This window comes from Lactuca saligna, chromosome 2 (genome assembly GCF_052625555.1).
Source record: "Lactuca saligna cultivar CGN05327 chromosome 2, ASM5262555v1, whole genome shotgun sequence".
In the NCBI taxonomy this organism is placed as follows: Eukaryota; Viridiplantae; Streptophyta; class Magnoliopsida; order Asterales; family Asteraceae; genus Lactuca; species Lactuca saligna.
The window spans coordinates 81,812,349-81,884,437 of NC_136418.1; the positions used below are offsets into that span (position 1 = coordinate 81,812,349).

General features: G+C 39.5%; 2 protein-coding genes across 2 annotated transcripts; one reads left to right on the forward strand and one right to left on the reverse strand.

Annotated features, from left to right (window-relative positions):
• Nucleotides 1-16,636: 16,636 nt before the first annotated feature.
• LOC145029831 (uncharacterized) lies at nt 16,637-17,629 on the forward strand. The gene has a single exon (XM_078978285.1). It carries the CDS (start codon nt 16,637-16,639, stop codon nt 17,627-17,629), a length of 993 nt encoding a protein of 330 aa, XP_078834411.1.
• A 5,582-nt stretch (nt 17,630-23,211) lies between these two features.
• Nucleotides 23,212-27,185, reverse strand: LOC145031108 (Leucine-rich repeat (LRR) family protein). Its single transcript, XM_078979605.1, has 10 exons — nt 26,954-27,185; nt 26,791-26,862; nt 26,391-26,483; nt 25,897-25,978; nt 25,722-25,778; nt 25,523-25,587; nt 25,077-25,172; nt 24,463-24,549; nt 24,281-24,361; nt 23,212-24,070 (listed from the first exon to the last, which is right to left on the reverse strand). Exons 1-10 carry the CDS (start codon nt 27,050-27,052, stop codon nt 23,597-23,599), a joined length of 1,206 nt encoding a protein of 401 aa, XP_078835731.1. The 5' UTR covers nt 27,053-27,185; the 3' UTR covers nt 23,212-23,596.
• Between the last annotated feature and the right edge of the window lie 44,904 nt (nt 27,186-72,089).

The following is a 72,089-nucleotide window of genomic DNA, read 5'->3' on the forward strand; positions in this document are numbered from 1 at the left end:
AGGTGGGTGATACCCGGTTAGCTAAGGGACGAGTTCCCGAAAACACTCTCACGGGTCCATAAATCATTCGGGAAATGACAGAGAAGATCGTTCAAATTCGTGAACGATTGAAAGCCTCTAGAGACCGACAGAAAAGCTACGCTGACAAGCGAAGGTAACCATTGGAATTCCAAGTGGGCGACCGAGTTCTACTGAAGGTCTCACCCTGGAAGGGCTTTATACGCTTCGGAAAGCGTGGGAAGCTCAATCCAAGATACATAGGGCCTTTCGAGATTCTAGCCCGAATCAGCCCCGTAGCTTACAAACTCAATCTACCACGCGAAATGAGTAACGTACATTCTACCTTCCACGTCTCAAACTTGAAAAAGTGTATGTCCAATGAGACTCTTGTTATCCCACTCGACGAGATTGAGATCAATGAGAGCCTCAACTTCGTGGAAGAACCAGTAGAAATCATGGATCGAGAGGTCAAGCAAACGAAGCAAAGCCGTATCCCATTAGTGAAGGTTCGCTGGAGCGCCAAGCGAGGACCGGAATTCACTTGGGAGCAAGAGGATCAGATAAACTAAAATATGCTCACCTTTTCGCTTAGTTATCTGTAACTACTTTATTTTCTTAGACTTTAATTTCGGGATGAAATTCCCTTTAACGGGGGGATGACGTGACAACCCGAAATTTTCATTCGGTCAAACCCTAAAGTCTATCACTTCAATTTATAAGTCAAGTTCATTTTTATTTGTTTTTAGCAAATTTAAAGTTCGTTGATTATTTTAATAATTAATCTTTAAACGAGCGGGTGAAAGGAAGTACCGTCTCGAGTCTTGAAATTCCAAAACTGCATGTACCACGTAGTTAAGAGATTCACGGCCAAACGTTTATGTTTGGGCCATAAATCCCTCCAAAACTGTAAACTCATGCCTTAAGCATGAGTTTACTCCCCAAAATACTTCACTTCTTACTTGCAATCTCAAGAGCAAACTCCAAACACTCTCAACTACCATCCCGTCTTTCACCCAATTTCCCAAAAGCGTAAAGTACTTCTTGGCTTGATTTGTTGTTATATCATAACAACTAGTGATTATACATCTTTTAATCCATCAAGTTTCATGTTTTGATTAGATTTCCAAAACACCAAGAACACATACTAGTGCTCTTGGACTTTTAGCTCATTTCCAGCTTCCATATAGTAAGTACCTCTATCCTAGAGTCTTATAAAGCTTGTTATACATCCTTACATCAAGGAAATGTCCCAAGAACACCAAGAACAAGGTGTTCACAGTTTCGGAAGCTCCTAAAACCGTAAACACCAAGTAAAGGTGCCAAAGGGTGCCTTAGGGTGCCTTAGTCCATTCACAAGCCTTAGGGACATGTCTAAATCCTTCCTTTATGTGTTTATCATATGAAAAGCACAAAAATCTCTCATTTATATGTATTTACGGTTTAGGAAGCTCCCAAAACCGTAAACACCCCAAAGTATGTATAAATGACCCATATTCCTTCTTATGCCTTAGTAACTAACATGGATCCATTCTTTATTGAGCATAGGACTTGAAAACATGAAAATACCACTTTCCATATGGGTTTATGGTAGTAAACCCAAAAGGAAACGGCCTTGGGGCTGTAAACTCCTCAAAGGAGTGTAATGATGCCCTAATATCTTCAAAATGCCTAACCATCAAGTGGAAATGCTTCGGAGGACTTGTAAAGCCTCATAACAACATATGGTCAAAGTGTGATGAGTTTACGACCGTAAACTCATTGGGTAATGGTCATGAAAACCGTAAACTCCAAAGGAGTTTACCCTTGAACCCCAAACACAATAGCAAAGTCCTTTAACACTTAGATGTAATCCTTATGACTTGTAGAACTTATATAAGGTGTTTTACATGCCTTAGGATGTCTTAACTTTGTCAATTATTGGTTTAAAGTCTAATTGAATATATATATGTGTGATTATATGATAACTAGGATCATTAGGTATGAACAAGTCTTCCCTTGTCACCTAGCAATCCTACATCTTTCAGTTCATCCAAAACACCATCTACGGGTGAGTTCATACCCCTTAATCAATGTTTTAAATGATTTTAAATGCTTTAATGGGGGGTATGGGTGGGGGAATACAAGTAGAAAACAACATGCTATAGAATCAATCATATGTGATTCATAACTGTGTTTTCATCCAACTGATTTCACATGCTTCAAAATATGATGTATGAAATGGTTTTCTATCTTAAAAATACTTTGTTATCAAATGTATTACTTTTGAAATTTTTATTAAAATGACATCAAGTCATTATTATTTATTGTTCAAAACTCTTAGATGTCTTACAAAACCATTTTCATATTGTTGATCAAAGCTATATCTATACACTTATGTTCTTATATATATATGTATTTATATGATAGCTTTCATGCTTCATTCAGTTCCCACACTCTTGTGCAGCAAGGGTGTATAAACCTTCTTGGACATCAATTACCTTCTAGTAAACTATTATAGGGATAGTTAGGGGATACAAAATATTATTCCTATTACAAGGAATTACACCAGAGTCAGTTCATTCATGAGTCTATACTAAATGCTATATGAAGAGATACACTTACATGGATACACTTACATGGACACACTTACATGGATACTTGTACCTTGATGTTATATGATGAGATACTATTACATATCACACGTGTAATTTAGTTCTGTCTATCCTTGTACAAAAGGATATCATACGGGACTAACCATTCTGGCACCCACCCGTTAGCAACAGAGGTAATGAACATCTACGGATGCCTACGGTTAATACTTATACTAGGGGTACCTTTACGGGACTAACCATTCCTACACACTTTTGTTAGCTACATAGGATAATGAACATCTACGGATGTTCGAGGTTAATACTTTTCGACAGTCGCGATGTCGTGTTTATCCTAATACAAAAGGATAATACTTATATGGCTATATTTTCCCTATTACCTTTATTTTGTAATACATTCACATAAACGATGAGGTAGACTATATATTGTTAAGTAGTAGTCATAAAAGGGAAAAACCATCTTTGTTACTTTCAAAACATTTGGGTCTTGGTAGAAGACTACTTTAATACTAGTAGGAAATATGGGATTTTCTAGGGTTTTCATACTTATATCAAATGTTCATTCAAAGATTTACATGGCATTGATAACAACTTTCCAAAACAGAGTAATGACACTTAAATACTTGTGAATTCACCAGCTTTATGTTAATCTACTCTTTAAAAATAACTTGTATTCTCAGGTCACCAATAGACAGGTACGATGGCCAAGTTTTTGAGAAGACGGAGCACAGACAAGACTCGTCCTTTATTTTGATTTCATATTTTGGTGTCTTATTACTATCAAAGAATGCACATGTATTAAAACTTTACTTTTAATGCAATGGATGATGTTGTTGCTTGTTTACTACTTCACACTGTTATGATACTTCACATGACGTCCTCCACCCCAGAACGTTTCCACCGTTCTTGGTTTTGGGGTGTGACACCTTGTGTGAGTGATTCGTATGAAAGTTCAATATATGATGATAAGTTCCCTGAGTTTGATCCCAAGACAAAACAAGTCCTAAAATGCATTTCACGTAGCATATATGTACACAATTAGTGAATATAACCTCTAAGGCACTAAGGAAACAATCTAGGATGTAAGGCACACTTAGAAAAGAAGTGTTAGAAGCTAAATCAAGAAGTTGCTTGGTGTTCACGGCCAACCTTTGGTGTTCACGGCCGTTAAGGGTTCACGATCCTTGAAGATTCAAGTGTTCACGGCTGGAACTTAGTGTGTGTTCTTGGTGTTCTTAGTGAAATGAAGGAGATCTAGGTGTTTACGGCCCAAGGATTTTGAAGAATGAAGAACACTAGATGTTCTAAATTAGATCCGGGGGTGGATTGGATGATCTTCGGATGATAGATGAAAGAAAACTTGGGTTTTTGGTTGAAGATCTTAGGAGCAAAAGCTTGAGTTTACGGTCAAAAGTGTAGAAGTGATGATAAAATCAGTCAAACTCGTATATATAGGGGTGAGTTCATGGCTGCAAACTGAAGGTTTACGGTCCGAAGTCTGATTACGGCCCGAAGAGTTCACGGCCGAGAACGAAGGATGTTTACGGCTGCGAACGCTTGTTTGCGGTCCGAGAGTTTACGGCCCATGCGAGGGGTCCTAAATGATTTCCCTCCAAAACACACAACACTTAAGAATGCTAGGTTTATACACCTATAAGTTCATTACCCTAACTATATTAAGATAATAAAAGAAATTAGTTTGACCTTTCATTGATATGTTTGACTTTAGTTGACCAAGTTTGACTTTTACAAGATAGAAATTACGGGTTGTTACAACGCGAGGAGTACATAGGGACCCCTCGTACCTTTTTATCCCCAACCGGCTAATAGAGTCATCGAGGCCTTCGTGTCCTCTTTCTCTTCGGATGTGGGACTACACGTAGTCAGGGCGGTTGGATAACCTGATTAGTACGGACGACACCTACGGGATCGTTAGTATTGCTATAGACTAGTCGTTTGTGTAACGCGCGTTTGTAGCAAATAATCATGCTCAAAAATAATCCAACGTCGCCTGGTATTGATAACTTCACGCGTTGCAATGGTTTCAATGTAAATTCATGTAATTCAAAGAATTAGGAAAACATCAGGTTTTCCTAGGGTTTTTCAATACATACGGATTCGGAATGCATACAATTTTAATGAACAATTTTTACAAGTATAGAAACAAACAAGCACACCTATGGATCTTCACACCTTTTTGACTATACTATTTTCAGAAAATATCGGATTTTCTGGTGGTTTTCAAACAATACAAAACATTGGATTTCAAACACTACTTATGAACTCACCAACATTTCATATGTTGATGTTTTTCAAAATACTTGTATTCTCAGGGAACCAGTGAATCAAAGGAAATCATATTCAGTGATGGCTTGTAGTTTATTTATGTACGAAACGAACAATTTATTTTTGGGAATGTAATGTTTAAACAATGTACTTCATGTAAACTTTACTGGTTGTACTATATTAATGCATGGTGACGAATGTTGTTACGTTTCATATATATACAATGTTATGGTATTCAATTGAGTCACAACAGCCCCCGGATGCTTCCGCCGTCTGGTTCGGGGGTGTGACAGGTTGGTATCAGAGCTTTGTTTATAGTGAACTAGCATGTCAAGCCACACATTGATATGCAACTATAAACCAAAAAGAGGGACTAACATAACTCTGAACAAAACAAGTAAATAAAACACGCTTGCTTGCATTAGGAATAAGGACCTAACGCCGAATCAAACACAATAATGCTGGTATCTCGGTTAATTCGGGACTGTTCTTAGTGATACCAAGGAGTGAATGTAACCTGATCAACTACATTCTCTCCAAAGTAAAACTAACACACGTCTCGATGAGATCGGGATGGCTAGGGAACAAAAAAAAAAGAAGAAGAAGAAAATTATACCCTTATCACCAACAAGAGAACGTTTGCTTAGTCTGTACAATAGTCATAGCACCTAGGAATAATGTTAGCATATTTACGTACTAGCGCAGACAGCATGGCTGGTTTTCATCACCCTGGAGACCCCTACTTCCCTAACCAGGGGAACAACGGATGGCTAGAGGAGGAGCCCGAGGAAGAGCCTGAAGAGGAGCCTGAGGAAGACCCCAAAGAGGAATCTGACGGGGAACCAGAGGCCGAAGTTGAGGGCGAGCCTGCCGAATCAGAGGAAGATGAAGGAAGCCTCGAGGAGGATACTGATGATAGTGAAAGGGGTGATTCGGATGCGGAGTCCGAAGTCATCAACCCCCCTTACCCGATCAGGGTGCCTGCCTATCGTGTAGGCCCCACTGGTCCTATACCTCCCTGGGGTATTGATCTTTGGAGATGGAGCAGACAGCAGGGACAGCGACCCCCGTACGGCATGTCACGCGAGTTCTTTGACCTGAGAGACGGAGGACCGACTGATCGAGCCCTTCTAGTCATGGTGAGACGGTTACGGAATACGGGCGACCTTGCCCAAAACACTGCTGATCAGGTGCACCAGTTGAGGACTAGGGTCGAGTGTGCGGAGCAGGAGACGCATGACGTCCTTCGAGAGTTTCACATGAGGCAGGTTCGGTGGGAGTCTCGACTTCAGGACGCAGAATGCTTGGTGGCTCGTCTTCAGGGAGCATCCACATCCTCGGCACCACCTCCAGACGCAGCTCATCGCGGTTAGGGATAGACTTATCTTAGTAGGTCGTTAGGAAATATGCTATGTACTCCGACTCTATATTTAAGTGAATACACTACTCATAGAGTCGTTATGCTACCGAACTAGTGTCACTCATGTATGCTCTTACGAGCAAAATTTTCATGTATCAAATGCGGATAATATTAATAAATTTTTACGTGTTACAAATTGCTATGTGTTGAGAAATTTTGATTGATTGGTCAATGGTAGTAGTGTTTAAGTTCGTACCATGCACCTAGTCAGTAGGATCACGACCTCACGGAAACAACATACCCTCAACATCTTTCCGTTTTGTGACAGAAAGATGCCTCCCCAACCTACTCGCGGAAACCCAGGACCAACCCCACCTGAAGTTGACTCAGCCGCATTCCAGGCAGCTGTATCTGTAGCAATCACTGCAGCAATTGCGCAAATTCATCAAGGGAACAATGGAGGAGTCAACGGGCAAGGAGCCGGAAGTTCGAACAACGGAATGAATCAAGGACCCACCAAGACATGTACCTACAAGGACTTCACAAACGCCAAACCACGAACTTTTAATGGCACTGGAGGGGTGATCACTCTGAAGCGATGGATCGAAAAGGTGGAGTCGGTATTCGAGATATGTGACTGCCCTGAGCACATGAAGATGAAGTTCGCGGCCTGAACTTTTGTGGACCAAGCTCTCACTTGGTGGAACGGATACGTGGAAGCTACGACGCTCGCTGTCGCCAACTCTATCCCATGGGCAGAAATGAAAGAAATGTTAATGGCTGAGTACTGCCCCCGAGGAGAAATACAAAAGATGGAGCAGGAACTATGGAACCTCACGGTGCAGAATGCGAACATCGATGCCTACATATCGAGATTTAGCGAACTATCTCTGCTGTGCCCGGGTATGATCACCTCGGAAGGAAAGAAGATTGAGCGATTCATCTGGGGACTCACATCACCAATTCAAGGGAATGTGATAGCTGCAAACCCCGAAACATTTGACAGTGCGAAAAGATTGGCAAAAAGGTTGTATGACCATAACAACAAGAAGGGAGAGAAGCCAGTGGAGGCAGAGAAGAAAAAGGAGGGTGATGGTAGGAGAGGGAAGAACCACAAGAGGAAGGGGCGTCAGGGCCCCGAGAACTCTAAAAAGCAGCAAACAGTGGAAGTTAACGCTGTCACCACACCGGTTCCAGCCACACCACATGCTCCAGCCTCAGCTGCTTCAAATGTTTCAAGACCCTACTCCGGTAATCTTCCCAAATGCAATAAGTGCGGCCTCCATCATCACGGCGAATGCAGGGAACTCCATTGCACCAGTTGCAACCGAAGGGGACACACTGCAAGGTTCTGCAGGACATACCCTCCTCAGAACCAGAGTCAGGGAAACAACAACAACAACAACAACAACAACAACAACAACCGCAATAACAACAACACCAATGTCGGCGGCAATAATGCAGGGCCTAGCCACACCTGCTTCGGGTGTGGAAGGACGGGGCATTTCCGCCGAGATTGCCCTAACAACAACTCAGGAAACAGAGGAGCAGGAAGAATGCTGACTATGGGTCAGAGTGATGCAGTTTAGGACCCCACAGTTGTGACTGGTACGTTCCTCCTAAACCACACTTATGCATGCATCTTATTTGATACCGGAGCGGAGCGAAGTTTCGTGAGCGAGAAGCTTAAACATTTATTAAAGCAACAACCCCAGAAGCTAAATGAAACCTATACAATGGAAATGGCCAATGGGAAAACCGAATCCACTGGGGAGATCTACATCGGATGTACCCTAACCCTTAACCAGCACGTTTTTCGAATAGACCTAATGCCAGTATCAATTAGGAGTTTCGATGTGATTATCGGCATGGATTGGTTAAGCCCCCACCATGCTGAGATTATGTGCCACGAGAAGGCCGTTCGCCTTCGTCTCCCAAATCACGAAACCCTAGTAATTTACGGAGACAAACCCAGTACGAATCTTCATCTTATCTCGTGCATTAAAGCACAAAAACATCTGCGAAAGAACAATTTGGCGTTCTTGGCTCGCATAGTGGACAAGACCAAAGAAGAAACTAACATCCAAGATATTCTGGTAGCGTGTGAATTCCCGGACGTGTTTCCTGAAGATCTTCCAGGAGTACCCCCAGAGAGACAGGTTGAGTTCCGAATCGACCTTGTTCCAGGAGCGACCCCTCTCGCTAAATCACCATATCGGTTGGCTCCTGCTGAAATGCAGGAATTGTCCAGCCAACTCAGTGAGCTTCTGGACAAGGGATTTATCCGACCTAGCTACTCGCCACGGGGAGCTCCGGTGCTCTTTGTCAAAAAGAAGGACGGATCTTTCAGAATGTGCATCGATTACAGAGAGTTAAATAAACTCACTGTTAAAAACCGCTACCCACTCCCACGAATCGATGATCTATTCGACCAGCTCCAAGGAGCGAGTTATTTTTCTAAAATAGATCTACGGTTCGGATACCACCAACTCAAAGTCCGAGAAGAGGATATTCCTAAAACCGCTTTTCGAACCCGCTACGGACATTATGAATTCGTCGTAATGCCCTTCGGACTAACAAATGCACCTGCCGCATTTATGGACCTAATGAATCGAATATGTCGACCGTTCCTTGACAACTTTGTCATTATATTTATCGATGACATCCTCGTCTATTCTCGAAGCAAAGAGGAGCATGGCCAACATCTCCGACAAATTCTAGACACTCTGCGATCGGAAAAGCTTTACGCCAAACTCTCCAAGTGCGAGTTCTGGCTCCGGAGTGTGAATTTCCTAGGCCACGTGGTTAGCCAAGACGGAATTCATGTGGACCCCTCTAAGGTCAAAGCTGTGGAAGGATGGGCAACTCCGACTACGCCCACAGAAATTCGTCAGTTCTTAGGCCTAGTAGGCTACTATAGGAGATTCATCCAAAACTTCTCTAAGATCGCCAAGCCGCTTACCTTGCTTACACAAAAGGGCGTGCCATTCAAGTGGACAGACCGATAAGAGATTGCGTTTCGAACCTTGAAGCAAGCTCTCTGTAGCGCTCCTATACTATCTCTACCTGAAGGGATGGAAGATTTTGTAGTCTACTGTGACGCGTCGAATCAGGGCTTAGGTTGCGTTCTCATGCAACGTGGAAGAGTGATAGCATATGCGTCCCGCCAACTAAAGACGCACAAAGTAAATTACACGACCCATGACCTAGAACTGGGAGCCGTGGTCTTTGCTCTAAAAACTTGGAGGCACTACCTGTACGGTACAAAGTGCACCATCTTCACGGACCACAACAGCCTCCAACACATCTTAAACCAAAAGGAGTTGAACATGAGGCAACGAAGATGGGTTGAATTGCTAAATGATTATGAGTGTGAGATTAAGTACCACCCAGGCAAGGCCAATGTGGTAGCTGATGCATTAAGTCGGAAGGAGTACTCTAATCGTTGTACGAAAACTCTCTCGATAACCATTCAATCGCACCTGGCCACTCAAATTGCAGTAGTCTAGTCAGAGGCCATGAAGACGGAAAATAGAGCAAGCGAAGTATTGCGCGGAATGGAAAAGAACCTGGAGGCAAAGGAGAATGGAGTATACTATTTCATGAACCGTATTTGGGTCCCTAAATTTGGAGGGTTTAGAGATGTTGTCATGAAGGAACCCCACAAGACGCGATACTCCATTCATCCCGGTTCCGATAAGATGTATTTGGATATTAAACAACACTATTGGTGGCCTAACATGAAGGCGGAAATCGCGACCTACGTCAGTAAGTGCCTTACGTGCGCCAAAGTAAAGGTGGAATACCAAAAACCCTCAGGATTGTTACAGCAACCGGAAATCCCTGAGTGGAAATGGGAGGGGATTTCTATGGATTTCGTGACCAAGCTACCCAAAACGTCGGATGGATTAGACACCATATGGGTAATAATCGACCGACTGACGAAATCTGCCCATTTCCTGCCAATTAAAGAATCGTACAAGATGGAGAGATTGACGCGTTTATACATTCGAGAGATCGTGAGACTCCACGGAATACCAATATCTATCATCTTGGATAGGGACAATAGATTCACGTCACGATTTTGGCAATCACTCCATAAGGCGATGGGAACAAACCTCGATATGAGCACCGCTTATCATCCACAAACGGATGGTCAAAGCGAGCGAACCATCCAAACGCTCGAAGATATGCTCCGCGCATGCGTGATAGACTTTGGAAAGTCTTGGGATACCCACCTACCCTTCATCGAGTTCTCATACAACAATAGTTACCATTCGAGCATCAAGGTGGCTCCTTTCGAAGCACTATACGGGCGTAAATGTAGATCATCGTTATGTTGGGCTGAAGTAGGTGACACCCAGCTAGCAAAAACACATACGTCGGACAAAGCACTAACGGGACCGGAGATCATTCGCAAAACCACAGAAAAGATCGTCCAGATCAGAGCTCGATTACAAGCATCGCGTGACCGACAAAAGAGCTACGCCGATAGACAGCGAAAGCCCTTAGAATTCCAAGTCGGTGATCGAGTATTGTTGAAAGTCTCACCCTGGAAAGGGGTTATATGTTTCGGAAAACGGGGAAAGCTGAACCCGCGATACATTGGACCTTTCGAAATCGTCGCCCGAATAGGTTCGGTAGCCTACAGACTACAACTACCCGCGGAGCTAAACGGTGTACACCCCGTGTTTCATGTCTCTAACCTAAAGAAGTGTCTGTCAGATGAAACCCTTGTCATTCCTCTTGACGAAATCGAAATCAATGAGAATCTCCTGTTCGTCGAAGAACCAATCGAAATCATGGACAGGGAGGTGAAGCGTACTAAACAGAGTCGCATCCCGATCGTGAAGGTACGGTGGAACGCAAAGCGTGGGCCAGAATTCACTTGGGAACGCGAAGATCAAATGAAGCAAAAGTACCCTCACCTATTCTAGCATTCTCAAATCTAGCTTTCAAACAGAATTTCGGGACGAAATTCCCTCTAACGGGGGGATGATGTCACAACTGGAAATTTTGTGTTATGTAATCTATACACTCAAGTTAATGTGAATCCAAAACTTAAGAACATGATTGACACCTACTATTATGACATCAAAAACTCCAATCAAAGGCATCATACAAGTACTACAAATAGTCATCAAACAATTGGAGACCCTAGAAGTCCTTGTTTAAGTTCATTTTGGACTAGGACTTCCTTATTGGATCCAAATGGACCAATAAGCTTCCAATTAGACTATCATGGGCTTAGAACCCCAATTGGGCTCTAATTGGACTCACATTAATTAATTTCAACATTTTGGGCCATATTGGGCCTAGAATGAAATGAATTAAAAGCTTTGATCCATGAATAACCTAAACTAGTCCAACAAAAATGTAAAAGTCATATCACATTCTTTTAGGTTAAAACACACCCAAACAAACTCTAATATTGGGCTTAGGGGCCAAAAGCCCAAATTTTTCCTTTTCCATTCAAAACTCTCGGCCCAAGGCCCAAACCCAAGAGGAGATGAAGAGAGTTGACTTTCAAGTGACACCTCACTATTACCTCATGGTTATCCATGCATTATATCTCATATACCCATGAATACATCACCTCAAAGTTCATTCCTTCTTCCCTCTCCCTCACTCACGGCCGAAACACACACATACACATACACAAATATCTCTCAAACTCTCTCAAGAACACTCAAGAACATATCCTCCCTCTCCACTCAAAAATCTCGAGATTTAGGAAGCTTTCAAGAGGATATTTCCACAAACTCTTCATCTAAGGTAAGGTTATGTTTGGATCTATTACTTAGAGTCTTTGTTTATCAAAATCTCTTCATAATCCATGCAAAAATCGTGATCTTACATCCTAGAAGCACATCAAACTCGAGATCTACCAAGGAAAGGTGCTAAGGCCGAAAAATCATTTCATTTTCTTCTCTCTTTTCCTCAAAAACCGAAAGCTTCAAACAAGGTGAGCTTCATACCCCCTATTTTCTGTTTTTATGAGTTTTTTTTGGGGGGGAATACAAGTGAAAGTGTAGATCTATATGTGTTTTGTATGCTTTGTATGATTTCCATGCTTATATGTGTGCTTTTGTGAGTTATAATGTTAGATTTAGCCATAAAACCCCTCAAAACCGAGATATACCTTATGTTAAATGATTTTAGCCTCTTCTATATTTCTACATACTAAGTGCTTCTAGAAAAATAGCTAAGTGGTTTAGTAATAATTTCTTTGGGCTAAAAACACAATTTTTGGACCTAAAATGTGAAAAATACAAAATTAAGGGCCCAAATTGACATATCACGAATTCTGATGGATAAGGTGTGTCAAAACAGTTTCAATAAAACCATTTCTGGAAATATACTCATTTAGAGAATTAAAAACATAAATTTCAAGCTTAATGGGCTAAAAATGACATTTTCGGCCCAATGAGGCCCATTAAGCGAAATTTTCTGTTTTGGAGGGCCAAAACTGTGTTTTGCTGTAAAACAGTGGACTATAAGTGTTCCAAGTCCTTTTCAAAGGTTTAAAATGCTTTTTAAATTTAAAAAGGACCAAAGTTGCAAAATTTTACAATTTGGGCCAAAATTGTCAAAATTGCAAAAAAGAAGGGTTATAACCAAGAAAACTGAAATTTCAGGGACTTAAGCTGTTTTCTATGAAAAATATGCTGAAAAATATTAATTTCAATAATTTTTGGTGTTAAAATGTCAAGAAAATTGATTTAAGGATCAAACCGGAAAGTATTTAAATAAAGGGTTGAAAAAGTAAATTTTACAAACAATGAGGGGCTGAAAACAGAAAACTTTCAAGGCTAATTCAATACATGCAATTTGATCAAATGATGGCACCGTGACTATCGATGAAATACAACACATTACAACACCAAAAGTCGTTGTTAAACGAATTGGTTCGGTCTCGAACCAATAAAAATCCGAAACTACTAACACGACGACACTATGACACTACGACACTACGATTCATACTAATAACGTTTGGGAATTCAATATACATGCGAGTGTGCACAGACGTCTACGAACCATCTTTGGGCCCCAAAAGTGTAAAATCTTGTTTGTTGAGCCTAGCTAGCCCAATGACCTGATCTTAAGGCCCGAAGACCTCTATCTTACGAAGTGTTGGGTTTTACGGATCCGACACAACGTAAAAGGACTTTCAATGGCTTGTATACTACTGGTCCCCAAGGGTCCTTTGGTATTGCTAGTAGAGTCTACCTTTTTATGCGAGGCGGGTCTGGGACCCCTCGTACCTTTTTATCCCCAACCGGCTAATGGAGTCATCGAGACCTTCGTGTCCTCTTTCTCTTCGGATGTGGGACTACACGTAGTCAGGGCGGTTGGATAATGTGATTAGTATGGACGACGCCTACGGGATCGTTAGTATTGCTATAGACTAGTCGTTTGTGTAACGCGCGTTTGTAGCAAATAATCATGCTCAAAAATAATCCAACGTCGCCTGGTATTGATAACTTCACACGTTGCAATGGTTTCAATGTAAATTCATGTAATTCAAAGAATTAGGAAAACATCAGGTTTTCCTAGGGTTTTTCAATACATACGGATTCGGAATGCATACAATTTTAATGAACAATTTTTACAAGTATAGAAACAAACAAGCATACCTATGGATCTTCACACCTTTTTGACTATACTATTTTCAGAAAATATCAGATTTTCTGGTGGTTTTCAAACAATACAAAACATTGGATTTCAAACACTACTTATGAACTCACCAACATTTCATATGTTGATGTTTTTCAAAATACTTGTATTCTCAGGGAACCAGTGAATCAAAGGAAATCATATTCAGTGATGGCTTGCAGTTTATTTATGTACGAAACGAACAATTTATTTTTGGGAATGTAATGTTTGAACAATGTACTTCATGTAAACTTTACTGGTTGTACTATATTAATGCATGGTGACGAATGTTGTTACGTTTCATATATATACAATGTTATGGTATTCAATTGAGTCACAACAGCCCCCGGACGCTTCCGCCGTCTGGTTCGGGGGTGTGACAGTATCGAAGATAGTCGTCTCCAGTTTTATGCAACACATCAGGAAACCCTTCATTCCGAATATGTTGGAGGGATTTATGATGCATTATCGAAAGGTGATAGGGAGTCCCGATCAGTTGGAAAACGTGTGTTCCTACCATCATCTTTTACTGGTGGTCCACGTTATATGTATAGCCACTATCAAGATGCTTTAGCGATCTGTTGGGTGCACGGGAATCCACAGTATTTCATTACATTTACATGCAACGTTAAATGGCCAGAGATTACACAGTATATGGACATGCATGATCAGAGAGACCCGCAAAGCAGAGCAGATATCATTGCTAGAGTATTCAAGCTGAAAGTACAATCCTTCATAAATTATCTTAAGCAGGATAAATCTTTTGGAGAAATTGATGCATGTATGTGTGACCATTCTTTTTATTTATCAATTATTACTTCACTTCTATAGTGTGCTCAATATTGTTTCCCAATAGTTTATACCAGTTTGTTAATTCCAATTTCAAATGTTTCCCCTTTTCGTATATAACAGATTTCTATATCTGTGTAGATCTGTACACAATTGAATTTCAAAAAAGAGGGCTTCCCCACTATCACACATTAATTTGGGTAAATGCCGAAGACAAGATAAAAACTCCGGAAGAAGTTGATGCGTTTATTACAGCAGAACTGCCGGATCCATCACTAGAGCCACAACTGTATGCAACTATAACAACATGCATGATCCATGGTCCGTGTGGATTGCTCAATCAAAGAGCGCCGTGTATGAAGGATGGAAAGTGCAGCAAACATTTCCCAAAGCCATTCCTCGCTGCTACGGTATTTGATACAGAAGGTTATGCTCGCTACAAACGCGGACCAGATGCCCAACACATAACATCAGGTGGACTTATTGTCCACAATGGATATGTTGTGCCATATAACAAGAAACTATGCTCCAGATTCGATGCTCATATAAATGTAGAATATTGTGGGTGGAACATGATGATCAAATACCTTTTTAAGTATATCTCAAAGGGAACAGATCGTGTCAGATATGTCATTCAAAAGGATGTAGGTGTCGATGATGCTGGACCAAGCAAGACTGTCAATCAACAACCGGATGTCATATGTCAAGAAAAGCAACACATCGATGAGATAAAAACATATTTGGATGGTAGATATATTTGTCCACATGAAGCAGCATGGCGAATATTTGATTTCCCTATACATCACCGAAATCCAGCGGTCTAGATACTATCAGTTCATGAACAAAATACTTAGTCAATTCTTTTCAAGGAAGACACAACAATAATACAAGTTCTCCGTAATCCATCTGCTACTAGGACAACCCTTTTAGCCTGGTTTGAAAGCAACGCAAAGGACCCCACGGGTCATGAACACACATATATTGAGTATCCAAAATACTATAAATGGGATGGCGCTTCCAAATCGTGGGATAGGAGAGCAGATTTTTCATCTAAGATGGTTGGTCGTCTTGTATTTGTGCATCCATCATCTGGTGAGTTGTTCTACTTGCGGTTGTTGATGTGTCACCAAAAGGGCTGTACCTCTTCTGAAGATCTCCGAACCGTATCTGGTTATGCCTACATACAGATCTGTATGTAATGCGCTTGGAATCATAGGGGATGACATTGAGTGGCTTTCTGCGTTCAATGATGCTTCTACATGGGCAACACCATTCCAACTCCGTCTTCTTTTTTGTAGTTTGTTATTATTCTGTGAAGTTTCAGATCCAAATCTTTTTATGGGAAAAGGCTTATGAAAAGATGTCAGACGACTACATTTATAAATTAAAATCAACATTACCCAATAAGACTTTCTCTGCAACAGATGATGTGGTCCGACAGCAGCTACTTCATGATCTAGAAGACATGCTCTCTTCTTCTGTTCCAGCAAGATCACTGGGTCATTTCAATCTGCCCATGCCATCACCTGTTATGCATACAATTCTCCAAAATCGACTACTCCTGGAAGAGATGACTTATGACAAAAGGGTTTTGGCAGATCAGCATGCACAATTGCTTCCACAACTAAATACGCAGCAAATGGCGATCTATGGAAGTGTTGTTTCCTGTATAGAAGCAGACAAACAGATTCTTATGTTCGTTTATGGCCATGGGGGTACTGGAAAGACATTCCTTTGGACAACTATTCTTTCTTTTTTCGATCAGTCAGAAAGGTTGTTCTTGCAGTCGCCGCTTCCGGAATAGCATCATTGCTTTTGCCTTCTGGAACCACAGCGCATTCGAGATTTAAGATACCAATTGATCTCGCCAGCAACAGATCGTGCGATATAAAAAAAAAGAACATCACTAGCGGATCTTATGAAACATACATCACTCATCATATGGAATGAAGCCCATATGAGTGATAGACGATGCTTTGAATATCTTGATAGATCTTTACGGGATGTACTTGACTGTGACGAGAAGCCATTCGGTGGTATTTCAGTCCTTCTTGGCGGTGACTTTCGACAAACACTACCCGTTTTGCCAAAAGGCACACGATCCCAAATCATAGATCTTACACTGCCAAACTCATATCTATGGAAGTTTTTCGACATTCAGATGTTGACCCAAAACATGAGGCTCAGTTCGAATGAGGACAGCAATCCGCAGATAATGTCAATAGCCTTCTTTGCTGAATGGCTACTTCAAATTGGTGAGGGCATGGTTGGACAGCATGATCCAGATGATCCGCGCGACACGTCTTTGATTCAGATCCCTCATTCATTGCTGATACCTTCAGCTCATGACTCGCTACAACAACTGATACATTTTGTATATGACACAAAATTACTTAACAATCCCACAGTAATCGATCTATCAACACGAGCAATTGTCTGTCCAACAAATGAGGCTGCTGATAATATCAACAACATCATCCTCAAATTAGTTGAAACAGATAGCAGGACATATAACAGTACGGATGCAATGGAACCAAACGGAAGACACACATCAGATTTAGAGGGATTGTTCCCCATAGAATACCTAAATCAATTGACTTTCCCAGGAATACCACCACACACATTGGAATTGAAGTTGAAGAGACCCATAATGTTAATCCGAAACATCAGGCAAAGAGATGGCTTATGTAATGGAACCAGACTAATTGTCACACAACTTCTGCCAGTAGTGATTGAGGCCACTATAATCACAGGGACATCCATCGGACAACGAGTCTATATACCTCGCATAAAGTTCATCCATAAACCATTAGATTTGCCCGTCTCATTTACACGAAAGCAATTTCCTGTTAAATTATGCTATGCAATGACGATCAACAAAATCCAAGGGCAGTCTCTGAAAAAAAAAATCGGTGTTTATCTGTCTATGCCTGTTTTCTCACATGGGTAGTTGTATGTAGCACTTTCCAGAGCAACTTCCCCTGATTCATTGAAGATCCTTATAGAAAGAGATGATGATACGTCGTACAATGAAACAAAAAATGTTGTGTATAGAGACTTATTACAAAAAATTACTGCAACTGAGGTGTCCCACATCATCACCGCATACTGTCATTCCGTTCATATCGTCATTTTACTATAGTCATTGAGTGTTACACACCAGCAAATGTTTATGTGTGTTACAGATATGTTGTAAATTACAGAAAAAATTATGATCTTTTACATACGCTCATTATATCTATTTAAAATGGAAACTTACTAACATATCTCACCTACTGTCAGAAACGAACAGCAAACAATGACCAGCATATCTGAATTGAAGCGCGATGGAATCGGAAGTCCAATAGAATTGAGGATTATTCGGAAATGGAGGCATGATGTCCGCCGATATGAAACCTGGTTTCTTGGGGTTGACAGATTTGTAAGTGAATAAAAGATAACGACACTACAATCTTTTATTAACCATCACACATATTGATTAATCAAAATATCAACCATATTATTTTTCTTCCACATGGAGATGCAATACAGATCTTAGGGCAACGTACGAACCAGTCATACATAGAATCGGTACTTAATGTATCGGAATGTTACACCATATCAAAATACAGTTGCCCTGAATTAGATAAATATCAAAAAGTATTAGAGAACAATTTTTACAAAGATGTTGGACTCAGCTCTGTTATAAAACCACTTGCAAATACAATAACCATCCCAGCTACTTGGTTTCGTTTTGCTTCTAAATCACAGCTAACAGAACTTGGAGAACATCCGTCATACTATCTAGGTACTATCATAATATACAAAACTGATTTTAAACATAGAAAGTAACCATTTATCTGTCCACCTTTTTAGATTTCATTGGTATGGTGTCCAAGATCAGAGACTGCACAAAACATGATGGCCAACCGTATGTTATTCTTATTCTGACTGATGACATGTACATCTAATAACACGTAATATATGACTCTAACAAAATCATGTCAGCAGCACTGGTGACAAAATAATTTCTGAATCTTTTAGAGGCAATGAGGTCCCAATAAATATATGGAAAGAATGCTTTACGAATCCTATGAAATTCAGTCGGAGTCTAATCATCCCACCCCCTGCTATGACAGTTGTGGCAGTCACAAATCTAAAGCCTTCACTTTCTAGAGGTCTGTTACCCATTTTTTTATATATCATAACCACAATATGATATATGTTATTTATTACAATTCAAGTTGTTATTGTAGGAACATTACGTCACGGATCCTCACATGCTACGCATGTATATGTAAATCCACAAATCCCAGAAACCATAGAATTGATGAATCTGTAAACACTTACAACCAACCAAAATATATAAATACATTTATCCCAAAAACAAGAATGACATCTACATCAACAACATTGCAGGTATAGTGGTCCATATCGACCATTAACAACACCATCAGGGATACCAGCCAACTTGAAGGAAATCAGAGAAAAATCACGATCACAACTCCTGGTAAAAGTACACAACCCTCACCTGAAAGATAACTTCAAGTCCGTTATAAACACTAACAATGTTGGTTACATACAGGACAAAACGTTTTTAGTGAAAGCATCCATTGCAGACATTGTGTTCCAAGACAAATGGTGTCAAATGATATGTCCAACCTGTAGGGATCCAATCTTCAAAAGGGGAACGAAATGGTACTGCGGTGCACACTCAAAGATCGAAAAACCCATACTAACGTACGTACTGACCTGTAACCCTACAACATATTATTGTATTACAAAACATAATAACAGATAAAAACATCGTGCAGCCACAAGTTCCATGTCACAATAAGCGATCCAACTGCCACGATGTCAGCAGTCATATCTAAAACATCATTTCGAAAGCTCATAAATTCAGACTCAGAGCATACGGTAGACGACAATATAGCTCTTGACAGAAAGACCTTACCAGTGGTGATCAGTCAGCACAGGGGGGAAACAAAGAACAATGTCTATTCAAATGCTAAAAACATCAATTGACAATAATGTACGGTTCATCATAATCGACATAGAGATACCAGTAACAAGTCAACCATCAGCTGTTCCAGCAACTCCATCACAACCTCCACTAACAAGGTCTGCATTGGAACACAACCCCCCTATGTCAGACACAACCAGAGGACAGACTGCGCGTACCCTCACTTTTACTACAAATGGTACATACACATACATAAACACACATATCACTTTCATTAAATCTCTGTTTATGATATTGTTGATTAACACCTTACAGATGAGCCGATGCCTTCAGCAGATGTCAAACGCGCCCGGAAAAAATAAACAGGCACCCATAAAATGACACCCCGTTCTTTTGTAACCTCTTCATGTTTTGCTATGTTTAAAACCGTCAACAACTAATATTATTGTGGTGTCTTAACCATATGTTAGTATATGTTAAACATATTTGCTTTTTGGGTTATTTAGTATTGTAATCGAATAGTAGGTTACCATATATGTCTTTAATCTGGATGGTTTGCCACATGTAGTATGCTTTTCTATTAATATATATATATATATATATATATATATATATATATATATATATATATATATATATATATATATATATATATATATATATATATATATATATGCCCTTTGTTTATTCTCTATTTATACCAAATACACAAAATTTGGTATAAAGGACATTCATTTCAATGGTACATGATTTTTAATAATATATCTTCTTTAATCGGATTATTCACGAATGATGACAACACTCTTCACAAACAAAAATTTTATACGCAACAACAAATATCCTAGCTTCATTCCAAAACAAAAATCATGCCATCCCCTAAAAACCCCAAGGTCGAAAGCTTAAACTACATTCTTATGGCACATGTTTTCCAAATATATATTCAGACTTAACAAAAAGCATATGAAAATTCATTACATGTTTTTCCCTGTTAACACACTTCCAACGAGACCATTAATTATCACAGATTTCAACTATAACACTACCTTTCCAAATATGAAATGACATAAAAAATATCAGACATTTTTTTTATAATGGTTCCAATGTTTAAAAGTTAAGTTACATCTTCCACTTTTAAAGAAGCCATCAATTACAACATTTTTGTATAAATATCATATAAAAACTAGTTAGACCATTTTTCCGATAACCAAATTGTGGGTTATCTTCTTTTCAATTTTTTACCTTTACAAAAAATTTAGAATATGTAACGGATAAACATCACCATTCCTACATCTAAACACTTACGTCAATCCTAAATAGCCTTACATCACCTACAATAAAAGGACATAGCAATCGATTGCAACCGGTTACGTACACCAAGAACCCTTTGCCCTTTCGCATCGCATTTAATACCCCTCTTCAACACTCAAGAGATTCGACATTCCCTATAAATCAACAAACCCCATAACATCTCCATACCACATCCAATCACACTACCCATCGGAAAACCAAAAGCAAAAACCACTTCCCACAAAATGAAACCGGCTGAAATGGAAAGCATCATTCATATGCTGATTGGCCAAGCGGGGGAAGAGCTAGTCGCTTTAACAAACCTCGAAAGCCATTTCTACTTCAACCAGGAGATGAAGAAGGAACTGCTAGAGAACATGAGCCGCTAGCTAAAGTACACCAACTACCTAGATATGAAGGACCTCATCAACAACAGTACGTACGTGGCATCAAAAAGAATCATGGCGATTTATAGTCTAAAGAAGGAAACTGAAACGACCATCCAGGAGCTCAGGAAACTACTCAAAACACTTCCAGAAGATGATCAACCATACATGGACTGATCAACAACAAGAAAATCACCAACTCTTTTGTCATCTTATTATCCATTGTCTCTTTAAATCGTTTCCTCTTTTGATGCTATGCTTATGAACAGATCCATGGTTCAGCCTTGTATTCACCTCTAAGAAATATAATCTATCGTTTATGTCTATTTTCTCATTCCATATATAAACCGTAATGCACACACACAATAAACCACATGTGAAGCATGTTTATGAAGTTTTCTTCTCCTGGAAATTGTCTATTCCGTTGTCAGGTACTAAACCGTACCTTTAGCTTTTCAACATAAAGTCAAAATTTTGTCACATTACTAACTCGCTTCAACATAAAAATAGATAAGAAAGACCAATCATGTATGTATTTACATTTGCATCTGTTTTATCTCCTCTACATAGAGAAAACAACAAACGAAAAACGTTTAATCCGACCCCCGCATCGCGGGGGCTCCCCTCTAGTTTGTATATTTCTATACAGTAAATACAACATTTCAAAGATTACTTTATGTGACTAACAAAATTATATTTCTATTTTTGAAATCTCATAAAAAACATTACATAAGGTTTTTTGGCTTAAGTACTCGATCCTCAACAACTTCTACAAACTACAATAGCAACATACATTTCTTTTTATCTATCACTAGCTATGTGATTTTTTTTACAAATTATAGCAACATACTTACCATGAAAAGAAAAAGTTTTAATTTTAAACAACTTAGTTTTTTTACTGGTAACAACAATATACAACATTTAATATCAACATTTTTGCCTCGATTTCTCTAAATATTAGTATTTGAACCATATCAGAAGTAGGCTAACAAGTTAGAATCTAAATTAGGAATGATCTTATTTCCTTGAATATCAGATTTACGGTATTATAGACAAATTTTTTATTTGATTTTTAAATGTTCAATGTAGTCGTATTTATATGGTAGAATCAAATTGCATAATTACAATTAAAAAAAATTTATTAAGCTTTGTATGTAGGTATCCAACAACAATAAATATATTTTTGAAAGAACATTGTTCAAAATAATTTGCATAATCTAAATATATGTTAATTTAGTTCATTTCATACACTTTCCTGTAACATTGGATTTTTTTTTGTCATTTACATTCAAAACATGAGTTATTAGAACAGACACCTTAGGTGCTTGATGAAATGTTTCAAAGAATCTAACATAACTTCACTAGGCTCACCTCACAACTAGGTATAAATTTTAGCTTTATTTTTTTCTAGATTTTTAGCATCATATGTTTTTGTTGTTTGCAACTTTATAGTGTTACATGCTTTTTTTGTCCCATCCTCAAGTTTTTCTATCCGACTCATAATAACAAGTTGTGTGCCAATTATATCTTTTGACATTTTCAATGAGTCATGGGCAATATCTAAATCAAGCAAACATAACTGTTTTTATATTTATTTGTTAAAATTTCTATATAATTAATATTGTGGGGGGTTGATACGGTTCATTTTGAAGAAACATAAATAAGTTTTTATTTTTTGAAATAAACAATTATATTTCACAATATAACCATAAAATAACAATGTATTTTGAAAGTATGTTGTCATATGTGACAAGAAATTTCATTCAACTAATAATACCAATAACCCTGATTTTTTTATAATTATTCTGCAGTATCTATATACATTTGTATTTTATTTATACATTCTCCCACATTTAACGCGGGTCATAATCTAGTTGCTATTATCAAAAGAAAAAGAATGAAGTACATTGCTAAACCTTATGGTCAAAAGAAATAAAGTATGATGTTATTATAAAATATATTTTGTAAGTTTCATGGTACATATTTGCTATAATCTGCAAGGAAATGCAAGTATATTGCTGCTACAAGTAAAAAAAAATAAAGTACATTAGACTATGTTGCTATTTCCTGCAATTTGCTCAAGCAAGAAATCATAAACATTACACCAAAATCAAGAAGCCGTAAAACCAAACACAACACTACAATCACCAAAGGCCATGACTAAATGCCTCGGGATTAGAAAATAAAAGGATTTGCAGAAGGACAAGACTAATGTTACAACTTAAAAAGTGAATCGATACGTAGAAGAAAAAAAATCAATAAAAGATGTAAGCCAACCTTATACATACGTGTATAATGATACTCAGAGATCCCATGCGGAGGGCCCGCCTAACCCGACTTCAGGCTCCGGGGTCAACAACTGCACCGCCAAAGAACCGCTAGCTTTGCTCTTCTTAACTTTCTTTTTTTTCTTTCCCACCGCCACATCATCATCATCATCATCATCCTCTCTCTTTTCATTTCTATTTTCTTTCTTCTCAGTAGCATCAATGTACACCATCTCATCAGCATCATCATGACGTACTTTCGCTACATCCTCGGTGTCAATGACGGATTTGTCCTTGGAGTCCCTTGATTTGCGCTTTGATTTGGGATCCATTGAAGGGGTATTTTCGTCCTTGTCTTTGTTTGTGGGCTTATCTGGCTGCTTGTGTTGTTTCATCTTTTGTCCCGTTTTTGCATCAACTACTGAATGATTATCATCCATTGCCTTCTTAATGACTTTATCCATCGGTCTGCCGTTGAATATGTGTAAGCTTGGGACCAGATTCTTTATCTGTATTAATTACTAGATAATTTATTTTTCTTCCCTTATTGGAAAACAATAAGAAAACTAGAAATATCATTCTTCACATTTTATTTAAACTTCATATCTTAGTTTTTTTTTACATTACATATGAAATGGGAGGAAAAAAAATTTATACTAATCTCTAAAGAGGTAGTAAGTGTAGTGGCATTACAATTTACAATGAAGAAAGTATGTTACCTTTTTGGTTAACACATCCTTGTCTGCAACCGGATTCCCAACTAGGTTCAGGTTTTTCAGGTTTGTGAATGAAGAAAGTATCTGTGATTCCAAAATGAAGCTCTTACCCATTAACTTCACAAGTAAATTAAAAAACCAAAAAACAAACAAAAAAAAACAAAAGAGCTTCAATAATTTGTAACCTTAAGATCTGACCACCTTGTGATCAGGTTGTTTCCCAAATCCAAATTTTGGATTTTTGTATTCCGACCCAACTCACTAGGGAGAGCCTGACACAAACAAAATCAGTATAACTATAACACCAATCTATAACTGAAACAGAATGCATAAACTGTTGTACGGATTAATGATTATTTGAATAATATTTGTAAAAAAAAGAGTAAATTACTGAAATTGTCCCTATGGTTTGGTCAAAATTGCACGTTTGGTCTCTAACTTTTTTTTTTGCACTCGGATCGTCCCTGTGGTTTGATTTATGTAAGGGACGAAAAATGCAACAAAATCAAACCACAGGACGATCTGAATGCAAAATAAAAAAGTTAGGGACCAAACGTGCAATTTTGACCAAACCATAGGGACGATTTCAGTAATTTACTCTAAAAAAAACTAATAGGAGTTAATCGAGAAAGTCTCTTTTATTCTGATTTAAGTCGTTCTTCCTGCATTAAGTAGAAAAGAAACATTTTTGTACATAACTTACCAGATTACATCTAGTTAAATAAAAAAGAAAGAAACAGTAGAACCTATAAGTAATAATGTTTAAAAAATGGCATGTGGGAAATCCAAGATGACATACTCTGATCTCATTGTGTGCAAGCCTGAGCTCTCTCAACTCCATACAATACTTGATTGAAGAATCTATCTCTTGGATTTTGCAGTTTGAAAGAGACAGCTACAGTCAAAGTCAACACATAAATCAACACTAGTGAGAATTTAAATATATATATATATATATATATATATATATATATATATATATATATATATATATATATCCAGGGAGATCCTAGGAACCCAAAATATTTAAATTGAAGTTATTTCTTAAGGACCTGTTTGTTACACAGGACAAAGCAAAACAATTTCGCCAACATTCGAGTAGAGCTGATGTCAATGAGGACAAAATTTTGCATTTTTTTTGTCCCAATCCCACCCAGAAAGGTGGAACAAAATGGGACATGAATTCATTCTCAATCTCATGCAAAAAGGACAGAAATGCCCTCCTCATCCAGAAAGGCTACTTACTTTTGTGATTGAATTAGCCTTGCCTAGACTTTCACCAATTTTAGAAATTGGATTCCTTGAGAGGACTGCAGGCAGGGCACACAAGCAGAAATCAGGTGGATTTAAAATGGGATTGATAATATCGACAATGATTAAATCAGAAAATCATTAGCTAAAATTTTAATGCTACAATCTTTATCAACTTCATATATCATCATACCTATGGTATTTAATTCTTTCATCTGATCAAGCCTGCAAATTGAAACAATCTCATTGTCTGCAAAGAAAAAACAAGTGTATATTGTATTAGTCTCCTACAGATAGATAGATAGATAGAAACAACATGAAAAAAAAAAAAAAAAAAGTAATCAAAGAAGAATTTGGTGTTGTATTACCATTCAAGATTAGTGCACGTAGCCTCACAAGACTGCTGACCTCCTCCATTGATTGAAGCATGTTGCTTCCAGCATTAAGTACCTGCTTCAATAAATAGTTTATAAATGTAGGCATCTGCTACAGCTAGATTACAATTATGTATGTTATTGTTCACCTATCAAGGTTATTTTGGTCTTTAAATAAGAAACCAAGAATGGAAATGAACTCCTTCCACCCTCTCAAGGAATGGTGAAATCCCCCAAGCATGGAATTTGAAAAAATATGATAAAATTTTATTCGGCAACCAAACATGTCATGGAATGGAATCTCGAATTCCATTTCCATTGAATTCAACCAAGCTTGTAAGAAGATGAAGAGGATTTGTGGATATATAAAGGGATGACTTATATGAGTTGTGCAAGAACAAAGGCGTTGTGTGAATACAGAACAGTAGAATGGAAAGAAAATCATAATCTTATTGACAGAAAATTGAAACAAATGCAATGCAACTCACCGTAAGACAAACACACCCTTCAATCCCTTTTAAGCTTCGAAGCTTGTTCTGCTTAACTGATAACCACTTCAGGTTCACACATGGCTTCAGACCCTAGTTTATCAATTACATGAAACCCACATTACTTGATGTTGACCGTTCTTATAAAAAAAAAAAAATCAAAAAGAAACAAATGTTCATTCTGGGATCGAACTGGTATCTTTCACGTTCGTGATTGATAGCGAAAACCATTATAATGTTATCAGGCGCCAGAATTTCGGCAAATTGTAGGACTCCTTGTACGTTTTAATGTAGTTGAATTTAACTTTCATTAGAAAATATAAAAAAATCAAAATCAATTTTAGGATTTCAAAAATCAAAGGCGTTGGCATCTAGGACCAAATGGATGCGTAAAGCTTACCTCAAGAGACGACAAATTGTTAAAGGTGAGGTCCAGTTTCTCCAATTTCTTGAATTCAGCCAAGCACGAAACCTAAGAAGAAATTTGAGGAATGGAAAACGTAAACATAAGTAGAGCAATGGATAGAAAATCAGCCAAATGCGGTATTGATTGAAGTGTGTACATCCGATAGAGCTCTGTGGGTGAAGGTAAAAGATGTAACGGCGTTAGGATCAGAGGTGTGATTCTCCTGCAAAACCTGTTTGGAGGTTAAGGCTTTCATTACGTCGGTGTGTTTTGTTTTCTGGTAAACCCTATTTCAGCTGGTATGGTTGTGTAAACGATACACCCCCCGTAGCCGCCGAGCCCAGAAACGGAAGAACGTTGCTATTTAAAGGAAGACCATTGTAGAAAAAACGTCAACTTTGAAATTGTTTATCTTTACATTTATATTTCTAAGCACATAACTACTCCAAAAGGACACAAAACATATTTTTTTTCTTTCTTTTCATAGGGTCTAAAACTTTTCCTAACTAAGAGGAAAAGATATAGGCCCATTGAGGGTGGATCTTATAACACTCAAACCTTGTGGCATCACATTTCTTTTTCATGTTATAACATGGTGTTAGATGAGAGAGAGAAAAAAAAAAAATAATAAAGAAAGGATTTGATTCGGTGTTGACTCATGTTCTCATTACCGCATCTCATAACATAAAGCAAGGTTGGGGCGGCGTTACCACCGCGTTTTTCCTAACTTACAATTTAGACGTTAAAAACAAATCCTTTTTTTCGAAATTAAGTAATCTAGCCATTTAACTGTGCTTTTATGTTGTTTTTTAATTAATCAATTTGAAATGTTTTTTAAAAAATAATCATCATTTCTGAAATGACCCATTTAAACACAGACAATCCAATCCATTTTGATATGTTCCGAAACAATGATGTACACACTAATATTCACGAATGTATACAAGAATATCTATGCATTTCGGACTAAAAATGCAAAGAAGATACGACACATGATTCTTTACGGGTCAGTTCTTGACTCCTTCGTTTTTATTTGATTTATTTTATGATTATTACTATAAAATACCAAGTCCAAAGATCATGTTTGAATGCTAGGTTAATCTCTTGGTTAGGTAGTTATTTTGTATTAAGACCAACCCAAAAATAGTTTATTTAGCACCTTATGTTATTGTACTTCGAATTTTGGTATGCTGGCACACATATACGCATTATGGAACATTCAAAATGTGAAGAACTTGTCCGGAATATAAAGAACAAGTTCGGAATACGAAGAACAATTCCGAAATTCTCATCGTAGTTCGTTCCAGAGCACCTTTATACTCTGAAATTATCTTAAAAGTAATTTTTTTTTGGAGCATGACAAAGTTTTTGATGCTTTTTACATTTTCTTGCAAACCCGCCATAGTTGCGGATATTCTTGTGAAACTCAGGATCGATCGCCACACGAGGCTATGCTCCGAAAGTCATGTTTTTGGAAGGTGATTAGATATTTCTATCGAGGTAGAGGGTGGCTCCTTAGCTTTCATATTACGTGTTATGCAAAGAAGTCGTGACAAACACTCGAAATGAAGTAGCAGAACTGATTTTTAAGATTGAGGAGTACGAGTTGACGTTCAAGGATACGGAATTATGTCTTGTCACCAAATTCCAATTTGGTAAATATTTTGGTGCCACGAATTCTAGTCACGCCTTCCGGTCACGTATCTTTCCTGTGGTTAAGAATATTGAGTCCGTAAAATTGCAACATGTCATTGATGTGTTTGAAAGATTGCTTCATTAGTTATCGGACGAGGATGCAGGCCGTGTCTATCTATTATATATGTTAGAGAAGGGTTTCAATGGTCGGGTGGCTAGTCAGCCTGTGAAAGACGAGTATTTGGTTTTGGTATCCACCTTTTATGAATTCAACAAGTAACATGTCGTTAATTTAAAATTATCATTACTAATGTTTTTTTATGGAATTAATTGTGTATTACAATGCAAATACCAGTGAGAGAGGATAATTTGGGATCAGTTATACTCTCAGTTAGAGACAATATTCAATAAGCTATATAGGTTTATATATCGTAAGAAAGAAAAAGAAACACAACCTCAAAAATTAGTGTAAACCATATCCGGATTTTTATACGGTTTTTAGGTAAAATACATGATTACCCATTTAACGTTTTTTGTTTGCTAATATTTTGATACATCATTCTTTAAGATATGGATTATAGAGAGTTTTCCAATGAGCGTTTTGTTTGGTATGCGGCAACCAAATGTTATCCCTCGGGCTGTCGGATGATCGAAGCTTACGGGTTTAAAGAAGGAGCAATGCTTTAAATTTATTAACATTGAGGGGGTATGATTATTTATATAAATTTTTTAATTTCAATCCCTATGTATAATGATGTTAACACATGATGTACAATTATGTTAGCAGGATAACCAGTTTATAGAGAAGTTGCAGCCAACAATGGATGAGAGTCGTGCTGCCTGGTGGTCTTTTAGCTCCATATGGATTGAACGCCCTCCTTTAGCTACTACACCCATTCACAGGGCACCTTCTCTGACACCATCACCTTGCAAGTCACCTACTTATGAGCCTCCACAAAAGAAGGCACGACCAAATGATAGCAAAGGTTTATATACATCTGAACCACCACTACTATCAATTGTACCAGCAACTATAAGGACCAAATGATAGTTGAGTTGCAAAAGGAGCTTCTTGAATGTTGCAAGCAGTTGATGACACGTGAGATGTGTATTTTACAACTTGAGGGTATGATAGGCATACACATACAACCTAATAATAAGGGTGTTGGAGATGATGATGGTACCTGATAGGGGTTGGAAGGACATTGTTAATAACTTCACTCTTGTACATTGTTATTTAACTTTATGGTATAATAATTATTGCATCATTGATAATTTAATAGTATGGAACCATTAAATGATGTAGGTTGATAAGGTAACCCAAGTATAACCACTTATCATAAAGGAACTTGGTACTGCACATTACGATGAGTTTTGGGAACAAAGATTTGAGGTACATAAATAATTACATATGTGTTTTTACACATTTAATTGTTTAAAGCTTTATTATATTTAATCTTTTCATATGATGATACTTTTCATACCGTGAAGCGATCGAATAACGGACCAGATGTCTGCTATACACCTCGACAATGTAGCTACGCCTACATTTGTAGACCCGTCGGAGATAAAAGTGATTCCACGGGAAGATTATAAATGTCACCGCTAGCTCTTAGGTGTACGTATCGAGAAACACATATATCCATATGGTTAAAGTCCCCATGGATAAAAATGAAAAAGAAAGACGTTTCACGACAACAACGAGCACTGTTGGACAGTTATATAGACCCTAACATTCATGGTTTATATGAACAACATGATGATTTGCTATTGTTTGTCCACCAACTTATCATTTACGTATCGACGATAGAGTTTTGGATGTGCATATATGGGGACTTTGACCCGGTCTTAAGTTATATACATATGTGATCATTACGTAGTATGCATTTGCTAGCCTAGGATCTCCTTTATATGAGACTGACATCATTAATGTAGTTGTTTAGTGTATGCATCACGGTTATACACAATTAAGATCTTATAGCCTAAGAATGTTTTATTTGGCCTTATGTTCTGTCTTTATCTGATTGGGGGCTTAGGGTAGGATCGGATATCCGAAAGTCTATAGGGTCTAGAGTTACGTATGGATAGTATACACTAGTGTTACAGGGTTGGTGGAAGTTTCATGGATGGGTAGATTGTGTGGGACCAGTAGGTCGGTTGTGAGATAGTTAGGCTTCCTCTAGGAGTGAGGATTGAGCACTCTCCATGTTTACATATATTGTTAGGGTGCTGTGGTGATACTTGATACAAATATATGTAGGTATGGAAGGTAGTATGGTCCTGTACTAATGAAAGTACAGGACCCATACGCGTAGCAAGGAAGTCACAACCCCTGGGGTTTAGTTGGAAGTTGGTTCCCTGTTATGGTATGGATTATTCGAGACGTTTTGAGTCCGGATCCGGATCAGGATTGAGAGATAGTAGCTAGGATAAGCCAGCTTTTCCAGAGGATCATGTTAGGGAGATCATCCGGGAGGAGGTGATAAAGATCGTTCGAGGACAGATTCCGAAGATGATTGGGTCTTTCAAGACCACCATGGTTGAGTATTCTATCGGGCGCGGTGCAACCATTTCTGAGACGGCTGCTGCAGCAACTTCAGCAGTTGTAACGACGGTATGGAGAGGAGTTGTTCGAGCTTTCCAGTACTGAGACTTGTTGCTGATACATATTCTGATGAGCAGAGGGCTGCAATTATCTGGGATCAGGGAGATGATCTGGACTCGTTATATTTTCGCAGGTTGAGCGAGAGAGGCTAGCACATGAGTTTTTAGATTTGAGGCTCGGGGGTTAGCTCGAGGCCAGAATGTGAGTCGTGGGGACTCTGGAAAGGAGTGATGATTATGTTCAGCTGGGGTTTGCCGCTGGAAGTGGAATAGCAATCGATGGATTGGATTGTTGTTTTATAGGGCAAGGGTTGTGCCCTCTTAGTTTTTCGAGCTTGAAGGAGTGAGCAGACTTGTGACCCTAGGATTAGGTTGTATTCCAGCTCGAGGTCAGTTGGTTGAAGGGATAGGCAACATTATTTCAGCACCAATGAACGCAGGTGGGTCGATGTGACATAAGTATTTTGTGAGGTCTGGTTTTCCTCGGATCTCTTGTATCAGACGACAAGGATTGATTGTGTGATCTATTGCACTGTTGGGATTGTAGGCTATGTCTTGGGAGTAGCTTGTAGCCCAGTTTTAGGTAGAGGGAACTACTGCAGTTCAGTTGTGGACGTTTGAGCGGGGTGAGTGGGTTAGGATGCAAACCCTGAATGGAATGGTTTCTAGAGCCTGAGAGCCGGAGACTTTTTTGGAACACCTTTGGAAAAAGGGGTATTATGTGGGAGGTCTGCGGATAGGGTCCCGTAGAAGGGTTATTCAACATTATTAAGATTTAGTGGTTTTAGCAACCGTTCTTGATTGACGGACGAAAGCAGCAAGGGAAGTAGCTCGTCGCCAAGGTATTAATTGGAACATCTATCTTTTGGTCTTCAGGATTTGAGTATGGGGTCATTCAAGCATTAGTGATTATTGGTTTCACTGGGTTTTAGGAAGGATTCGTCTGGTTCTTAGAAGTGTGTGATCAATTGGGATTAGCTAGTAATGGAGCACTAGTGGGAAAGAGTTGGTTGTCATCGGATCGATCGTTAGGAAGTGAGAATGATTGGGAATCCTCTAATTTTCATGTATTATGAAGGCTTAGTCAAATTTAAGTGGGGGAGAGTTACCCTGGGATGCGGAAGCGGGTGAGATTTTGAAGCGGAGATAAGTTTCACCAACCGACAGGGAGAATTGAGGCCCCAATGGCTGTTTGGTTTGAAGGTTGTGTTGGTTGGTGGTTTGGTAAAACTCCCCAGCATAAGAAACACATCTTCTTGGTGCTAGATAGTAGAAGTTGGGGAACCAAGTTGGAGTTAGAGTTAGGAATTAAGTTCGATTTGAGTATTCGGTTGAGGGTGTGCTCGACTCTGAGGGTTTTTAGATTGATAGATTGAGGGTTTTGTTAGCTGCTAGGGCTCGACAATACTCTTAGCATGGGTGTTGAATCATAAAAGTGACCCTCTTAAACTTGGTCTACCATGGCCTTCTAAGATCCGCAATCAACTCTGTTCAGCAACCCCATCCGAAGTCATCATCATCTGCAGTTCACTATCTAGCTTTCTTAGTTTATCTCTTTATCTGCTTTTCTTATAATACTCTCTTTTGTCCAGTATGCCTTGCATGGCTACGCTTAGATAGTTGAACAAATGTAATATTTTGAGTCTCTATAAATAGAGCTTAATCTTTCTTATTCAATATTAGATAACACTATGCATATTGAATCTCATATCTTGTGTTATTACTCTCATCTCCTTCTTGCTCTCAAAGTTCACCAGAATATAACGGGATATTATTTCTCTTCGGAGCAAGTCATTCTTGACTTAATCACTAAGTTTGATCTCACTTACTAACCTGATTTGAATGCATTCCTTGTTAAGAATCAACTTATGTGTATACTTGATATAATACCTGTTGTCATTTATATTTCCTTACATTTCCGCACCTAACTCTCTAATTATCTAACTCTAACTTATTATTATTGTTGAGCTTTGAGATCCTTTGAGATAAACTATTCCGCAACTATACTTGTTCTAACGTTTGTTCAAGTGTGTCTCAAGTTTTTCTCTTAACAATGAGTGTGCGATTATGTCTTTTGTAGGAGCACATTCGGAATATATGTATTGTTGAAGATTCGGGGGAGTTGCACTCGGTTGTGATGAATCGGAGGATAGTGGATGAGACGCAAGGATAGATCCTTGGATCTTAAGTTATGAGTAGAAACAATTTATGATCATAAAGTTATTTCAATCTAGGGTATTCCATCCTGAGGATGACCGAACCCTATGATTGATTAGACCTTATGTGTTGGGTATTCCAACTCGAGGGCTGATTAGGCCAAACATGTGTGGGATACGAGTGTATTCCATCCTAGGGATGATTGGACCTATCGTAGGCATGTCTTGTATTCCATCCCGAGGCTGATTGGGCCAGGCATAAGTGTTCGTGTTTATTAATGGATTGATTGTGTATAATATTTTGGGAACAGAAGGATGCATATCCTGTCAGCACAAAGGTTTCACTTCATGGAAGAGGAAAAGTTGGGTTTTTGATATTTTGGATTATCAGGATTTTGTCAAGTTGGCAAACTGGCATGTAGGATAGACCTTTTGAAAAGGTTCGGTTGGGATTCACATCACCTTTCACGTTTTGTAATTGCAAAAGTGCATCATGGATCAGGAGGCGGTAGTATCGTTGGATGACATTCAGGTCGATGAGCGCCTGAATTATGTTGAGAGGCCCGTGGTCATTCTAGAGAGAAGGGTGAAGGTTATGTGGAACAAGGAGGTACCTTTGGTAAAGGTACAGTGGGAGCACTAAAGAGGGTCCGAGTGGACGTGGAAGCCGGAGGCAAAGATGCGGGAGCACTATCCGGAGTTGTTCACCGCGACAGACTTCGAGGACGAAGTCTAGTTCAAGTGGGGGAGAATTGTGATGCCCCAATTCTCAAGTATTAATTTATGGTTAATTTTCATAATTCAAGGTCTACTCGACGAGTTGAATGCCCTGACTCGCCGAGTAGCAGCGGGTTGGTCCACTTTTCTAAGTGACCTACTTGTCGAGTCTAAGAAGGGACTCCACAAGTAGGTGCTGGAGGATGAAACCCTAATTTCCGAGGTTTGGCACCCTATTTAAAGGATCACTAGCCTCCTTGCAACCTCTTGAGAGTTCAGTAAACCCTAATCCGTGAGTATGCTCCATTATTTGTGTGTTTCAAGCTTTGGGAGGGGGATCTTTGTAAGAAGAACTTGGAGAGCAAGTGGCTAGGAGCAAAGAATGTATGGGATCTGAAATCTACCTGAGTTAGCATCTTTTAGCAGTTATCAAGTCTTTTCCTTGACCTCATTTCATTCTAGATCTTATTGGGTTAAAGATTTGGCCTTTTCTAGCATAATAAGAAGCTATTCTTGGGTATAAGCTAAGATCTGAAGTTGTAACTTTAGATCTGAACTCTCTTTGGTGTCTAAGCCCTTAAAGCTTTCAACTTTAGCAAGTGTGAGCCTCTCCTTAAGTGTAAAACTCCACTGCAAGCTTGGTTTCTTCATTATAAGGCTTTAGAGCCTTGTATGCACGTAAAGTTTGCAACTTCAAATGAGCAACATGCCTTGGGAAGTTGGATCTGCAATATGGGACCTTATCATGGCTTAAAAGGCATTTGAATGAATAATGGATTGAAGGGACTCGGTGAGTTGCATGGTCAACTCGACGAGTCCGATGAAGATTGTCGTGGGCTTGGCGAGTCGGTAGAGTGACTCGGCGAGTCAGCTAGTGTCACACCCCAAAACTGGAATAGCATAAATTTTCTTGGGCGGAGGACGTCATGTATAGTATCATAACAATGCAAAGTAGTAAATAAGCAACAACATCATCCATTGCATTAATAGTATAATTTCATACAAGTGTGTTCTTTAATAGTAATAAGACACTAAACATGAATAATCAAAATAAAAGACGAGTCTTGACTGTGCTCCATCTTCTCAAAACCTGCCATCGGTACCTATCCACTGATGACCTAAGAATACAAGTTATTTTGAATGAGTTTATTAGCATTTAAGCTGGTGAGTTCATAAGTATTTAGTGTCAATGTTTGTATAAGTTCGATGAAAATGTTCGTAAATGTTCAATGTAAATGTTTGTATATGTTTGAAAACTCCTAGAAAGTCCTATATTTTCTACTAGTGTAAAAAGTAGTCTTCTACCAAGACCCGACTGTTTTGTATGTTTGTTTCTTTGTAAAAGTGAATGCTTTTCCCAAATATGTCTATCATTACCAAAATATAGTTTTATATTACCCTTTATGTGAGAAGATCACAATTTAAATATAATGGGAAAATGTATGTGTACTGTAGTATTATTTGTATTAACTACTGAAGTAATAACTACCTTAAAACCAATGGTTTAATTAAGGCAAAATGTGATAAGATTGTTAGCATACTAAACTGACTATAACACAATGATGAAAGACATCGGAAGAAGTGACATTTGGCACCGGTAGACTTGCAAATCCCACAGTAGCGAACAAAAAGGGTGTAGGATAGTCAATCCAGTATAGATCTATACGCAAACTCACGCTCTCCCTCCAGGAGATTCTGGTTATAAAACGTGACACAACAAAATGGTCGTTGTGTCATGAAGTAGTTGTTGGGTTTTGAGAATTCTAACACTCCTATGGTGTACATGCAACCCTATAAACTTTGGATCTATGTTTTCTCTATTATACATGCAAATAAGAACTTTCCAAGGCTTTAATCCTAACTAGCATACTATGAGGCAACTATACTACAAAGACTAGTTAGATGACATACCTTTTGGTGTAGCTTGATGTCTTCAAGCTTTAAGAGCTTAGCCCTAATAATGTGGAAGCCTCAAGTGGAATCACAAATCACCAAAACACCTTGGAAGACTTTGATAATAAGAATACTTTGGTTCTCTCTAGTGAAATCGACTAGCCCTCTTAGTGTACCCACACTAGTGTCAGATTTCTTGAGCCATGGGATTCTTTTATATGGTGGATATTAGGGTTACTCCATGTAACTCATAACTTTACCCATTCCTTATGCTCCATGCATTTTAACCTCCATGGAGTATCCATGGGTCACCCCATGGACTTAGCCCAACATAAGGAATCTTGGATCACAAGCCCACATATATAAGAATGAATGATTTACACAATCAACCCATATATTTAATTAGTCTCCTTTTGATCACTTAATTAATTCTTGATCAGTACTAATTAAATAACCTTATTAATATATTAGAACTTATAATATATTAACCAACCTTAAGTGTTATTTCTCTCATTATAGTCTATCCAAATGCATGATGCCATGCAACCCAAATGGACCATGCCGGGTCACGTCAAGTCTTACCAATTCTAGTTATGGACTTACACACTAATCCAACAGTAGTGTCTCACATTATGTTATTTCTGAACCTTGTTATATTATACTTGTTATAGTAATAGTATTCTATGTATAGTATTCTCTGTTATAGTATTCTCTATTATATTATTCTTTGTTATAGTATTTGTATATGATAGTATTCTCCTAAACTATACCTATTATAGTTTACTAGTGATTTCTATAATTGAATAAATGACTGAATGTATACCTTTGTTACCCAAAGCTACTGAACTGATTGATAGTACTTTTATATCTACATATGTATACATAATATATATCTAATATTTAGCTGACCTTCGGATAAATAACCGATACCCCTAAGTCCACATCAAAATAAGAAAATGGAGATAAAGCGAGTTAGCAGTCCTAAGTCCTTTAAACATTATTTATATAACTATACATATATAGACATGCTTTTGACAGTATATAAGTTTAAATGAGGTTTTGTGATACATTTAGAGAGTTTTCAACAATAAATAATAATGACTTGATGTCAATTTATAAAATGATTTAAAAGTAGTTTGTTTGATAACAAAGTTTAAAGTATATGAAATCCTTTGTTTGAAACACAGTTATAAATCACATGTGATTGATTATATAACTAACATGTTTTCTACTTGTATCCCCCCCCCCATAAAAGCATTTAAAATCATTTAAATATATGTTAAGGGGTATGAACTCACCTGTAGTGAGTAACTCGAATGTAAGATCGATAAAGGATGCTAAGTGTCAAGTGAAGACTTGAACACACACGGATCCTATTTAGCATATAAAGACACATATATGTATCTAATTAGTGTTTATAACAACTAGTTAAGCAAGTATAGACACCCTAGTACATAGAAAACAATTTGATTCAAGTACTAGGAGTACAAAGGGTTGCATCTAAGGGGTGTAGGGCCTCACTTAGGAGTTTACGACCCAAATAGTAATCCCCCATGAGTTCACTGCCATGGGTTTACGGCCTAATGAATTTACAGCTGTAAACTCATGGTAAATTGTACAATTTTGTGTGTTTATGGTCCTATGGTCCTCTTGGAAGGATTATGGACTCAAATCCAAGGCTTGGGAAGGAGTTGTGGGAACATTGCACCACAAATTAGGGTTTACGGCCCAAGGAGATTTCCTTGGCCGTAAACACCTTTTGTTCTTCAGTTTCTTGATGTTTTCTAGTTGTTTAACATGTGATTCAAGCATATAACAACCTAAAGGTAGTGTACTTACTTATAAGAAGCTTGTAAGGGTGTTTAAGGTCCAAGAACACTAGTGTGTGTACTTGGTGAAATGAAGAACACTTGAAGATCTATCAAAATGGAGTGATTTCATGGATGAAATCAATACTCTATACTAGATAAAGTATTGTATCAATAATTCAAAGAAAGGAACACTTCCAATCTTGAAGATCTAATAGAAAACTCGGATGGTGCTTGAGAGAGAATGAGTTCTTTGGCTTGAAATGGTAAAAGTGATAAAAAATGACAAAGTGTCATATATAAACCCTAGAGTTTGCGGCCGTAAACTCTAGTTTACGGCCGTAAACTCCAATTGTTGGAGTTTTCCGGCTTTTGTACTACATACTGAACTCTAGAATAAACTTCCTAACATCACCTCTTGAAGGTGCTAGGCTTAGAACTCTCAAACAGACGATAAACATGTAACAACGTAAATTTCCAAAACAATTTTTCGCATTTTATAAAAACATAATTCATTTGTAAATCATAAAAACATCATTGTTTGAAACTCAATTTATAACATATATCAATCCCAAGATCTCATAGCATAAAAATCCCGTGTGTGTACTGATCAAGCCGGCGCCTTCCCGCGATCCTCACTAGTACCTGAAACACATAACACAAAACACTGTAAGCACAAAGCTTAGTGAGTTCCACAAAATACCATATATAACACATATTAGCTACTCGAGGCTATAACTATGTGGGTCCGTGCACCCAAACTCTGTGAACCCTCAGGTTCTAACTTTGCAAGCATGCACAACATAAATCACATAGAAGAATGCAATGCAACAAACAATATATATAAAACACTGTATCACATAACTCTATTTACCTACTCAAGGTAAAGTATAGTGAGAAGACTCACCTTGCGTATCTCGGTAACTCGTAAATCCCTGAAATCACTAGTGTTCGATCTCCCGAGCTATAGTCCTCGTATACACAAATATATCTGTAATTAACACTTTCCCAACTAGGGTTGACTAACTCTATCAAGTCAACACCGGTCAACTCTGGTCAATGGTCAACGGTTAACCCAACTCACCGAGTCTAGCGTGGCCTCGCCGAGTCCCTATGAGGACCCGATTCCTCCGAATCCCTTCCGACTCACCAAGTCACTCACCCAACTCGATTACCCAACCCTTGGTTCGAAAACACGGAATAACTCGCTCCAACTCGTCGAGTCTGCCAATGGACTCGGCGAGTGCATTCCATGCATAACCCCAAACGACCTTCTGAGGTCAGATCTGTTCCAGTAGCTCATAGATCCAGTCTTTCTAAGCTTATTTATCACGTAAAGTTTATGTCTTGGCGCTCATATCACACCTATTGGCTCATAAATGGTGTTTTAACCTCACACACAATGATCCCAAGCCAAAACCTCCATAGACTCATATAAAGCTTGAACAAAGAGGCACTCTGGACCTCCATGGGTCTAAATCCAGAACTTAACTCGCTTAAGGGACCATGGGAGCACTAGATCTAGTCACAAAAGGGCTCAATAAGCCCTAAATCAACATAAACATCACCTCAACAGAAAATGGTTCGAAAATAGTACCTCAAACGTAATGTTCTGGACCTCAGATCTTCAGGAAGTTAACCTTCTTGCTTCCTCTTGGCTATAGCTTCCTTTCCCTTGCTAGACAACACCTCCAAGATCGACAATGGCTCCTCCTCTCACTCCAAACACTCAAGTTCACTAGGGTTTCGCTCTGGGGGCTAGTGAGCACAAATGGGCCATAAGGCCCTTTAAATAGGCCCCAAACCCGAGAAATTAGGGTTTCATTAAACAACGCGGACTTGCCGAGTCCGGTTATTAATCCGGGTGAGAAATCGCGTCTCTACTCGGCGAGTCTACGCACCAACTCGTCGAGTTCTTCCTCAAAACTCAAAATAAAAATAATAAATATAATACCTGAAATTCCGGATGTTACAATTCTCTCCCACTTGAATCTGACTTCGACCTCGAAGTCTCATCCCTGAAATAGCTCCGGATGCTGCTCCCGCATCTCACGCTCTGGCTCCCAGGTCAACTCGGATCCCTTCCGATGTTGCCACTGAACCTACACCAGGGGCACCTCCTTGTTCCTCATAACCTTGATCTTCCGATCCAAAATCGCAAGTGGTCTCTCTGCGTAGTTCAGGCTCGCATCCACCTGAATGTCTTCTAGCAGCACTACTGCTGACTCGTCGGCTATACACTTCCTCAACTGAGACACGTGGAAGGTATTATGATTCCGTTCAAACTCCGCAGGTAGCTCCAAGAGATACGCTACCCTGCTCACCCTCTCGATCACTCTGAACGGCCCAATATACCACGGCCCTAGCTTGCCCTCTTCCTGAATTGAATCACTCATTTCCAAGGAGATACCTTCAGGAGAACATAGTCACCGACCTGGAATTTAAGCTTGGATCGTCGTCTATCCGCATAACTCTTCTGGCGGCTTTGAGTGGTCAACAATCTCTGCCTGACCCGCTGTATCTGCTCTATCATCTGAAGCACAATCTTTGTGTTACCTATCACTTGTTGCCCTACCTCTCCCCAACAAATGGGAGTCCAACACCTCCTCCCATACAACAGCTCAAAAGGTGACATACCAATGCTCGAATGATGGTTGTTATTGTAGGAGAACTCTGCTAAGGGAAAATACGTGTCCCAAATTCCGCCAAAATCTAACACACATGCTCGGACCATGTCCTTAAGCGTCTGAATTGTCTGCTCGCTCTGTCCGTCAGTCTGTGGGTGGTATGCGGTACTAAAATGTAGCCTCGTACCTAACTCTTCATGAAATTTCTTCCAAAATCTGGAAGTGAAACGCACATCTCGATCTGACACAATCAAGATCGGCACCCCATGCCGCGATACCACCTCTCTCACATATATGTCTGCCAAGTTCTCTATAGAAGAACTCTCACAGATGGCGAGGAAGTGAGCGCTCTTTGTCAAACGGTCTACTATCACCCAAATTGCATCGACACCCCTCGTTGTTCTCGGCAATTTGGTGATAAAATCCATAGATAACTGTTCCCATTTCCACTCTGGGACTTCCAGTGGCTGCAACTTACCATGCGGTCTCTGATGTTCGGCCTTAACTTTACGACAGGTTAGGCACCTCTCAACAAACCATGCTACATCTCTTTTCATACAGGGCCACCAATACTCCTTTTTAAGATCTAGAAACATCTTAGTGGCTCAGGGATGGATCGAGAATCTCGATTTATGTGCCTCCTCCATCAAGATGGTACACGTTCCTCCAACAAACGGTACCCAAGTCCGACCTTGGAAGGTCATAAGCCCTCTGATATTGGTCACGAAATCCGTCACCTGCCCGGTAACTCGCTCTCTCTTGCGGTTCTCCGGTCTCAGTGCCTCAGCCTGAGCCCCTCTGATGGTGTCCAATACCAAAGTCATCACTGTCAATCTCATACAAATATCCCGAATCGGGGTGCACTCTGCTCTACGACTCAGGGCGTCGGCCACCACATTAGCCTTGCCCAGGTGGTACAAGATCTCGCAAGCATAATCCTTTACCACGTCCAACCATCTCCTCTGACGCATGTTCAGATTTTGCTGATCCATCAAATACTTCAAACTCTTGTGATTCGTGTATATCGTACACCGAACCCCATACAGGTAATGGCGCCAAATCTTGAGGGCGAACACCACAGCCCCTTACTCTATATCATGGGTGGGATATCTTGCCTCAAGGGGCTTCAGCTGCCTCGATGCGTATGCGATCACATGCCCCCTCTGCATCAACACCCCGCCCAACCTAGATATCGATGCGTCACAATACACCACGAAGTCCTCCATCCCCTCTGGAAGAGTCAACATCGGGGTTCGCATAATCTCTGGCGAAGAGTCTCAAATGAGACCTGCTGCTCTGGGCCCCAGTTGAACACCACACCCTTCCGGGTCAACCTGGTGAGAGGAACAACAATCTTGGAGAAATCCCTGATGAACCTCCGATAATAGCCGGCCAACCCTAGAAAACTCCTGATCTCAGAAGGAGATTCCGGTACCTCCCAACTCATTACCGCCTCGATCTTGGCCGGATCGACTAAAATCCCCTCTTGGTTAACGAGGTGACCAAGGAACTGCACCTCTCGTAACCAAAAATCGCATTTGGAGAATTTGGCGTAAAGCCTCTCCGATCTCAGCACGCTGAGGATCTCCCGCAAATGCTCCTCATGCTGCTCCCCGGACTTTGAATACACCAAAATGTCGTCAATGAACACAATCACTGATCGATCCAACATCGGTCTGCATACCCTGTTCATGAGATCCATGAATGCTGCAGGCGCATTGGTGGGCCCGAATGGCATCACCACGAACTCGTAATGCCCATAACGAGTCATGAATGTTGTCTTCTGGATATCCTTCTCGCGCACCCTCATTTGATGATATCCAGATCTCAAAGCAATCTTGGAAAACCAAGATGCTCCCTACAGCTGATCGAACAAATCATCGATCCTCGGTAAAGGATAATGGTTCTTGACCGTTAACTTGTTCAGCTCTCGATAATCTATGCACATTCGGTGCGAACCATCCTTTTTCTTCACAAAAAGGATCGGTGCTCCCCACGACGAGCTACTCGACCGAATAAACCCCTTCCCCAGCAGCTCCTGAAGTTGCGAGGATAACTCCTGCATATCTGGAGGTGCAAGGCGATAGGGCGCCTTGGCAATAGGAGTTGCCCTGGGGAATCAAATCAATGCGAAACTCAACCTGTCTCTCGGGAGGCACACCCGGTAACTCCTCGGGGAAGCCATCCAGGAATTCACGCACTATCGGGACCTCGTCAACCGTACTCAGTCTCCCTGCACCAACCCTCGTCTCCGTCACATACGCTACAAAACCACTACAGCCCTGCTGTAGACTTTGCCTCGCTCTAGCAGCCGAACAAAACGCTGAATCGGGATGAGTACCCTCGCCGTACACCGTAAGAACTCCCCTACTTGGGTCTCGTATAGTCACCAGCTGTCGCTCGCAGTCGATAACTGCTCCAAATCTACTCAACCAATCCATGCCTACGATGACACAGATGTCCCCCATCGCAATCGGGACCAAATCAATAGGAAACTCTACACCGAAAATCTCAAGTACACATCCTCGAATCACCTCCGTGGCATACACTGCTCTCTCGTCAGCGATGGAAACTCTCAGAGGTCGACTCAACGCCTCTCGACTAATACTGATGTGCCGACTGAAAGCCAATGATATAAAAGATCGACTCGCACCCGAGTCAAATAACACCAAAGCAGGTACAGAATTCACAAGAAAAGTACCTACGCATATCATAATATAAGCACAAAATCTTAAACATTAAAATAATTACATGAAAGAATACATACCAGCCACGACATCGGGCGCTGCGCGGACCACCTCCGCGGTTAACCGGAAGGCTCTTCCTCACGCCATCGGTACCTCGGCCTTCACTGGCTGGCTCTCAGTAGCTCTAATAGCAGCAGGGGCAGATCCCTGTGGTGCTCCTTGGGTAGTCCCTCGCAACAGCGGACACTGTGCCTTTCGGTGTGCGGTCTGGTTGAAGTGAAAACACACTGCAAACCCCTTTGGGCAGTCCTTGGTCATATGCCCCTCCTTGCCACACTTGTAGCAAGATCCCGCTCTACAAACTCCATCATGACCCTTTCTGCATTTCCCACAAGTGCGGCCCTTCTGGCTCCCTGCCCTGGGATCAGCGGGCTTGACCCGCTTAGCTGTCAGCTGAGACTGTGCCGGTCGCCGATCTCTCCCTTGAGACCCCGCCTCCTCCCTCGCCTGAGTCTCTAGCTCAATCTCCCTCTTCCGAGCATTTTCCTGAAGCTCGGAAAATGTCCGGTACGAGGAGTTCGACACGAACTCCTGAATGTCTCTCCTCAAAATACTCAAATAACGGCTCATTCGTGCGTGCTCAGTAGACACGTGCTCACAGCAGAACATTGCTCTCTCATGAAACATCCTGGTAATAGCTGTAACAGACTCCGTACCCTGCTTGAGGGTCAAAAACTCCTGTGCCAACCGATCTCATTCCACTGAGGGAACGTACTCATCATGAAACATGGTGGTGAACCTCTCCCATGTCACCACCGCAAGCTCTGCTGGAGAATAGTGTGCTGTCGCGAACTTCCGCCAGTCCTTCGCCCCTAGGCGAAGCTGGTTCAGCGCAAATCGAACCCTCAAGTGCTCCGGACACGAGCAAGTATAGAAACACCCCTCAATGTAAGATACCCATCTCATCACTGCAATTGGATCCTGCATCCCATCAAACTCTGGTGGCTTCGTGTTGCTGAACTCCCTGAATAACAACGAGTCACCCCCTTGCAGTCTAGCAGCAACGACGGCTGCGGTAGCCGCTGCGACAGCAGCCTCAGAAAGAGCGGCATAACGCTCGCCAAAAGTCTCAATCAACGTGGTCTTAATAGACCCGAACATCTCTGGTATCTCTGCCCTGATGGCCGCAGCCACCTCCTCATGGATGATCCGGCGGATCTCCTCATCACTAGTCTCGTTGCTCTCTGGCATAAGTCGTGTCCTCACCATGATCTTCCACTGAAATACAATATATGATATATTAAAAATTCATTCAAGCATACTCGCACTCGATAATGCATCCCTCCTTGATCTCTGGCATCCCGAAGATTCTAACTTGAATTGTACACCGCCCCGGTGTTTTCAGTAGTACAGGCCCAATACTATTGTCCGCACTGTATCAATGTACACCCCAAGTCCTCCTCTTGAGATCCCAAGTCCCAAGTACTCTATTATGCATAATTGATGTGCACAAAAGTACCCACTAATTTTAATATTTATAACCTAACAAACTTAGACTAACTATGCACTTATAGGCAGTGTACCTAGTCAGATTACAGTATAGCTTAGGTAAGTCGGGTGTCGATCACAGGGAACGGTGGTGAATTAATTTAAAATATTTAATTATAGGTTACACGTCACACGGAAAGAATAAAGAAGTAGTTTAATAAATCTCAAACGAACAATTAATTAACAACTCTCGATAAACTAACAGGAAAGCAAATCTCTTCCGGTACTTTGGTTTAGACAAATTACACCTTAAAAACATAGACAATTGCATACACAAATTCATTTATTCATGTTCACCGATTCCTAAAATGATTAGATTCGCGTTCACTATAACTAATCCTTTAGCAAACAAGTTAATTCAAACAGTGATCATTTGATTAAACTAACATGCTTCCTAGTGTTCAGTTCGTATCAAGCAAGACTTGTAAATATAGTTAATCAAATTGATCATTCAATTAATCTCTTGTTGATGGTCATCAAACAAGGCTCACACATTAACTTACTTATTTCCAAGTTAATCCTAGTTTCACATTCGTTATTCCTAGACTTATAATCTCAATGGTCATCAAAATCATAAGAGACAAGCAATCAAGAATATGTTCATACAACTCAATTCACTTAACAATTAACAGCAAATAATTATCATTAATACGTAAGGATCTTTTAACAAGCTTGGAAAGATAAATTAAACACAAACAAACAATTCAATATAGCAATTAGTCTAATAATCAAAGTTTCATTCAATCATAAACACAAAGTAAAAGGTTTTTACACCTAAATCAGAAACTAAATACATAATAGCAACACAATGGAATGCTAAACATGGTCACGTTAACAACCCATATGATTACTGACATGTATCCGCTCTCCAACCCTTCCGATCTCCACTTCAGTTAGCTTAACGGCCTTCCGGCCACCTCCTAGAGCCTCAAAACGGCAACTATGAAGTTTTCTTGTTGCACAAGTCGAAGTGGAATATCATAGATTATTCAAATTGGTGGAATGATATGGGGTATTTATAGTTGATGGAGATGGAATTTATATGGAATATTAGAGTTGGATTGGAATAAGGAAACTAATGGTGGCTTAGGGATTAAGAAAATAAAAATAAGATAAGTGGAGCTTGGGGAATAAGTAACTTGGAGGGAATTTCCGTCCAACTTTTATGCTTCATCTTCAAGGCCGATTTTGGATAAGATAAGTGTAGAATTAGCCAAAAGTCCCTCTCACATAAGTCGTAGAAAATTTTGTCTAGTTTTCAGAACAGTTTGAACCTCGTCAATTGGACTTATGAGTTATCAGATATACCTGAAACACTGAAGAGGGGTCAATCTGCCAGCAATATCCTTTTTGCATCTTTTCAGCTTCATTCTCTTTCTTTTGCATTCCATCTCCCATTTTAACTGTAATTAAATATTTCAAAGCATATTAAGTTTATTTTAGTTCTAAATAATAATAATAAATGCTAAAATATTAAGATATGTTATACATAAATATATATATATATATATATATATATATATATATATATTTATAAATACACATATCAATAATCCACTTTCTATAGATCTATCATAGCTCCTCACTGCTACCTACTCACTCTCAAGCATCTCATAACAGCTCACCTTCTTCTAGGCTAAGGCATCACAAATCAGGCCACCCTAGTCCTAATAGGAATACCTAGCCCACTCTAGTAAGAGAATACATCATATCAATCTCATAAACATATAACACAAGGGTATTTTGGGAAATCACTGTTCGGGCGCTGACTGATCGTACACACGTCTCTGCTCTGTGTTTCTCTAAAAAAAATCTTTTACTCTTTTTAGAAAACTTGATTCTCTTTTGAAAATATTTTCCAAATCCTTAGTTTGAGTTCAAATACTCCCGAAGGTGTACCCGAATCACTCAAACCAAGGCTCTGATACCAACTTGTAACAACGTAAATTTCCAAAACAATTTTTCGCATTTTATAAAAACATAATTCATTTGTAAATCATAAAAAAGATCATTGTTTGAAACTTAATTTGTAACATATATCAATCCCAAGATCTCATAGCATAAAACTCCCGTGTGTGTACTGATCAAGCCGGCGCCTTCCTGCGATCCTCACTAGTACCTGAAACACATAACACAAAACACTATAAGCACAAAGCTTAGTGAGTTTCCCAAAATACCACATATAACACATATTAGCCACTCGAGGCTATTACTCTGTGGGTCCGTGCACCCAAACTCTATGAACCCTCAGGTTCTAACTCTGCAAGCATGCACATCATAAATCACATAGAAGAATACAGTGCAACAAACAATATATATAAAACACTGTATCACATAACTCTATTTACCTACTCAAGGTAAAGTATAGTGAGAAGACTCACCTTGCGTATCTCGGTAACTCGTAAATCCCTGAAATCACTAGTGCTTGATCTCCCGAGCTATGGTCCTCCTATACACAAATATATCTCTAATTAAAACTTTCCCAACTAGGGTTGACTAACTCTATCAAGTCAATACCGGTCAACTCTAGTCAATGGTCAACGGTCAACCCAACTCGCCGAGTCTGGTGTGGACTCACCGAGTCCCTATGAGGACCCGATTCCTCTGAATCCCTTCCGACTCACCGAGTCACTCACCCAACTCGGTTACCCAACCCTTGGTTCGAAAACATGGAACAACTCGCTCCAACTCGCCGAGTCTGCCAATGGACTCGGCGAGTGCATTCCATGCATAACCCCAAACGACCTTCTGAGGTCAGATCTGTTCCAGTAGCTCATAGATCCAGTCTTTCTAAGCTTATTTATCACGTAAAGTTTATGTCTTGGCGCTCATATCACACCTATTGACTCATAAATGGTGTTTTAACCTCACACACAATGATCCCAAACCAAAACCTCCATAGACTCATATAAAGCTTGAACAAAGAGGCACTCTGGACCTCCATGGGTCTAAATCCAGAATTTAACTCGCTTAAGGGACCATGAGAGCAGTAGATTTAACACCCCGTTCTTTTAGTGTTTAATTATGAGTCCCTGAGATTTAAGAGGAAGGGTAATTCTGGTCCTTTTACGAGAAATGAGTTTCATCCGAGAAGGTTTCAGGCTGGTGTATGTCTTAGAAGCATTGGGCTTCTCATCACTCTCGTATGAATGATAAGTTATTTGGGAACGGGTTTAGATTAGAGGAGTTGCGGTGTTTTGAAGTTAATCATTGTTTTAGCTCTTTGTGGAATAAGAGGGAAATGGTCCCATGCATGCATGGCATGCATGCAAGCAATTACTTTGAAGTCTGGCTGGGTACGCCCAGTGTAAAGAGGCGAAAAGTTGCAGGTGGTCGGGTGAGTACGCCCAGCGTACCAGGGAGGTACGCCCAGCGTACTCTCAGAAACCCCAAACCTTAATTTAGGGTCAGCCACTATATAAGGAACATGTTGGTTCACCCCTTAGCCTCCTTATGCTCATCCTCAACCTCAGAGAAACCCTAGATCTCGTATTCTCTCCATTATTGGGTGTGTTTGACCTTGGAAAGCTCTTGTTGGCAAAATAAAGGCTTGAAAGAGAAAAGAGAAGTTGTCAAAGAAGAAGAAGAACGATTGGAACTTGTAGATCTGAAGAGATACCATCCTTTGGAGCTTGTTTGAGGTATAAAGCTTCTTGCATGACCTTCATATTGTGTAGATCTTATGTATTTTGAAGCTTTGTCACCATTCTTTTCCCAAAAGTCCTCACCTTGTTGCATGTATCGACTTAGTCAAGATTATCTGTCCTTTCAGGCCTTTGGAGAGGTCTTGAGTGAGAAAAATGAGGTCCCAAGGGCTGTAGTTGTTCCATGTGTGAGATATATAGGTCTTAATGGATTAAGACCTTGGATTAATAGCTTATGGATGTCCCAAGTGATAAAGTTTGAGACTTTATGGATTCTAATCATATTTGGCCTAGGGATCCGAAGTTTAGGCTTAAGAGCTTAAGCCATTAAGAGGTTAGAAGGACTTAATGAGTATCGCAATTACGCCCCACGTAGCGGGCCAAAGCCCTGATCCTCAGTTTCATTTCAGTGAGTATGCCCTGCGTACTAAGGTGGGTACGCCCAGCGTTCTCCCCCTGTGTGGACTTTAATTTTGGGCCTTTTGAGTTTGGGCTGTTTGTGGGTTGTTGGTGTTTGGGCCAAGTCTGGAAATTATGGATAAGTATTTTGGGCCCAATTATTGTTATGGACATTGGTTCTAGGCCTATTTGGTGAGGTGGGCCCAATTTGGTAAATTGGGCCAATATTGGACTTTGTATGAGATTTGGACTTTGGTGTTGGCCCGATAAGAGGAAGTATGATTGACCTAATGTTTATTTTGTTATGATGGTTAGTTCGGGATTTGCGGTGAGTTGGTGATTCGAGAGTCTGCTTCTTTAGTTCAGAGTATCGGCATTCGCGAGGTGAGTTATCCTCACTATATCAACATGGTCTAAGGCACCAAGGCCGGCCCTTTATCGGATTGAGATTCGGATATTTGTTGTTGCTTTGATATGTCTGCATCCTGGTAGTTAGGATGGTATATGCTAGAGACCTGATTAAGGTCGGTTTCACGATATGTAGAGTGATGTTATTCTAGTGACCGGTTAGGTCGGTATCCTGGTTAGGGTAATGAAATGTTATGAGATCTGCTCGATCGTCTTGTTGATTATGAACTGTTATATGATTGTATGTTATGTGCACATCGTTGTTTGGACTGGAGTTGGGTTGAGGCGGGTCCTGCTTTGTGCTATAGGCCAAGATACCCAGGGCGGATCGGTTGTTCCGAAGGCCCAACGAGCGGTCCGGATAGGTTGTAGGCCCCACGAGGGCGGACCAGACGTACCGAGGCTCGGAGAGTGGACCAGGCCGACTGAAGGCCCGATGCGGGCGGACCAGTCATACTGTAGACTCAGAGAGTGGACCAGGTGGGTTGAAGGCCCGGTGCGGGCGGACCAACCACACTACAGACTCGAAGGACATGAATAGACACGGAGGGTGGACTGAAGGCCGATACGGTGAACCAGTCACACAGTAGACCCGATATGCATGGTTGTTCTATGTTCTGTTATGTTATGTATGCTATTGATGTTATGGGCCGGAAGGCACTATGTTATGGGCCGGAAGGCAATATGTTTTGGGCCGGAAGGTCGTAGCCTGGAAGGGTGTATATGTGGTTGGTATTTTGGGGGTATCTCACTAAGCTTTCGAGCTTACAGTTGTGGTTTAAATGTTTTTCAGGTTCTTCAGGAAACCGTGGCAAGGTGAAGGCGTGATCGTACCGCTCCTCGTGTTTATGTTTATGACATGGTTTTGGGAATACTCTGATAATAAATGTATTGAAAATCTTTTTGTAATAACATTATCGAAATGGATTGTTTTTGAAAAGTTTAAATTTTGTTGAAATTTTTGGACGTTACACTAGATCTAGTCACAAAAGGGCTCAATAATCCTTAAATCAACATGAACATCACCTCAACAGAAAATGGTTCGAAAATAGTACCTCAAACGTGATGTTCTGGACCTCAGATCTTCAGGAAGTTAACCCTCTTGCTTCCTCTTGGCTATAACTTCCTTTCCCTTTCTAGACAACACCTCCAAGATCGACAATGGCTCCTCCTCTTACTCCAAACACTCAAGTTCACTAGGGTTCCGCTCTGGGGGCTGGTGAGCACAAATGACGACCATAAGGCCCTTTAAATAGGCCCCAAACCCGAGAAATTTGGGTTTCATTAAACAGCACGGACTCGCCGAGTCCACCAATGCGACTCGCCAAGTCCGGTTATTAAGCCGTGTGAGAAATCGCGTCTCTACTCGGCGAGTCTATGCACCAACTCGCCGAGTTCTTCCTCAAAACTCAAAATAAAAAGAATAAATATAATACCTGAAATTTCGGATGTTACAAAACAATGCTAAAAGATAGCAGAAACAAGTTTGACTTTGATTGAATTGGTTGACTTTGCAAGATAGAAATTTCGGGTTGTCACAGCTAAGGTCACTACTAGAAAAACAGCCTTTTACGATGCTCATTACGCGTCGTAAAAGGCTCAGACGACGCGCAAATGCGTGTCAAGAAAGGCCCTGTCATAAAGAGAGACGACGCTCATTTACGACGCGCAATTACGACGCGCGTTTACGACGCGCAATTACGACGCGCGTTTACGACACACAATGCGTATCAAGGAAGGCCCTGTCATAAAGGAAGACGACACACATTCGCGTGTTGTAACCTTACGACGCGCGTGTTAATGACACGCAATGCGTATCAAGAAAGCCCCTGTCAAGAAAGGCCATGTCATAAATGAAGATGACACACATTTTTGCGTATCATAATTTTAAATGTTTTAAAAAAATATTATTTATAGATTTACATTTTCAAATTAAATAATACATTAAAAATCTCATAATACAAAATAAAATACCATAAATGACAAAGATAATTCATCTCACTAATATGTCAAATACAAATAATTATTCCAATAGTGAGTAAATGTTATAAAAAAAATGAACTCATTTATATACAATTGCATCATCTAGCTTACTATGTGCCAACAACTCTCTGTGTGTTTACTTTTGCTTGAGTCTTGTTTCCTCCAAAGCTTCTAGCCATGCCAAAATATGATATCTCTAGTCTCGTGTCAAGAACCAACATCACCTTCAATCACCCAACCTAGTCCTTAGGACTGAGATCTTCCCATTTCTTATCCACCTTCCAAGGAGGTCGGTTGGAATGATGATACATTGCAATCCTTTCAAGTTGCAATGACTGAAAAAAAAACATGTGAGATATTAAAAAGACATAAACTTTAAATTTTTGGTAAGTGATGATAAAGCAGATGCCATCTATCATAATAAGGACATAAATAATTGAACTTTGTTAAGAATTCCTTTCCTTTTCTTAAGACCTAAAAAGGTGTCAATGACTAAATATTTAAATGGAAATTAAAGCAGGATACAAAAGATGGCAAATGGGACTGACCTTTCGCAATTTATCTAGTGCACTACTGGTGTCAAATGTTTTCATCCACTGTAAAAGCAAAAAGCTTTGCCACAGTAAGACCAACAGCAAAAGGATGTCCTGGATTGCTAAAAAAACATTTTTCAAATAAGACTTAAGCACATACATTTCCAAACTTTGATTTTGATATTGCATCAAGTGTTGCTGTCTCGGATTCCTGAAAGACAGTTGAATATTCAACAAGCAGCCCAGACTTAATCAAGTTAACCAACAGTTAAATCAAACTGAATGTAACTAGAGACATCTTAAATTTTAAGGATACTATGGAAGAAAAAGCAATATATTACCTGAATCTGTTGCATGTTCTTGATTTTGTGAAGATGAGTTAAAGGAAAGAACTAGATAACCGAATGACAACCTGCATAAAACATAATAATCAAAATCCGAATTTAACATTAAAAATAGATGATAAACCTAAATGAATTACAAAAAGGGCTAAATTCACATCTTACCTCTAGTGAAATAAATCTCAAGTTATCAAATCTTGGCATATGTCATTAGATGCCTCGTGTTTCCTCTATTTCCACTCTTCCTTCAGATAACTGCATTGTCATATCCATAGATAAATTTTAACTGTTTGAGTTTACACCCCAATTTCAAATTATGAAGTGAAAAAAAAATTAAAAAATAGCAGAAAAGTAAAAGCACAAAGCTATAATAGGGAGAAAGAGGTAAGAAACTATAACAAACAAATAAATACGGGTGTTGCTATTTTTTTAGAGTTAACCCTATATAAACTACAAAATGTTGGTTCTTATAATTATAGCATATCCTACTATTTGCTAGATTGAAACCTGGAATCAAGGACCTTGAACAACATAAATAAATATTCTTATTATATAAAGATAAATAATGGGGGATAGCCTTGATTAGATGCTGAAAAACACTAGTTTTGTTCTCTCAAGAAGTTGTAGAATCTTAAAGCAAAAAAAGAATCAAACAGGTAGCTATGATTTATCCACCTTTCATATTACCAAAACATTACTTGGTTGCTCTCCGTCTCCTTTTCAACCTTCCATGCCCAATATATTATGCTATAAAAACACCACAAATTCATGTGAGATTCTATTCAGTTTCATGCTTGGTTGAAAATGAACACAATTCCCTTCATATTCTTGAAAGCTACTCAACAATTCCATTCTTTTTTTATTAAAAGACCAAATTACCCCATTATTGGAAGAAAAAAAACAAAGTAGAATACCAAAATACCCCATAATTGCAATAAACAAAAATGTGAAAACAGAAAGATGATACCATATCCTTAATTATGTGGAAATGCAAAAAGGGCATAAATAGAACTAGGTTATAACCTGTTGCCTTTTAGAACCATAATATGAAGAATCAAGGTAACTTTTAACACTATATGGTGGCAACCATGCTGAATCATGTGGGCCCATACTTCTGAAATGTTGTCCTTCCTTTGCATCACAGAAATCAGGACCCTGGTCCTGTTATATCATATATGGAGGCCACAGTCAAAACAAGATAAAATATGCAATACATGTTGAGCATACCTACACCCACAAAATCTCCTTTCCTGTTTTCCTTTTTTTTGAATATTGTTTAAAGGGTAGGGGTTGTTACTTATATGTTGAAATGTAACAATCCCCATTAACTCCTGTATGGGTGAAGTGATTTGAAACCAACAAACTATGTAGAAGTAACATGTCGAGCAACACTTAGCATGGTATACGTTCTGGTGACAAGAAAGGAGAAGATGAAAACAGTTGTGTACTAATTAAAGTGATTATTATTCACCTAAGAAGGGTTTGTATTTAATAAACAAATTATTTATATATAAATTTAACTTACATGGAAAAAGGTTTGGCCACCAAACCAAGATGGCATAAAATAGATGTTAATATAGATAAATCAAACACATGTACTTCAGAATATAACTATACAACTACAAGATTAACTGGGACTTATATAGTTCAAAAAATGGGGATTGCTTCAATTGACAACAAAAGGATAAAGGTGAACTATTCTTAGAAATTGGATGTTGCTTTATCACGTTATCACATTTGCATAGAAAATATCATTTGAGAAGAATAAAAACCCCAGCAGTTTTAAATGTTAACTTGAAGAAATTTGTAAATATAAGCTAGGCAGTTGAGTGACCTTCTTGCTAAGCAGGGTGCGTGCTGACACATTACACAGTTTATTTGAATAACTTAATATATATAAAAAGGTAATTACTTTTAAATTATACTTTTTAAAATGACGAATTTTCCTGTTCCATCAGTACAATTAGACAAAAGGGTTCGAGTAATTACTTCCAAGTTGAGAGTTGAGACAAGCAAAATGATGAGCACAACTCAATTGGGAGGTAAAGTTGACTAGCAATTTGCAATTTCATCCATAATTTCACATCCCAGTCAACTCAGAAGAAGGTTGTAAATTGATTTCACTTTTTAAGTTTCTATAAGATTAGAAAAATAACCATAGGGACCTAGTTTGTGTTCAAGTTTAACAGATCATGCTCATCACTCATACATATAGAGAAAAAAAAGGAATTAGGGTTTCCTGGAATGTCCATTGAGTCTATTCCGTTGAACTAGACAAAACAAAAAGTTTTATTTTGATTCCAGCATATATAGAGGTACTTACCCGGTCCTAATCCTTGATCACTTGGTTATATGAAAACCATGTAACAGGAAAATGGTGTTTTTTTATGTGGTCAAAAAGTATAATGGTTTAATAAGTATGAACAGAGTGAAGTGTTAAATCAATAAAATGTTGAAAGTACAAGTGTTTTTTCTGTATTACTCCTAAAGAGAAAATACAATCTAAACACAAATAATATGTAATTTTCTAACTAAAAACATACAAAATGATGTGGTACCTGAAAGAATAACTGATCTACAAGGTGTAAACGAAAAACAATATAGTCTTTCATCTGTGAAAAAACGTGTAAATGAATTAGAGAAGGAGCTTAAAACCAATTAGAATCAAGGGCAAAATTCTCAAGCTCAGACTGCAAAGAAAATTATGTTCACAAAGAAGTGATACCAATAAAAAAGGAACTCTTTTATATAATCTAAAATCTACCTTAATTTGGTACATTCCAAGGATATTTGCAAGAGGAATAGGTACACTACCGATTCCCTAAGCTTGATCTGGACCTTGAGAGAGACGTCCTGTAGTAGCTATACGAAGGAATAGGTGAAAAATTAACCTTCACAATGGATAAATTAATCCCCTGAACCATATCTAAGCTAATCGGAGGAAGAAAAAACCCTTTATCCTCTGCAAGACATGATGAAAAAATGAAACCATGCAACAGAACTTGCAAGACTCCCGCATGTGAGATGAGGGAACTACAAACAAAACCATGCACTAAGAGCTCCAGCATAAGAAACGCCAAACAAAAACCATGGATTTAAAAAAAAACCTGATAATTCAAAAAAAAAGAATGTTACTGGCTAGAAAAGGAAGCTTTCTCCAATCTGTATTTAAACAAAGTGGCATTAGAAATATTGACACATGGAGATTAATTATAAATTCATAAATTCAAAAAAAGAATGTTACCGGCTAGAAAAGGAAGCTTTCTCCAATCTGTGACATCATTAGATGACTCCTCAACAGACTGCTCTTTCTGTATTAGATCCAATTCAATTTCAGCCTCTTCAATTTCCTGCCACACATCAATCAATACCTCTTATTATTATTATCTTTTTATTTTCTAAAACAAAATATTGTAATGTTAGAACTTACCATAAGTTTTTCATCGGTGTTTTTCGAAAAGAAATCAAAGTACGATTGTGTTCCATGTTCTCTCCAACTTCCAGAATGGCAGCCATAACCAAGGAATTGCTAACATTTCTATTTCATAGGGAAAAATACATGAAATGTGGGATGGGATGCTAGGTTGATTCATACCCCTGATACAGTTAATTCTATCCTTCATTGTCCCACCGTGCACCTATAAAGAAGCATAAATAATAGTTTAGTAGTAAATTTGTACACATTTATAAAAGTTTAGTGTTGAGAATTGTTAAGAATCGTTATTATTTAGGAAAAGAAAAGAAACAGGATAAGTTTTTTTTTAAAATACTATTATTATTTATCCATTCCAGAGAACACTTAATCTGTATGCTGTCATACTTAAGAAAGTGAATGACCATTTTACCCTTGTATTTGCAAAACTACTAAATCTAATAGAAACATGGGTAGAACAGGAAAATGCAACATCTTAATTCATAGAGTGAGTGACACCCATTACGACATTCCTAAAGAAAACAATAGTGCTACTATTAGCTAGATGATGCTAAATGTATTCAAGTAAAAAAGAAACGGGCATTTATAAAAGAATAGTGCTACTATTATCTACATTATCAAAATTCAATTGTAAACTCAAAATTAAAAAAATGTTCAAATCAGATAGAGCATGATTTACATGAATATACACGAAGAAGAAAGATAGAGAATGCGAAAACCATACCATGAGCTCCTGACCACCAATACTTAATTTACTCAGAAGCCTTAAAGCACACAGAACTCCTTCAACATTCCTAAATTCACAAAAACCAAAGCCCTTCAAAGCCCCAGTAGTGGGATCTGGTACATGTTTCCAACTTTTAACAGGCCCACAGAGCTTCAGAAGACATAAATGTGTAATAAGTCCATGAACATTAGGCAATAAGATCTATTTCCAGTAAAGATGTGAGAAAAAGAGGAACTTACCTACAAAAAGGGAGAGCATGAACTCATTGTCCACTGATGATGCTATCTTGCCAACATAAACTGTGGTTATTGGCTTTTCAACTGGAGTTATTGTATTGATGGGTCGCCTAATGATTGTAGGGACCACTGGACCCCGCATAGCCATCATTGGTGGGCGTGCTAATGATGGAATGACTCCCACTGCTCCAAGTGGCCTTTGAGGATATGCTGGTTGCAACATTTGTGGATATGGAGAGGAATAATGGAGAATCCCTGCAAAAATAAGACAAAAATACTATTACAAAAAAGAGAGATCAAATAGTGAAAGTATCACAACAAAATTCAAACATATCGCACATATTTTCATCATTGACATATATAACTATATACCAAAAACTCAGATCTGATGTGAAGTTAAATAAAAAATGGAATTTTAACTGAATTGAAAATTAAAACCTGAAGTTCTGTAATAAAGCTAATGCTCTGTTCCATGGAAGACTCGTGGAAGGTCAATGAATGATTTGATTGTTCCACTTCCATAACTCTCTGTCTCTAGCTGAATCACGAGTTTAAAACAACAAATTTTGGGGAAATTCAAGAATTGATCATTTGATATCAACAAAAGAACCCTAGCTTTAGTTTACTCTCTACTTTACTAGATACATGTAGAGAAAGATTGGGTGTGCAATGGATTCCAAGATTTAACTAACTTACTGATTATAATAATCTATATTTTGGTTCAAACATTTAGTCAAACACCTGGTGTGCATAAAAAAATTAGGTACTTATATCATAAAATATCAATAATTCCATGAAAAGATTTGAGAAAGGGTAGAAGGGCACAAATCGTCCAAAAAGAAGGACCAGCTGTACATGAAATAGGTAACTGTGGTTAAAAAAAGAAGAATTACCTTTGTAATATGCCTACTACGCAAATGAAATACACTCCTTCAATTTTGAAGTCTCCAGAATCGACATGAGGTCAAGATGACCTGAAGCAACCTGGAAACTATCATACTACATGATGGAGGCGTGCAGAAGTAAGCAGGATGGCAACATCAGGAGAAACAGCACTGCCAACAAGGAGAACCCATAGAAGGGAAGAGACGAGAAAAAGGCACCGTATCGTTCTTCTGCTTGTTTCTGTTGTATAAGTAAAATCAAGATTGATAGAAGATTATAAAAAATTGGGATGAGAGAAGAAAGAAAACACACCTTAATCCGTACGAGGTGGGTTGAATCCGAAATCCTCAGACTTTGTAGAGAGAACTCATGTAGTAATGCCCTAAATCACCGGTTCTCTAAGAGTAAGAAAATTAGTGTGATTCTGATGGGAACCTTAGATTTCTGTCGATTCTTTCAAGTTTCAATCAAGAAATGAGAAAGAGTTAGGGAAATCAAGAATGGAATGCTCACGATCATTGGGAAGATGAAAGATAGAAAGAAGGTAGAAAAGAAGAAGGTGGGTCTTCAAAATTTTGGAGATTTCATTTCTTCGTATAGCTACTACAGGACGTCTCTTGATTATAGGAGAAGCGCGTTTCATTAAAATTATAAAGCGACAGTCACAGAGGATGCGCGATTAAAATAAAGTGCCCTCTGTGTTTTTTTAATTTTTTCTTGGGACACTAATTTAAGGGCACGCAATAGTGTGTGACTTAAATCCTTAAAATTTTTGAAGAGATGACACTCTTTTAAGGTCACTCTTATTTGCGTAACATAAATCATTGCGTGTCGTGGTTTGTGCGTCGTAAAAGGGTCTTTTTCTTGTAGTGGGTTTTCCCGAAATTTGGATATGCATGAACTTAGCGAGTTGCGGGGAAACTTGACGAGTTGGCCAAGGTGTTTACGACCGCAAACATTAATAACTCGATGAGTCACACAAGTGACTCGACGAGTTAACGAGTTATGCAAGGAACTCGATGAGTGGCTGGTTGTACTTGACGAGTTGAGGTCAACATGGACTGTTGTCCCTCAACATTGACTTGGAATGTGACCAAGGGTTGACTATTTGACTTCTGGGAGCATTTCGGGAAATTGGAAATTTATGGATATGGTTCTATGGTGGATATAGCTGGTGGAGTTTGTGAAGGTGATCCGAGAGTTGAGCTTATCACTTCAGCGCGTCAGTTGCGATGTGAGTTACCCTCACTATACTAAGGGGTCTAAGGCACCAAGGCCGACCCATTGGATATGATATCCTAGTAGTTGGTATTATGTTGAATATGAGGTAGTGTTGCATGTTAGTTGATATGGGCGTTAGGTAGATCTGTAGGACTACCTATATTATCATGTGATTATCTGTATGTGCATTAGTTGTGTTACATGTCGACATATTATGTGGGATGGGTTAAGGTGAAACTGCTCCGTGCGGTAACCAACAAACCCGGGAGCATTCCAGATATGAGCTGAGGGAGACTCGTATTATGGGCTTGATGGCAATCAGATGTGAGCTATGGCCTTGGAAGGCAATCCAGACTTACACTGTGGGACCAGGGGTAATCCAATGTGTAAAGTTGTGGACCCAGTACATGCTGTTAGTTGTATATGTGTTATGTGAAGTGTATTGGTATGTTGGCATTCCAACCCAATGATTGAGGGCCTGGGGTATTCCATCACGGTGGATGTTTGGACCCATAGTATGATGTTTGTTATTGGTTGTGTATTGTTGTGTGTACATGTATTTTTGGGGTGACTCACTAATCTTTCGAGCTTACAGTTTCAGTTTATTGTTTCATGTTTGGCGGATGACCACGGAAGGCGAACGCGTGACCGTACACTTCTTCAATTGATGATTTTGATTTTAGGAACTCTGATGTTTAAGCTATTTTGAAAGCAAATTGTAATAACTAAATGGTTTTAAATGATTTAAAAAGTTTTAAATTGGTTCGAATTTTATAGATGTTACAAGTTGGTATCAGGGCCTTGGTTTGAGTGAATTGGAGTAACACTTATGTGAATCTAGTCTCAAATCAAGGAAAGATGTTCAAAATGATTTCTAAATGGTTTTCACAATATGTAAAAGAGGATGCGAAGTCTACAATCAGCCGGAGCCAATAAGTAGACCCCAAAATACCATACGGTTATTTGATATTGTGATATGTTAGAACAACATGCTAGTACTAGGCTATGGATATTCAAGAATTGAATGATAGAATTGCCTGATTACATGATTCCCGCTAGCCTAAGGTGTCCTTTATATGAGATTGACATCATTAATGTAGTTGTTTAGTGTATGCATCACGGTTATACATAATTAAGATCTTATAGCCTGAGAATGTTTGGTTTGGCCTTATGTTATGTCCTTATCTAATTGAGGGCTTAGGGTAGGATTAGATATTTGAAAGTCTATAGCATCCAACGTTATGTATGGCTAGCATACACTAGTGTTATAGGGTTGGTGAAAATTTCATAGATGGGTAGGTTGTGTGGGACTCGTAGGTCAGTTGTGAGATAGTTAGCCTTCCTCTAGGAGTGAGGATTTAATGCTCACCATGTATACATATATTGTTAGGGTGTTGTGGTGATACTTGAGACAAATATAGGTAGGTGTGCAAGGTAGGATGGTCCCATACTACTAAAAACACAGGACCCATACGCATAGCAAGGAAGTCACAACCCCCGGGGTTTAGTTGGAAGTTGGTTCTCTGTTATGGTATGGATTATTGTTTTGAGACCGGATTTGAATCAGGATCGAGAGCTGGTAGCCAGGATAGGCCAATTTTGTCAGAGGATTGTGTCAGGGAGATCATCCAGGAGGAGGTAATAAAGATCGTTTGGGGACAGATTCTGGAGATGATTGGGTCTTTCAAGACCGCCATGGTTGAGTATTTTGTCGAGCACCGTGCAACAATTGCTAAGACGGCTGCCGCAGCAGCTTCAGCAACTGTAACGACGGTAGGGGGATGAGCCATTCGATTTTTCCAGTACTAGGACTTGTTGTTGTTACATATTTTGATGAACAGAGGGCTATAGTTATTTGGGATCAGGGAGACGATCTGTACTCATTATATTTCCGCAGGTTGAGCGGGAAAGGCTAGCACAAGAGTATCTAGATTTAAGGCTCAGGGGTTTGCTCGAGGCCGGATTATGAGTCGTAGGGACTTCAGATTGGAGTGATGATTATGTTCAGTTGCGGTTTTGCAGCTGAAGTGGAATGGTCAATCGATGGATTGGATTGTCATTTTATAGGTCAAGGGTTGTGCCCTCTTAGTTTTTAGAGCTCGAAGGAGTGAGCAGACTTATGACTCTAGGATTAGGTTGTATTCCAGCTCGAGGTCAGTTGGTTGCAGGGATAGGCAACATTGTTTCAGCACCAGTGAATGCAGGTGGGTCGATGTGACATAAGTATTTTGTGAGGTCTGGTTTTCCTCGGATCTCTTGTATCGGACGATAAGGATTGATTATGTGATCTATTACACTGTTGGGATTGTAGACTATGTCTTGGGAGTAGCTTGTAGCCCGGTTTTAGGTAGAGGTTGCTTCAACTACTGCAGTTCAGTTGTGGACGTTTGAGCGGGTGAGTGGGTTAGGGTGCGAACCCTGAATGGAATGGTTTCTAGAGCCCGAGAGCGGGAGACTTGTTTGGAACTCCTTTGGAAAAAGGGGTATTATGTGGGAGGTCTGCGGATAGGGTCCCGTAGAAGGGTTATTCAGCATTATCAAGATTCAGTGGTTTTAGCAATCGTTCTTGATTGACGGACGAAAGCAGCAAGGGAAGTAGCTCGTCGCCAAGGTATTAATTGGAACATCTATCTTTTGGTCTTCAGTATTTGAGTGTGGGGTCATTCAAGCATTAGTGACTATTGGTTTCACTGGGTTTTACGAAGGATTCGTCTGGTTCTTAGAAGTGTGTGATCAATTGGGTTAGCTAGTAATGGAGCACTAGTGGGAAAGAGTTGGTTATCATCGGATCGATCGTTAGGAAGTGAGAATGATTGGGAATCCTCCAATTTTCATGTATTATGAAGGATTAGTCAAATTTAAGTGGGCGAGAGTTACCCCGGGATGCGGAAGCGGGTGAGATTTTGAAGTGGAGATAAGTTTCACCACCCGACAGGGAGAATTGAGGCCCCAATGGCTGTTTGGTTTGAAGGTTGTATTGGTTGGTGGTTTGGTAAAACTCCCCAGCATAAGAAACATGTCTTCTTGGTGCTTGATACCTGAAGTTGGGGAACCAGGTTGAAGTTCTAGTTAGGAATTGAGTTCGGTTCGAGTATTCGGTCGAGGGTGTGCTCGACTCTGAGGGTTTTTGGATGGATAGATTGAGGGTTTTGTTAGCTTCCAGGGCTTGAAAGTACTCTTGCCACAGGTGTGCAGGTTACTTAGTGTATGCGGTAGACATGTGGGTCAGGGGACAGACCAAAAATTTCCGAGAGGGTAGACGATCGACATTACGCCTAGGGTTAGGCATGGGTTAGAGTCCACAGAATGGATAAGGAGTTTGGAATGCCAAGTAGGTGAGAACAGTCTGCATGGGAAGGATCACCAGGAAAGGTGATCCAGGGAGATGCTTAATAGTTTAGAATGGTCCAGATAGACTGAAGGCCTAATGAGGCAGTCCAGTCATGCTGAAGACTCTATATTTGTTTGTAGATCTATGTGCGGGTATTGAGTATGTTGTTATGCTATATCAATCAGTAGGTCTGTTGTGACAACCCGATATTTCAACTCTTTTTAAACGACCTAAAAAGTCAAGTATTGTAACCACGCTCGTTATAATGAAATTAACTTCGAAAATAAAATATCCAAAAATCACTAATTAAATTACCTATTATGTTAGATGTCAATAAACCATGATTGTACGTAAAAAGAACGCCCACATCTGACTTCGTATAATAAAGTTATGAATTTTCCAAGTTCGGCTTAGCAACGGACAACTACAAACTCGAAATAGAGATCGAGCAACTTTTGACCAGAATGACCTAAATGAGAATCGAAGGTCTCGAAAATGGTTTTTCAACGGTAAAAAGTCTGGCAAAAACAGACGTCAGATAATGAAGTTATGAATATTTAAAGAAATTTTCTTACCGCGACCTTTTAAAAATAAATAATAAATATAATTTCAAAATTTGCCGATGGAATCTAAACGAAAGTTGTAGAGTATAGTCTCACCTACGCGTGGATGTAAAGAACGTCGAAAATGGAGTTCGTATGAAGAAGATATGAGTTTTTGAAGTTTATTAAATATTAAATATATAATTTTTAATGAAAACTTCGGTATTATCCGAAGGCTGAGTCACGCCGAGTACGCCCAGCGTATTCAAGGCCTTGGCCTCGGATCATCCACGTCGTACCCTATGCGAAGCTACGTCCAGTCCCATCCGGGGGTCTGAGGCAGTCGAAGATGCGCGCATGCGTGACGCACGGGTACGCCCAGCGTACGGAGGCGGTTCACACCCCCTATAAAAGGGATGCGAGGGTTCCGTAGAAAAGGGCCATTCTCTCCCATATCTCTTGCGTTTTTGCCTCGTTTTCCATGCCCGTGCTATCCCGAAGTCCCGGTCACATTGCTCAAGTCCTATGCTCCCGAGATTCCGGAGAATCCCGAGAAAATCCGCTTTCCCGAGTCGAAATTCTGTCCGGTTTTCATCCCGCCTTCTCCGATCTTTCAAGTGAGTTCATACCCCTATAATTCACACTTTTAAATGTTTTATAAGTACTTTTACATGCTTTTAAGGGGGTGGGGGGGGGGGGGGGGAATACAAGTAAAACACTCGATTATTATTGTGTGTTATACAAAGTCTCATTATTCGCTTTTCATCAACGGAATCATATGTGATTTATAACTATTATAGGGAAACTTTCATATGCAAATTATACCACGATAACATCTTATCTTTTGAAATAAGAAATGATTTATGTATTTATGTAAATCAGACACTCTACTTATACTATATTTATGTGTGTCGGTTTTGGCACTACAAAAAACTATACTTTTCATAACAAGTGAACATTTTCACTAGGAATTACTATACTAACGAAACACACTTTTAGAAAACTATAATAGGTATAGTTTTACGAGAATACTACGAACTTTTACATACATGGAAATACTATTTCAAGAGGCTACTTTCATATACAAGAACAAACGAACATTTTCACACGTAAATCTGTTTTATACTAAGTTTTGTGAGATTGGGTTAGATCGTTTAAATAGGGTGTGAACACCTGGGTTAGGGTCTTAGTCCATACAGGGTCCACTCGCCGAGTCACACGACCCTACTCGCCGAGGAGCCAGAGTTGAACCTGAGTCCAGACCTGCTTCTACTCGGCGAGTTAGTCCTTCAACTCGCCGAGTCCAAGGTTAAAATGCAATACATAAGGAGAGTTAATAATCAAGAATACATACCAGGAACCAGGTGCTACAAAATTTGTAGTGATGCCATTCGGATTAACCAACGCACCAGCAGTATTCATGGACCTAATGAATAGAGTGTGTCGTCCTTACCTGGATAAGTTCGTCATCGTATTCATCGATGATATACTTATCTACTCCCAAAGAAAGGAAGAACATAGTCAGCACCTACGAAGAGTCTTAGAAACACTACGATCGAAGAAGCTCTATGTGAAGTTCTCTAAATGTGAATTTTGGATTCGAAGAGTCGAATTTTTGGGACATGCTGTTAGCAAAAAAGGGATACATGTGGACCCCTCCAAAATTAAGGCCATTAAGAACTGGTCGGCACCAAAGACACCTACAGAGATTCGTCAATTTCTAGGTCTAGCTGGCTACTATCACAGATTCATAAATAACTTCTCTAGCATCGCGAAACCTCTTACTATATTAACCCAAAAAGACGTGGTCTTTGACTGGGAAGCAAAACAAGAGAAGGCGTTCCAAACACTGAAACAGCCCTTGTGCATCGCACCGATACTATCCCTCCCTGAAGGGATAGAAGATTTTGTAGTGTATTGCGATGCATCAAATCAAGGATTTGGTTGTGTTCTTATGCAACGAGGGAAGGTTATTGCCTATGCCTCCCGTCAGCTTATGACACATGAAGTAAACTATACAACACACGATCTTGAGCTAGGATCAGTGGTATTTGATTTAAAGATATGGAGACACTATCTGTACGGAACGAAGAGTACCATTTACACCGACCACAAGAGCCTTCAACACATTTTCGATCAGAAGGAGCTCGACATGCGACAACGATGATGGGTCGAGTTACTCGATGATTACGAATGCGAGATTCGTTATCATCCTGGTAAGGCCAATGTGGTAGCTGATGCCCCCAGTAGAAAAGAATACACTGGTCGAAGAGTCAAATCTCTGAATATGACTATCCATTCCCACTTATCCACACAAATTAAGGAGGCTCAACTGGAAGCTTTACAACCCGAACATGTGACGGGTGAATCCCTGAGAGGAAAGGAAAGGAATCTAGAAATCCAGGGTGGCGGAGCATATTATCTCATGGATCGTATCTAGACATCGAGACATGGTGGTTTCAGAGACGTGGTCATGACCGATGCACACAACACGAGGTATTCTGTTCACCCAGGTTCAGATAAAATGTATCTAGATCTTAAAAAACTGTACTGGTGGCCTAACATGAAAGCAGAGATTGCTACCTTCGTAAGTAAATGTCTTACTTGCGCTAAGGTTAAGGTCGAGTACCATAAACCTTCAGGATTACTACAACAACTAGAGATACCGGAATGGAAATGGGAACGGATTACTATGGATTTCATAACCAAGTTGGCCAAGACAACGGGTGGACTTGATACCATATGAATCATCATCGACAGATTGACCAAAAATCCACGCATTTTCTACCAATCAAGGAGACTGATAAGATGGAAAGGCTTACAAGAACTTACATAAGGGAAATAGTGCGGTTGCATGGGGTTCCGATGTCCATTATCTTCGATAGAGTAGTAGATTTACATCAAGGTTCTGGCAGTCACTACAAAGTTCCATAGGGACTAGAATAGACATGAGTACAGCCTACCATCCACAAACAGACGGGCAAAGTGAGAGAACGATACAAACTTTGGAAGATATGCTGAGAGCCTGTGTGATTGACTTTGGAAAGGCATGGGATATCCATTTACCTCTTGTCGAATTTTCATACAACAATAGTTATCATACGAGAATAAAGGATGCTCCATTTGCAGCCCTCTATGGCTACAAGTGCAGATCCCCTCTATGCTAGACCGAAGTTGCGACACACAATTAGCTAAAGGACGAGATACTAAAAACACACTCACCGGTCCGGAAATCATACGAGAAACGACAGAGAAGATCGTTCAGATTCGTGAACGGTTGAAATCATCTAGAGACCGACAGAAAAGCTATGCTGACCAACGGAGAAAACCTTTGGAATTCCAAGTAGGAGACCGCGTTCTATTGAAAGTCTCGCTGTGGAAAGGCTTAATACGCTTTGGAAAGCGTGGAAAGCTAAATCCAAGGTACATAGGGCCTTTCGAGATTCTCGCCAGAATAGACCCTGTAGCTTACAAACTTAATCTACCACGTGAACTTAGTAACATACACCTAACCTTCCACGTATCGAACTTGAAAAAGTGTCTGTCCGATGAGAATCTTGTTATCCCACTTGACGAGATCAAGATCAATGAGCACCTCAACTTCGTGGAAGAACCAGTAGAAATCATGGACTGAGAGGTCAAACAAACAAAACAAAGTCGCATACCCATCGTGAAAGTCCGTTGGAACGCCAAGCGAGAACCTGAATTCACATGGGAACACGAAGATCAGATGAAACAAAAGTACCCACATCTTTTTCTATGATTCACTTGTATCTTTCTTACTTTAAATTTCGGGACGAAATTCCCTCTAACAGGGGGATGATGTGACAACCTGATATTTCAACTCTATGTAATCGACCTAAAAAGTCAAGTATTGTAACCACACTCGTTATAATGAAATTAACTTCAAAAATAAAATATCCAAAAATCACTAATTAAATTACCTATTATGTTAGATGTCAATAAATCGTGATCGTATGTAAAAAGAACGTCCAAATCTTACTTCGTATAAGAAAGTTATTAATTTTCCAAGCTCGGCTTAGCAACGGACATCTAAAAACTTGAAACAGAGATCGAACAACTTTTGACCAGAATGACCTAAATGAGAATCGAAGGTCTCGACAATGGTTTTTCAACGATAAAAAGTCTGGCAAAAACAGATGTCAAATAATGAAGTTATGAATTTTTAAATAAATTTTCTTATCGCGACCTTTTAAAAATAAATAATAAAAATAATTTCAAAACTTGCCGACGGAATCTAAACGAAAGTTGTAGAGTATAGTCTCACATACGCGTGGATATAAAGAACGTCGAAAATGGAGTTCGTATGAAGAAGATATGAATTTTTGAAGTTTATTAAATATTAAATATATAATTTTTATTGAAAACTTCGGTATTATCCGAAGGCTGAGTCACACCGAGTACGCCCAGCGTACACGGGTACGCGCAGCGTACTCAAGGCCTTGACCTCGGATCATCCACGCCGTACCCTATGCGAAGCTACATCTAGTCCCATCCGGGGGTCCGAGGCAGTCGAGGATGCGCGCATGCCTGACGCATGGGTACGCCCAGCGTACGCCCGTACATCCCGCGTACGGAGGCGGTTCACACCCCCTATAAAAGGGATGCGAGGGTTTCTTAGAAAAGGGCCATTCTCTCCCATGTCTCTTGCGTTTTTGCCTCGTTTTCCATGCCCGTGCTATCCCGAAGTCCCGGTCACATTGCTCAAGTCCTATGCTCCTGAGATTCCCGAGAATCCCGAGAAAATCCGCTTTCCCGAGTCGAAATTATGTCCGGTTTTCATCCCGCCTTCTCCGATCTTTCAAGTGAGTTCTTACCCCTATAATTCACACTTTTAAACGTTTTATAAGTACTTTTATATGCTTTTAAGGGGGTGGGGGGAGTACAAGTAAAACACTCGATTATTATTGTGTGTTATATAAAGTCTCATTATTCGCTTTTTATCAACGGAATCATATGTGATTTATAACTATTATAGGGAAACTTTCATATGCAAATTGTACCACGATAACATCTTATATTTTGAAATAAGAAATGATTTATGTATTTATGTAAATCAGACACTCTGCTTATACTATATTTATGTGTGTCGGTTTTGGCACTACAAAAAACTATACTTTTCATAACAAGTGAACATTTTCACTAGGAATTACTATACTAACGAAACACACTTTTAGAAAACGATAATAGGTATAGTTTTACGAGAATACTACGAACTTTTACATACATGGAAATACTATTTCAAGAGGCTACTTTCATATACAAGAACAAACGAACATTTTCACACGTAAATCTGTTTTATACTAAGTTTTGTGAGTCATTAAACTTTACGTACGCTCGAGTACGCATTTCAAGTCCTGTATTATATACCAGAATCCCTTGGAGGGGGACCATGGTGTTTGTGTATAGATCTATACGGGATTGACAAACCCGCACCCTGACTGTTAGCTACAGTACACCATTTGAGGTGACAAACATCAGAACATTCCAACGCCTGAAGAACGTTGTGTATAGGTATTCCTTATCAATTGCATGGTTATAAAACTCACATAGAGTATTAAAAACACATTGATTTACCGGTTTTTCAGATGTAATGGAGGTTTTATACGTACATAACTTCATTTACTTTATGCATGAAAAACCCAATTGTTATATAAGTTTGGAACTTCTAACCACTACTCGTAGATGGGAAAACATCAGCTTTTTAACATATATTGGTCTTGATTTAAGGCTACGCTTATACCAGTAGGAAATATGGGATTTTCTAAAGACTAACAAACAAAAACGAACCATTTCATTTTCATACAAATACTATCATTAAATGCTTATGAAACTCACCAGCTTAAATGCTGATCTACTCTTTCAAAACTACTTGTATGTCCCAGGGACTTAGTAATTACAGGTACTAAACAACTTTTGAAGAAGGAACGCTGTGACACTAGTTTAAATTCATATTTTGGCATCATATTGTAATTTGTTTTGAACATGTACTCTTTTGAACAATGTAAACTTTCAATTATATATATGATGGTTGTATTGCTTTCTTTACTTTGTATTCATTTGTTACGTTACCACATGAAGTCATCCGCCCCCGAACATTTCCGCCGTTCCGGTTTGGGGGTGTGACAGATTGGTATCAGAGCAATGTTTATAGTGAACTAAGTATATCGAACCTCATAAGATATACAAACTATAAATGCTTAGGGACTCAAAGTCTCTGACAAAAGGTTTTCACACCTAAAATCCTTATTTCATTTAAAATAGATTACTTTTGGTCATGAAAAATACAAAATACATGCATACAACAACATATTTTCATGATGAGAACTATACAAAAAGTATTAAGACGAGTTGGACACTACAATTAGTTCTCGAGGTATGTAATAAAATTTGGGACGAATATAGCCTGATCAACTATATTTATTCGAAATTAGACTAACGTATATCGATGAATGATCGTAGTGAGCAACAAGTCAAAACTTACCAAAATAGACACTAGTATCAAACGTACAATTTAAATACTATAGGAGTATTTGCTGCATACAATAGATTAATTAGTGTTACATGTTCTCAAGTTTTGTTCAAATCTAATAATCCTATTCTCGTATAGTCAAATGGCTGGATTTCACCCACAAGGGGGACCCCTACTACCCGAACCAGGGAAACGGAGGATGGGTAGAGGAGGAGCCGGAAGAGGATGAAGAACCTATCGAGTTGGAAGAAGGGGACGACTCTCGTATAGACTCAAAACCAGAAGTAGTCGACCCTCCTGCCATTAGGAGGAACTTACAGGGACCGACTCCCATTTGGGGAAGGAACCTCCACCATTGGAGCCAACAACAAGGGATACGCTCTCCCTACGGTATGTGTCGAAACTTCTACGATATCAGGGACAAAGGTTCAACCGACCAAGCACTTCCGGTCATGGTAGGTAAACTGGCCAACTAGTCCTATCAATTGGTGGTCCAAGCAAATCGAATCCGCGAAGTCAACGTGGAGGTAGAAGTTCACACGGCCGGCATCCGTCGTCTGAATATGTTGCAGAATGACACCCACCTCCGCGCTGATGCATTCCAAAGACAAATGAACGCAGTCCTCGCAGAGTTGAGGGAACAACAAGCAACCTTCGATAGGCGTCTTATGGAATCAAAGCAATCGGATGTGGAGTCAAGCTCCAAGCGCAACACACGTCGCAAGTAGTACTTGCGAAAACCTCAAATTTTGTTATAAGTTAGGACCTTGGCTAAAAGTTTTTACTTTCTTAAAATTTTTGTAATCGGAGACCCTTTTAAGGGTCAAATTTTTGTGATCGTTGTATCATCTATTATATTAATATAATTTGCAAGCTATTATTACTACGTTGAGTATCTCGTTTGCAACGACGTAAATTTTAAAACCAATTTTTCATTTTTGCAAACATCAAAACATCGATTAATATTTCAAATTCAAACGTAAACAATATTGTCACAACCGAATACATCACAAAGATCATAAAAATAGTTTTCCCCGAAAATGTGTACGATCACGCCGGCGCCTTCCCACGGTCCTCGCTAGTACCAGAAACACATAACACAACAACTATAAGCATAATTGCTTAGTGAGTTCCCCAAAATACAACCTACGCACATACGCCTTTCCAGGCCCTGACCTTCCGATCCATGTGTCTCAGGGAACTTCCGTACCGACTGGGTGAACCTTCCGGTCCTACCCACGTCAACCTTACGGTGCACATTACAACGCCTTCCGGCCCATAACATATTCGCCTTCCTGCCCATAACATAATGCCTTCCAGCCCATATCAAGCATATCATACATGGCACATATAACGATTAACTTATCACACATAATGCATATACCTCATATCATATTCGACCTTCCAGTCACACAGTCAAACCCTTCCGGGTATAGTATAGTGAGAAGACTCACCTCGTGGAAAGTCTAAGATCTCGTGTCCTCGCTATCACCGAATCTCAACGACGACTCTACCTCGCCTAAACATAAAAATATTATTATTTAATACGCAAAGACTTCCACCACAAAACTTTATCCCTTTTCATCATTCTTCAAAGGGTAAAAGACTATTTTACCCTTCCTTGACCTAAAGTCCTCATGTTCACCAAAACCCTAAAAGTCAACAAAAGTCAACCCTGAGAGTACGCGGGGCGTACTGCTAGATGTATGCGGGGCGTACATCGCCAACCCCCTGGATCGGGGTCTCCACCCAGTACGCTGTGCGTACTGGAAGTTACGCCCAACGTAACCATCAGAATCAGCCACTCTTCATTTCTGGTCTTAATCGGTTAAGTCATTATTCCAACTTCCAGATCCGACTCCTTTAGTGTGTCTAAACCCATAAAGTCGAGACCTTTAAGCCTTGGCATGGCTGTAAAGGCTCCAACATCACATAACAACCTTTTATTCAAAATCAAGGACCTAGATCTCATGCATGGTGCAATACCCACGTCCAAGATACCATTTTTATGAGTCTACAACTCCAATCGATCAGAAATATGAAGTATTTAAGCTTATGGAGGCCATTTGCACAAAAGTCTCCACCTTTGGGACTTAAACCCTAGAAAATGACCTTTTAAGCATACAACATGAAACAAGTGACAAGATCCGAACTTTATACCTGGAAATGAAGCTTTATCCCTTGAAAAGCTCAAATCTACACTTGAGCACCACTTCTAGCCTCTCCAACAAGCTCATCTTCTCCTTTGCAACCTTGAAATGGCACCACCAAGCTTAGAATACACACACAATGGCCAAAGAACGAGGGTACACTCTTTTTAGGGTTTCACTCTGAGGGATGGTGGCTGAGAAGACCAGCCACACATTCCTTTTATAGCCCCATCAAAGGAAATTAGGGTTTGGATCTGAATGAGTTATGCCGGGCGTAACCTTGGGTACACCCCGCGTACCTGAGGGGGAACGCGTCCAAATGAGGCCATTGGTCTCTCCGATCCCTTAACTTTCCGATCCCTGATCGCCATTGGTCTCTCCACATAGTTCAGGCCTGCATCCACCTGAGTATCATCTAATGGCACCACTGCCGACTCGTCAGCAATACATTTCCTCAACTGCGAGACATGAAAGGTATCATGGATCTGCCCCAACTCAGCAGGTAGATCCAACCGGTAGGCTACCCGACCTCCCCTAGCAATTACCCTGAAGGGTCCAATATACCGGGGTCCTAATTTGCTCCTCTTTTTGAATTGTATTACTCCTTTCCAAGGAGAGACCTTTAGGAGCACAAGGTCACCAACCTGAAACTCGAGCTCGGACCGTCGCCTGTCTGCATAACTCTTCTGGCGACTCTGTGTGGTCAACAACCTCTGCCTGACCTGCTGAATCTGCTCGGTCATCTGGAGCACAATCTCTGTGCTAGCCATCACACCCTACCCTACCTCTCCCCAACAGATGGGGGTGCGACACCTCCGCCCATACAATAGCTCAAAGGGTGGCATACCAATGCTCGAATGATGGCTGTTATTATACGAAAACTCTGCTAAAGGTAGATAGGTGTCCCAACTCCCTCCAAAATCCAAAACACACGCTCGGAGCATATCATCAAGCGTCTGAATCGTCCGCTCGCTCAGTCCGTCTGTCTGCGGGTGGTATGCGGTACTGAAATGCAGTCTTGTACCCAACTCCTCATGAAACTTCTTCCAAAACCTGGAAGTAAAACGCACATCGCGATCTGAAACAATCGACATCGGGACCCCATGCCGCGATACCACCTCCCTCACGTATAATTCCGCCAACTTCTCCGCAGAAGAGCTCTCGCTGATGGCTAGAAAATGAGCGCTCTTCGTCAATCTATCCACGATCACCCAAATTGCATCGACTCCCCTCGCTGTCCGCGGAAATTTGGTGATAAAATCCATGCTAATCTGTTCCCACTTCCATTCGGG

Bases quoted from the DNA above. Each gene is read 5' to 3' on its own strand.
- LOC145029831 (XM_078978285.1), top strand. From the start codon at position 16,637: ATGAGTGATAGACGATGCTTTGAATATCTTGATAGATCTTTACGGGAT.
- LOC145031108 (XM_078979605.1), bottom strand. From the start codon at position 27,052: ATGAAAGCCTTAACCTCCAAACAGGTTTTGCAGGAGAATCACACCTCT. The intron at 26,484-26,790 runs GTAAGCTTTACG...TTGATAAACTAG, and splicing joins ACAATTTGTCGTCTCTTGAG to GGTCTGAAGCCATGTGTGAA. The intron at 24,550-25,076 runs GTATGTCATCTT...TGTTTGTGTCAG, and splicing joins TTGCACACAATGAGATCAGA to GCTCTCCCTAGTGAGTTGGG.